The sequence below is a fragment of the Columba livia genome, chromosome 5 (genome assembly GCF_036013475.1).
Source record: "Columba livia isolate bColLiv1 breed racing homer chromosome 5, bColLiv1.pat.W.v2, whole genome shotgun sequence".
Lineage (NCBI taxonomy): Eukaryota > Metazoa > Chordata > Aves > Columbiformes > Columbidae > Columba > Columba livia.
This window is the reverse complement of record NC_088606.1, coordinates 9,993,670-10,065,758: the sequence shown is the minus strand read 5'-3', so window position 1 is coordinate 10,065,758 and position 72,089 is coordinate 9,993,670. Positions and strand designations below refer to the sequence as shown.

The following is a 72,089-nucleotide window of genomic DNA, read 5'->3' as shown; positions in this document are numbered from 1 at the left end:
TTTAGTTTTTTTAACATAAACAGTTCAACAGGCTTCCTCTGTGAGCACACTCTACTGATACCTGTTCATTATAAACTTCTACCCCCAGACAGACATCCTCTGTTTCATCTGATTAGACTATGAGAAAAAGGTTGTCTGTGAGTATGGGAACTCACACAGACAGGGACTCTGCAGTTGTCTGTGCACTGCCCAGAACAGTAATAGACTACTCTGACAGTCCCCCTATATACAAAACATTATAGCAATCATGTGGATATGGACCTTGTGTCAACCATTTTAAATTTCCTTGCATTTGATTTGGAAGATAACTCCTGAATGGTAAAAGGGAACAGATAACTTCAAATAGTTGTCCTGCACCTTCTGACTTTGGTGAGGTGTTCCCTGGAAAAATGGCCATGTCTTCATTCAGGTGGCTAAAAAGCCACCTGAAGGATCTGGCCACCAAGCAGTCAAGCATAGGAGAGTGCTTGACAGCTGGGCATGGTGAGATCCAGCCTGTGTCCTCCTGGAAGTTTATCCAAATTAAAGCATTGCTGATGATTAACAAATGAGTAAACAGCAGAAAACGTAGTTTATTCCAGATGTTTCTGGCAATGCATATACAGTACATCTCTGTGTTCCCAGTACCTCATGTCAGTATACTGGGAGGATAGGGAGAGTACTGGTATTACCTGATGGAGTTGCACAAAATCCTTGCTGAAATATTCACACAACCAGAGTAAGGTCCTTGGATTCAGTGTATTTCAGCCTGTGGCATCATTTTGACCTGAGTTTTGGAGTTTCTCTGGGTTTCACCTCTTTTTGTATCCTTACCTGTACACTTGTGCGGGAAAGCTAAGCACCTTTTTTCTCTCCTACATAACATGGCAACGCCACCCAACTGGCACATCTCTGCAAAAGGGATAGTTGCTGTAGGTGTAATACCTGCATGCAACTATTGTCCAGGAATAGTCTTTGTATATCTCTTTTTATGTGACCTTGATAAATGTGGCCTGCTTAATATGGCCAAGATGAATGAGCCAATAATTTCTGGACAAGACACCAGACAGGCAGACTATGTTGATTTACAAGGCTATGTTAATAAATACCAGTGGCATGTTTTGTTCTTCAGGTTGCTGCATATGTTTCTTGCTTCTGGGCTGTTGTCAGTGCAAGGCTGTGAATTCACCTACTGTTGCTGAGTTACAAGTGGGAAGATGCTGTAGAACTGGGTGGAAAACACAGTGAGAGAGCATTTACCTGATACATGGTGCAGCTGTTATTTTTGTCATACGATGCACGCACTGCATAACCCTGCAATTGGTAGTGTCAGAAAGTTACAGGGACTTCCATGTGTCTCCAGACTGGTTAACATTCAAATACCCAGCGTCTCAGCAGTGAAACATTTCTCAACTTCTGCATTGTTTTTTTGATTTGGTTTGGTTTTCTCTTTTCTAAGGGGGAGTTAATGTTGGTGTGGGAATTGCCAGATTTTGGATGGGTTGTGCCCATCAGAGGTCAAGTTCCCCATTAATTTCCCCCAGTCTCTGTGTGAATTATTCTAACTCCATTCTAACTCAATTTTCCTTTGAATGTTTCTTCCATGCAGTAATTAATAAGGCGAACATTGCCATTAAACTCATTGAACCTTGTTAAACCACTGTTAATATTTGTTAAATTCCCTTGAATTAGGTGAACTCTATCAATTTATTATTTCCCTTCAATAAAATATATTGCTGTTTTTCTCTTTTGAGTGGAGTGCATTCCACTTATTCATGACAGCCAGCCATAAACTTTCAACTTTGATCTCGTATCATAAAACTGCATTTTGGGTGTGTCAGGAGGGAATAACATGAGAAAACAGGCAGTGAGTGTGACTCTTCCCCCTATCTGTTTCCCCCATGCATGGAGTCAGCAAAATGCTGCTATGCAAGTACTAGTAAGAGTTTACAGAGGCAAAAATACAGGAAGTAAACTATACTGCTTGGAAACTAGAAGCACACCTCAGTTCCTGTGGCATCATTGCACTGGTTCATGATTCACAGAAAAATACAGTTTTATTTCTGTGCTCTCTGTAGTTGCACTTTACCCTTTTTTCAATCTATAGCCTTATTTCTTTTCAGTCCTCCAAAATTTCTTCATGGCCTCCATCCCTGTATCACTGATGTGCCATGGGTATCAGGGCCATTTATTGGCAACATCAACCTTTCACTTCTTCTTCAGCAAAACTAACTGGGAGCAGGAGACTGTGAATCTTCTTTTGGTCATAAAAAAGCAGAAGTTAAAGAGGGTGTTGAGCAATAAGACAGGCTTTGGCAGCCTGACATTTGCAGTTTTCTGCTCACCTTGCTTCTCTCCCATGGCTGGAAATAGAGGATATTGTTTACAGTGATGCCTTTGACATGTAAGTGAGGATTTATCTTGAAAAAAAAGTTAATAGTTCATCCATGAGTCTTTTCCAAGCAGGGAATTACACACCTCTACTATTCTGTTTATAAATGGCAGCTTGTCCCAGATATTTACGTTGCCTCTGGCTTTAGCTGCGGCTCAGAGGAAGAATATAATAACATTCCAATCACTGTGCTATTGGACCTGACATATGGAGCGTTTACAACTTCACATTTCTAAAGTAGCTGTGTTTTGGATTTATTATGAGAAGAATGTTGATAATACACTGCTGTTTTGGTTATTGCCGGGTAGTCAAGGACTTTTTCTGCTTCCCATGTGCTACCAGGTGTACAAGAATCTGGGAGGGAACAAAGGCAAGACAACTGACCCAAACTGGCCAAAGGGATATTCCTTACCTTATGATTCCATGCTCGGTTTATAAACTGGAGTTGGCCAAGGGGCAAAAAGTGTTATTCAGGAACGAGTGGGTTATCAACACTGTGGGTGGTGAGCAATTGCATTGTGCATCACTTGTTTCGTATATTCTGTTGTTGTTAATATTATCATTGTATCTTCCTGTGCTGTTCTATTAAACTGTTCTTATCTCAACTCATGAGTTTCTTTTCCTCCTTTCCAATTCTCTCTCCCATTCCACTTGAGCGGGTGGAATGAGTGAGTACCTGCACAGTCCTAGTTTCCAGCTAGGGTTAAACTACAAAAAAAAAAAAAAAAAAAAATAGGGTCATTCAGGTCAGACAGTAAGGAAATTCTCTCAGGAATTGTTACCCATTAATAGAAGCAACTGGAGCAAGTGCCAAGGCAACATACCTGTTACTTGAAGTGATAGGGGAGATGTCCCGGACAGAAGCATTTACTGACAGAGGCAGAGCTGTCCTCTTCCAACTCATTGCAGGCACAGGGACAGAGGAGATTCAGAACATATTTACTGTCATGCTTGGCTTCAATGATCCTGATACGGAGAAGGTAATGTTCTTGTTACAGTAGTCTTTAATTTATTCAACTTCACTGGAAAGTTCTCTAATTAATTTAATTTTGTTTGGAAGCAGAGTACTCAGAAGGCTCTTGCTAGAATTATCTCTAAATATTGAGACTTAGCTCTCCAACTTGCTAAACTTAGCTCCTAATACTGGCAGTGTAAGGAATTCAACACCTGTGGCTGGGTTTGAAGACTGCTTTTTTTCTTTTTCTTTCTTATTGATTATCTTCTTCTGCTCCCAGCCTGCACAGCAGGGATAGACCAAATTCTGGCAAAGGTACATGTTTCTAATGTAATAGAAGGACCTTAAGCTCCCACCAAATGCAGTTTAATTCCATTAAAGGTAATTAATCTGTTGGCTTTGGGAGCCAAAAGTGTTGTCAGCAGGTAAGGGATCGATGCTGGCATGTTTTCACCTTCGCAGACAGGAGTGACGGTAACTCAGTGACAGTGAAGGACAGTCAATGAGACCAAGATGGTGGAACAGCTAATGCCATGGCAGGAGCTGTCTGGCAAATGGGCCTGTTCACTTCAGTTTTCCAAGCACAATTTGTCAGGACAATTACTAGTCACTATCCCAAAACTGAGTAAAGCGGTCAAGATTGTGATACCCCTGTTTCTCCATGAAAACATGCCAGTGATCAAAAGTCTCTCTCCCTCCTTCTTTCTCCCTCTTCTCTCCTTCTCTGCCCTTTGCACTCTGCTTACTAAGGTATGTAATGAAGTTAGTGCATCCTAACAAGATCCTGTGCACCAGAAGATCCGCAGCAACGATCTGTATGCAAACCTCTAGTGACAGCCAAGTGCAAAGTAATTCAGTTTAGCTTAGCCCACACTGTAAGTCTCACCACCTGTATTTGTCCTGAGCTGACAGTGTGGGTTAGCTCATGCATCATAATTTCTCAAAGCAAGGAAAAATGTGAGCCTGAGCCCTCCTCAGTGTAAGGGGAGAGATGGAGAGAGGTGGAATGCTGCAGGTAGAGATCTCTGGGCCCATCCTAGGCAGGAGCTGGATCATCAAGGCTTGAAGTAGTTAGTCAGCATTTCCATGTACACGGCTGTACTGGTAAGGACTGCAGGTAGACTGGTCTCAAATCCCTCTATGGCCTCTGATGCCAGAATACAAGGGCAGAAAGTTTCTACAGCAGCTGCTGCTCAGGGCTGAGGCACTTCTTAGCAAGGAATTAGTTAAATAGACTATTCATCCATGAATTTATCCAGTCAGAGCTTGTAGCCCTGTAAACTTTCAGCATCCACAACATATTGTGAAGAGGAGTTTCTCAGCTTAAACACACATTGGTAATGAACTGTTTCTTTTGTTTCTCTTGAACCTCCCAACTGCACCACCCGCCCCAACAGCTCCTCAGCTGAAAGAAGCAGAGGGCTGTTGCTCATTGTTTGCCCTGTGCATGCCATTCCTCATTTTATAATCTCTAATTATACCCTACCTAGACCGAGTCTTTTCCAAATGGAAGAATCCCAGTCTGTGTAATCATTCCTGTGGGAGCCCACACATACCTGGGTATCTGTGCTGCCCTTTTCCAGCCCTTCTCTCTCCTTTTAGACATGAGCAGAGCCAAGCTGCACACAGGACTCAGCATGTGGCTGCATAATGTTTTGTTCTGTTTTCTTCCTAGTAGTTTGTAACTGATAATTTGCTTATTTGACTGATGATTTGACCCTAGTAGTTGCAGAGAACTCAGCTGTTAGGGGAAGGGGTACAGAGAAAGCACCTTGGCACCACTCTTACGTGTGGGAGCCCTGGCACTGATGGGGGCAGGCATGAAATTATACTAAAGGGAGCTAAACTGATTTTCAGTCAGAATGTAGTTAGCAAAGAAGTCATCAGTCAGGATAACAGACTGACCAGGGCTTGACTGGAATATGGCATCAAGCTGCAACAAGAAATTGGTAGGGAGTTGCAAACCCATCGGAAGAAAGGAAAGAATCCTTCAAAGCCAAGAACAAAGCAGTGTCTGTCAGGAGCACTGCAATGAGCTAATTGAAGCGTTTCTCTTCATTCTTCTCCTCTTAGGCTACCGGAGCACCTGCTATCACTTAAAGGCAGCTCTCACTGTCACTTTCTCCTTTGGTTCACGTGCACTTGTTCATCCTTTGAGCTTTAATCTTTTGCTATTGATTTCCACCCTGTTAGCTGAAATATTGTCCTGCTCTTTGAGAAAGGCAATTGCCCAGACCACACTATTGCAAATAATATGTACTTTGGAAAACAATGATTGAATTCCCACATTATCTGCTGAAGCAAAAAAACTCTATCCTGCCAAAGATAAAAATGCTCTGCAGAGATAAGATCATAGAAATTCATCAAACTGGATTCATGAGTTTTGTGTCTGTGTGTGTGTTGGTTTGGGTTTTTGTTGTTGGTGGTTTGGGTTTTTTTTCTTTGTTTGTTTTACTTTGATTTTTGTTTTGTTATTGTTTTGTGGGTTTTTTTGGTTTTTTGTTTTGGTTTTGTTTTGAACTTGCACCACTCCAGAAAGATGCTGAGATTAAAATGTATTATCCTTAGACATGGGGGCTAACCAAACCAGAGACCCCTGTTACTCAGAATTCAAACTACAGTTCACACCCTGGAAATTGCAGAGCCACCCTGAGATAAATTTCAGCTAGAGTGCAAAAAAGCCAGCTACAGTTTGACATGCATATTTAGTTTGTATCCATGTATATACAAATCTCCCGATAAACTGCCATAAATCTGCTACCATATGTTTCAAAGATTCAAAGGAGAACTGTGTGAACATAAGGGGTTTTATTCCTCCCTCAAAATGTCACATGAAAAATAAAATGTATCCATGCCTTATCTGGATGATCTGTAGAACTTTTAAGGCCATAGATTCATTTTATTATTATTATTTCACTAAAACATGACACATTTGATAGCAGAAACTACTGTTAGATATAAATATCTCAGATAAGGTATCTAAATCCATAGCTATAGGTACTTCAGTAAACTTCAGTCCCGGCTTTTTGGAGAAGCACTCCCTTTTTTGATATGTCCGTACTGTTAGATTAGTGTTTTCCAGATTTTCACAATGGGACACATGAGGCTTCTCCACTCCAATGTGCAACAATTGGTTTGCCTGGTGAGGATACCCCAGTGTAACCTTGGATGTTTCTGTTAAAGATAATAGACAATCAACTTGAGTAAGCAGACCAAGCTCCAGTGAGGAATAAGAGCTATCCAAAGGACTTCCAACAGGAGCATATGCAATACGACATTAGTAGCAGTAAGTGAAATAAGTAAGTGAGCTCAGTCGCAGCCCCCCAACCCTCCTGTTCACCAAACAAGAGGTAGTTTTTGCATTAATATGTTGCAGTCTGAAGGCAACATCACCAAGAAATCAGAGTCTGGGTGGGCAGTTCATGATGGTCAAAGGGCAGGCAATCATCACTCCATCCTATCCTTATGAATTCCAGTTGAAGAATTTAGAAGAAAGGATGTTCAGCCCAGGCTCTGGAGGCATCTCTCTATCATGTTTCCTCTCTGAGGTATTTTTTTCTCAGTCACAGGTCACCAGGCTCTTTGGCTACTTGATCTTGCTCGTCTTTATCACAAACGGTTCCTGTTTTGATAGTGTTTCCCTCTTCCTCATGCCATTTCCTGGCTTTTCTTTGGTAATTATGTAGTAGTAATGGCTCTTAAAACTTCCTACAAGGGTATTGCATCCATTACAAGAGCAATTCCATTTTAGTAGCAATTCACATATAATGGAAAGAGATATTAAATTGGAGGTGATGTTACAATAAAAATCATACCATTATAAAAACAATGTAACATTAAAACCAGCAAATATTTTAATAAAAGCACTAAATAAACTCAACAAAAGAAAACCAGGGTTGAAGCAGGGACAATAAGATTTTTTTACTGCCACACAGATTTTGCTTTGTTTTAATGTATTGATGGAATATTTCATTGCAACAGCTCCATAATTTTATCATAAATGTATGCCATAAAGCATGTTTCTTGCAGGCAGGGCAATTATTTCATTTCCTTTCCAATGGCATGCGTGGTACATGGAAACAACAGAGTGAATTATGGACTGGATAGAAATCCTTTCCTGCTTCACGAAAGGCAGTTATTCCTGCATTTCCTCTGCCAGGGGAGCTGGAGCAGAATGGGGGGGAGCTGATCCATGAGGACCTGGACAGAAGAGAGTGTGAGGGAAAGTGATGGCAGCATTGACAGGAGTACTCACAGTGTGCAATCTATGGCATGTATTGCAAAAAAAAAAAAAAAAAAATTAAAAAAAGTCCAGGTAAAGAGATCCCTTCAGGACAGGAGCGAATGATTAGTAAAATGTCTGATCACCTCTGTCGATGCTTTGCACCCTCCACAAAGACATAGCAATAAAATGTGGTGTTGCATTAAACAGGTGCATCTTCAGCTTTTCATCTGGGAGTGGAGGTCCTCTCCCCATGGCATGGAAAAATGTGGGGAAAAATCTTTGATCTGAGATTAACATACATAGTTTCTACCCAGAATGAAGACGTGCTCAGTGTGAGAGATGGTGGCTGGAGGGGGGAAAGAAGAGTTTTTTAATTGTTTTCAAAGTTGTCCTGATATTTTATTTTGAAATTTTGTAAATGCAGTTGATCCAGAGAACTTAACTGCCGGGATTTCTACCTCAGGTTTGGGTCCCTGTGCCTGGGAATCCCAGTTAAGGTGGGACCCTGGGAATCTGAGCTTGTAGGAAGTTTTTCTGGCTCCCCGATTGCCTCTACAGTGCTGGGAGCCCAAACTCCCACATCTCCAATTGGACTCTTCTTTGCCTTATAAACTGCTTTACCCTTTTTCACACAACCTCCAGGGACATCATTACCTCACTGATAAATTGGGGTGAATGAAGACTTCAGGACATGTAAAATCATTCAAGCCATCTGTTCATGTATAGTGTTTTTCAGCTCTTAGAAATGACTTTTTATTTACTTATTTAATAAACAGTGAAAATATAAGCAATCACCAATGAATTTAACTGTGGGAATGGCAGGCCTTGTGATAAGCTTTATTTTTAATGAACTTCATTCCACCTCAGCCCTTAAATTCTTTTATTCAGAATATTTTACAGGAAATACTAGTCCTTTAAAATCCTGAAAAGCTTAAGAAGCCACTGAAATCTGTAATTGAAATGCAAATGGAAAGCCCCTGGCACATCAAATCAATTTTGCTCTTAATAAGATACGGAAATGGAATGTGACATGGAAAAGTCCTGATGCCCTACATAAAGGTAAAGCTTTTCAAGTGGTCTAGTGCAAAACAGAAATTCCTGTTTGCTGTATTCACACTTTTAAATCGCTCCATTACCAAGTGATAATGTGATACAATTAACAGGCTGCTGTTTGGTTACAGAAGCCATTTTCTTCAAGGTACAGATCTCCCTGAAGACTATAAAAAAGGCATTTCCAAGCTCATGTCTGCAGTGTCTGGCTTCCCTGTATTTACAACTACTCCAAACACATTCACTGTGGGGTAAGTGTCAGTTCTGTGTCTCATTGCCCTGGTTTTACCCTGGTATTAGGATACCTGGGCCAGAGATAACCTCACTATACCTGGATTCATTATCGATGCCTAACTCTTGTGATCGTGTTTCAGTGTTTGAACCAAAGATCATGGAAGTTAATGGAAAGATTCACCTTGACTTCTGTCCATAATTAGAGTGGAGGAGAGCAGGGAGGATTGACTTTTTAGGAAATGAATGATTCATGTAATCAATAAATAGATAGAGTCAGCATAGTCAAACAAGGTATTCTTCTGAAAAGTTTTAGAGGGAACTTAAATTTCTGTCCAAATCTTCCCTGGTAATAAAGTTTTGAACCAAACATATTTTTTTATATGTTTTGTTTTTCAAGAACATTATAACAAACTTGACTTAAACTGATCTACTATAATTTTATCCAGAGCACAATCGCAAAGCTAGACAGTGATATAAATTTTTCTGATGCTTCCAATCACAGCACAGATTATTCACTTCCTAAAAAATAAGAAAACGATCATTTAACAAACAATTTTTTTTTTTTTTTTAATTGCAAAAGTGCCTCCTGCTAGACTTTTGTAATAACCAGGAGGTTGTGAGGGTGAGAGTCCTGGCAGAAAAGGACCAGATGTGGTCAGAGCAGGGTCGATGCAGCACATTGTGGCATCTGAAAGCTGTCATTAGGTCAGCCCAGTAAAGCACTCTCAGTTTCTATCCCCTGCCCTTAATTCTGCTCAGGTCAGATGCGATGCTTTTCCCCCATGTGCCCTGATGGTCCCTTTACCTGGGGTGCAGAGTATCTTCTCTTGGTACTGGAGCTGAACACACATTGAGTGGCAGGAGAGAGGCTGTGCTGTGATGCTCTTCACGTATGTTTATGTCTGGAAAATAATAAAATCTCTGTACAGTGCTATTTAAGATGTTGAGAGCTGGCTGGCATGTGTGACCTTGATGCAAAAAAAATACCATATTCACTTTTCCATTTTCCTCCCTTAGGAGAGAATAATTACATTAGTGGGAGATTTCAATCCAAGGGCAACCTGCTCCACTGACATCAACAAAAATATTCTGTTAATTTCAGTGGCTTTTGAGAGTCCTAATTCTGTATGATGCTGAGTGCCTTACCACTGTGGTTAACTCAGGTTACACTTCCCATGAGGAGGTTGGGAAGCTCCACAGCTTCTAGGACATTGGCCTTGGAAAGGGCTGCAAGATGTTGCAGAGGAAGGTGTGACCGCAGTACTGGTAGCCACATGCCTGACTGGCCCATGAAAACACACTGGTACAGATTCTCAGACTTCTGTACATACTGCAGGTGTCTATTTACTTGATCAGCATAAGCTGAAATCCTCACTGCTATCCTGAATCCAGAGAAATGAGGCAAAGCTAACACCTCTGCTTTTATCCATGTGTGATTGTGCCTTTCCTCACTGCACAGATATGTTTTAATTCTGTCATCTGCTTCATTCCCCAAACATCACAGAAAAAAAAATATTTATTGGTCCTGCCTCATACTGATTTATGGATTATCATGTTTAGCTGGTGTATCAAGTTTATTTGTATAAATTGCATGAAAGAGTTATGTAGCAGAAAAGGAGAAAGAAGAGACTGAAAATGCCATTGTTTCAATCCTGCTATATTTCCAGTATGATCAGTATTTTACCTGGTAAATAGCTGCCTATTATGAACTGTGATGTGTACGTTTGTCTCTGCTTAGTACCCATTGAACAAACTAAATATCTTGCTGTGGGTTAAATGCAATGTCAGATCATGCTGCCTCTCAAGAGAAATTGATAAATAGGTGGTTATTTCACTGGAAAAAAAAGATGTACGTTCCCAGGCCATTAGGGAAATAACAGAAGAAGTTATACCGTATAAAAAATATAGGAGCGGGGTTTGTAAGCCAGTGTTCAATCACTGTAGCCTTGAACAGCAGGTTAAAGTCAGAGAGGGCAGTAAATTCAGCTGTGACTCTTTAACCAGTACAGCCAGAAGCATGGATCTTGTGCCAAGAAATAATTTAAAGGTGAGGAAATTCATTTCCAAAGCTTATTCAAAGATAAATAGGAAAAAAATACTACATGTAGAGGTTCCAGCCCTCATATGTTGACAGCTATAGATGTGGCTCTGGGATCTGTGAGTGGGAGAGGACCCATGCACTGTGCTGAGCATGCTGGCCATCAGTCAGCACAGCATCCCAGCATGGCTCTGACTGCACGCATCTTCACTCTGTAGACATTCCATAGGAGAGAGATTTTTTGGAAAGGGTAAATCTCTCCCATTCCCCCCCAAAAAAACCTCTCAGCTGGAGTTACGTGGGAATAAGTAACCTCTATGAATAAAACCTCTAAAATAAATAAAAGAAGATCACAGGGCAAAGATGAGTAAAGCAAAATTTATCCCATCAGAATAGCTGATTCACATGTATTCCTGAGTATACTGTCCTTTTCTGGAGATAAAGCTTTAAGTCAGCTCTTCCTCTATGTTTTTGGAGGAGTACTTGCAACTTCCTGTCCTAGACAGCACAACACTGCTGAGTTTTGTCAAAAAATAACGTTAATCCTGGCTGATCTTAATTTTCAGAACAAAAGTTCACCCTTGATCCCACTCACATCTCACTCCTACAAGCTTGAGGTGAAGGTGATGCATATCTTGGGGACCAATACAGGAGGGGAATAAAATTGTATTTGTCCATAAAGAGCAAATTTAAAAACAAATAAAGAAGAAAAGGACCTGGAGACCTGTTCTGCTATCACTGACTTATTCATTTACCTCACAGAACCACAGAATGGCTCAGGGTGGCAGAGACCTCTGAAGACCACCCTGTCCATCCCCCCTGCTCAGTCAGTAAGAGCAGGTTTATCAGGGTCATCCACAGTCAGGTTTTAAATATCTCCGAGGACAGAGATTCTATAACCTCTCTGTTCCAATGTTTGACCACCCTCTTAGGAAGACAGACCTGAAAATTACCTCCTGAATCATCACATCTGGTTCCCACATCATATAAAATTCTTCATGGACTGCTACAAACCCCATTTGGCTTTGTACAGATCTATTTTTATTGCCAAACTGTTCCACTTCTTCTGATGGCATGAAACCTCCTTGTTATTTCCAATTTGAGTGTATTCTTAGCTCATTTGCTCTTGTGCCAGCACTGCTGCTACTAAAATTTAGGTAGCTCATCTTGCTCTCTGGTGCTTAACTCCATTATGCTGCCGAGATCTGCCACGTCCCTCTTCCCTGCTCTCATGTCTGACATCCCTTGCTGCCTCCAGGTCCAGGAGACCATTGCCCTTGGAGCGGTTAGGGCGAGCTCTAGGTTTTCCTATACATCCTGATACACAGACTCATACCTGGGGGACCTTGGTCACAGCAACATAAAATTGCCTCATCAAGATCAACATGTATGGGTTTAGAATTTACTCTCTTCTCACACTCCTCCCCCTTCCCATGTGAAGATCATAAATCATGCAACTCTCGACTGCAAAGGCTAAGGCCTTTGTATGTAATTAAATCAACAGATTTGCAAGCCTACTTTGGTTCAAGTGTTTGTTTTAAATTTTCTTTCTTTTAATGAAATGTTTCCCTTTTACTCGGAGCAACTATGGCTACATTTGAACCACTTTGCAGGAAGTCTGAAAACTGGTGCTAAGTATGAATCAAACCCTTTTAGAAAAAAAAAAAAAGTAAAAATTTAATTAGCTAAATCTCATTACAAGAAGCAAGCTCAGTTCTAGCTCAATAAGCATGCACACAGAAAATTTATTTATTTATCTGGCAATACCTGGAAAATCCTGCAAACCTGCAACTGGTATACAGTACAAAGTCTGACCACAGAAACAAAGATGGGACTGCAATAACCACTGAACACCAGCAAGGGGAGATGAGGCTACTCCAAAGCATTTTCATACTGCTTTCCAACCACTGGCAAGGTCAGGTTTTGTTTGCTTGCTTTCCTCTATGAAAACAAAATGTATGGCTTGCACAAAGACTTCCTCTTGCACAGGCATTTGACAGCAGCTTAAGTATAGCTAATCAGCAATCAGAGTAAGTTTTGTATCCCGCATTGCTAGGATCCTGCTTCTTTCTCTGAGTGGAAAAAGAGCTTGCTAGGTCTCACGTTTGGAGAGTGAGAATCGGAATATGTCCCCCCATACATCAGCCTAATCACTGCTCTGTGTCATCCAACTCTGATAACATAAAACAAGCATTAACAAACCCACTATAGGTAGAACAGTGACCTCTCCATAGAGTTTATTCTGCAATAGTTGACTAAGGCCTTCAGTATATTTGCCCTCACTGATCACTTAAAAGATCTTCCAGGCACAGAGAGGCCTGGATGACTTGATGACAGCCATGCAGGAGGCTGGAAACGACATGAGGTCATGAACACAGAGCTGAGGCCTTTATGTGCTTATCAAAGGATCCAATTCTGGATCAATCCTTCATATCAGAATTGCACTGCAAAAATATCTAATTCAATGGCAGCTTCCTCTATCTTTGTTATTTGATCAGCACTGATTGTGTACATTATTGCAAGACAAAAAAAGCAATCAGTCAAGGCTATGTCTTTGTTGTCTTGCTCATGCTGGTATCACTTTATCTTTCAGTGCTTTCACGGATCTCATAACAACAGTGTGTGAGCATCTCATAATCTTTAATGTACATGTCTTACAACAGTCCAGTGAGGTGTGAAAATATTATTATTCCCATTAGATCACTAAGCACCAAGCAACGAAATTTCATATTCACAGAACTGTTTAAAACCTTCCCCTCGATAGCTAATTCCCAAGGATAACAAATAAAACACCATCAGCAAAGTTACATCAGTGGGACTTAGTTTCTCAGGTAGAAGTTAGGTGTCTGAATACACTTGTGGTTGTAGATGGACATAACTTGTCCAGGCCCTCTTCTGGGCCATTTGGTTTCAACTGTGAAGCAATTATCCAGACAAAACATCAGAGAAGGGGGACACAGGGGACAGGGAGCGGGTTCAGCAAGTCAGACCTGAAACAGGAGATCAGCTTCTCATTCTTATAAATGAAAAGCAGCAGGGTACCCATCTAATGGGACACCAGAGCTACCTTAACCCCCAGCTAAGCACTGTTGTCACGGTTTGCATAAAGTGGTATGGCAGAGTAGACTGGTGTCTGTCTCAATTATTTGTATGGCACCCATGGTAATAGTAACTGAGAAGCCTCATGATCTTTCATGTATTTGTCCATAAATCAGCCAGGTAAAGAGGTTTCATTATGTCCCCTTTTACAGGGAGGAATACTGAGGATAAAGGAGATAGAGAGTATGTCCCCAGAAATTGATTCAACACACAGATGAGTTTATATTTTCTAAACCAGATACTCATAACTATAATTTCAGGGGTGTGGGTTTTACTTACTGAAAACCTACCCAGTGCTCCAGGTGGAAAATACATTAAGATTTATGCTTGGATGTAATGCTAGTAATGCGAGAAGCGTGGAAATAGCTTGGTTGGATACATGCTGGAAGAGTCTCCTTTCCAGCAGGCATGCTATTAGTAGAGTCCATACCGCTGCAGCCACCCAAAACAGATGAAAGTTATTTACACAACCTCTATCTCTGGCTGAATGGAGACAGTAGCTTACCCAGGACAGAAGTAAAATTTGCAATAAATTGGAGAATTGTTCCCAAAACTTCCAAAATACCCAAATATCTATTGCATCTCAGCAGAGCCAGACAAACTCCCACCCATTTGCAGTTGCAGATAAAAAGTCCAAAAGCTTTGCATCAGGTATTTTGAATTCTCTTTGTTGAATGAAGACAGATTCTTAGTTATTAAATATTTACTAGATATCTAGTCCAGATCACACATCTGGCCTGAACATTTCCCTTGAAGCTAACCTTGAATATTGTAAAAATACTTAGGTCTCCTTGATTGAGCTATATTGTTTAATATGATAAAATGTGTGTAAAAGATATAATTAATGGGTTGGTTTGTTACATGAATATTCCTCCCCAAAGTATTACAGTGACATTTCTTCTCTTAATGCCTGAATGATTTTGTTCAAGCAGTTGACTATTGTCTTCTGCATTAATTTGAGGCTTGAGGTGGGGAAAGAAATGTTAAAAATGAAATCTGTTTCTCATTTGGACTCCAAAAGCTTTTTGCAGCAACCTTACCCACTCTCTGAGGACTCTGAAACACTCTGAGAAAAAAACATTCTGTGGGAGTCTCTGTTTTAAATAGAGGCAGCACCCCACTGAGTTTTTAAGAGATCTTATGAGGAACAAAACAGATTATAGATACGGACAGTAAGTTCTGGATAAGTATTCCAGGACTATAACTAATCAATTCTGCACACATAAGATATATGCAGCTCACCAAACTGGTGCATGCATTGAATCCAACCCTAATTAACTGTGTGTGCGAATTTTGGATTACTGAAAAACCACGTCATTAATTTAATAAATCTTCATTAATGTTGCAGATAGCAGCGACCACCACAAGAACCATTACAAATTGACCCTTTTCAAATCCTCATAATCCTGCATTGGAGAGATATACCTAATTGGGCTCATTAAAAGTAAACATTGATTGGCAGGACCACTGGGATCCTTAAAAGGGCTGTGTGGTCAAAAAGAATCGCTGCATTCCTGATCTCCAGAGCAGCAGCTGGTTGTTTGTTGTTTCTGCTGTGGTCCACAAAACCAGTAGGAAAACAGCTGAAAGCAAGCAGTGCATAAGGCAGCAAGAGAGGATGTGGGGTTACATTTGCAGGTAAAAGGCCTTAAATGTGGAACAATTTCCATGTGGCTGGTGGGGAATGTAAACCACACACAAATATGGAGATAAGGGAAGTCAGGATCTTTGAACTGTGATTTATTCTTGGTTAAACTTTGGGGATGTTTCTCCAATGTTTTAAATTTTGTAAGTCCTTAGCACCTGTGCAAAATGAGTGTAGGAAAACACAGGCAAATCAATAGTGTATTACATAGGCATCAGTAATTACGTAGCAGTGGGGAATGGGGCCTTGGGACTTTTCAATTATTTTCTGTTGCAAATGATGTTCAGACACCATTTGGGAAATCATGTTTCAGTCAAACACTGTGAATTTTGCTCAGTGTGGATCAGTGTTATGGAGGTAATCAAATAATATGTATCTTTCTAGGCTTAAAAAAAATCTATCAATCTCTAAATCTCCATTTCTGAGTCCAAACTAAAAAAAAAAAATTATTGGCTTATTACTTAGCTTGAACGTCATCTGTCTGGAACACCTCTATCACTGTGAATGCTCAGACATTGTCCTGGACATCTAATTAAATGCACGTTTCAATGTGTCGTTTGCTTGCTTTTTAAGTCAGTCTTCAACATTTTGTTCCATAGAATATGTAAGCTTATTTAATCTTTCTGTATTGCAGAACTACCTAGACACGTGAGCACTTTAATGATGTCTGAACAACCTACTGCATATCAGGGGAGTTCTAGTAACAGTTTGCATACGAGTTCTTAATCTGGACAATAATGTGACCTAGTGTACACCTCTCAGAGCAGCATCAGATAAGCTGAGTTGTCTCCCAGTTGCCACGATCAGTGTGAACACATGGGCAGTTACTCTGGACCTGCCGATGTGTGATCACTTGCTCACCTGTCAGAGTTGCATGGCTTGTCTGAGCCCTTTGCTTCATCTATTGCCTTTAGTTCTGTACAATGTCTCTGACGACTAGGAGCCACAGGATGTTGTCCCAGTTTGTCCCCCATTGCTTGCTCTGGTTTCTCATAGATGCATGAAGCCCAGATGCAGAGACACTCCCACACAGGGATGCAGCAGCTCTGCCTCCTCCAGGGCAGAGGACAAACGTTTCTGAACAGGCTGCAGTGGAAGCCTGGGAGGCACTTCATGTTTCATTGCAGCTTGAATGTGGTAAAGAAGTGCAAGTGTCAAATAGGATTAGTGTGTCAGTGGTTAAAATGATTGTGACATGAAGGGACTGAGGGCTGCCAAAACCAAAATAACAAGAAAGTGTCTCTGAAGGCAAACCTGACGCATTATTTTGACAGATGTGCAGCTCCTCGTTAACTGTAAGTAACAAGGCAGAGCAGGCTCCTCTGCAACAACCTTCCTGGCCTGGGACTAAGAGTAGATTTGGGATGGATTGAGCAGAAATTTTATTCAAAAACAGGTGTCTTGGACAGATCAGAGATGTTTCTGGCAGTCCAAGGTTGCAGCATTGCAAGCAAAAGGGATGGGGCTGAACACGTAAATAGCACATTTTTTTTCAGCTTTAGACCTTTACAGGACCCAAGCTGGGTGGATAACAGTGCGTCCATGGCCTTCAGCATGAGAATACAGACTATCACACTGTCAGAGGGTCTTCACCCTCACTGGAAAATGTCTGGGCACTCCCAGATTGCAAGTTCAGACACTCCTGCCAGGAGCTCACAGAGACCCACCACAGGCAACTGCTAGAGGCCAATATTCCTTGGCTTCCTTTGCTGACAATGGAGGAGAGATTTATTCAGAAGACAGTTCAGTTTACCATCTGAATTCAACCCTTTCCTCCCACAATTGCATGGGGAGCACCAGGAGAAGAAATTTCCACCTTGAGCATTCAGAAATGTTCCTCCATTCCTGCTTTCTCCAGGTCATCACCCTACCAAGGATACTGCTCCCAGCCAGCATCCTCTTTGACACAGACTTATTTCTTTTTATTACTTCATTGAAGAGCTGTGGGATGGTGAGCCATGTTTGACAGGGCCACCTCTATATTTCTGATGCACATCTTTGTCCTTCTTTCCTTATCTTCGCCTGCCTGACAGGTGGGCTCTTAGCCATTCACCAAGAATGAAATAGCCTTGAATGCCAGCTGGGGTAATGTACACTGCTCAGACAAGCACTTTGTGGGAATCTGAAAAGGAAATAGTGCAAAAAAATTAAACACAAAAAGGTAAATGCAGTTTGTTGTTATTGTCACTTGTGTTACTGTCTGGTTTCTTTGTAGTTGGTTTTCTGAAAAAAAATAGAGTGAAACCACTATGTTAGATGTGCAGTACAGCCTGTGCAGTGTTCAGACTGCCTGCTGCTTCATATTTATTAATTGGGAAATTGAGCCACAACACCGTTCATAAATTCAGCAGGTTTTGGTACTCCAGCAGCATGCAAAGAAGCTGAACGAGACTGATTACACTGTGTAGCTATACGTGCAGAAGGTTGATTATATGGTTTGCTTCCTAATTAAAGATCTAAACATCCATTTACTGAGGAAAGTAAAACTGAGGAATCATCATTTACAGCAGCCTCGTGTGGAATGAGAGAGAAAATGTGAAAATTCCTGGATCGCAAACACATTGTATTGGCCAAGCCTTCTCCAAAATGCTGGTTGGAGCTCACATGCAGCATAACAAACGTATCCTAAACTTTGTAACTCTTTCATGACAAAGGTGAAATGAAATCAGATATAGAAGAATCCGTAAAATCAGCTTCTGTCTCAGCTTCTTGTATGGACTGGGCTGGAGCTGTAATCACGAGCAGGAGATGCCACAGCATCGTGTCTGCCAGCGTTATCACAGGCACTGCTCAGAAAGCAGCAGGGGGACATTCTGAAATAACGCCTCAGTGGAATGAGTATCTGAAGGACTGAGCACAAGAAGCTCACCACTTAGAAGTGGAGAGGCAAGAGTGAGAATTTCTTTTGTAATGTCTTTTTTATTGTTTCCTCACTGCCTTGTCTCTCCCTGATGCTGAATCAGACATTTACAAGCATACCCAAACATAGAAATTACCATATGAGCTCAGCAGGATATCTGGGAATGATTTTCCCCATCACAGCTACACATTAAGCCTCATCTCATTTTTTAGCATTTAACAGCATTATTTCTGATGCAAATAATTAAAAATCAAAGTAAAATGGCATTGCAGTTTCTTCTGTGGAGGAGCTGTGGAAGCTGCAGAAGGCTGCCATGAGAATAAATGACTATAAACTACCCATCAGTAACTTTAAACATGATGATTAGAAGAAGAGAAAGTCTGGAAAAGGTTTCTGATGGATGCTGAAGGCTGAGAGTTACTACGCTGTTGTGTGTGTGAAAGCTGCTGCATTTAGAAATGAAATTGTATTATGTGATTGCCTGTAACAGGGTACTGGATTTAATGCCTAGCACATCCTTTTGCTTCTCAGTGACCTTTCAGCAGATGTCCAAATTAATTTCTTTGTCATTGATTTTAAGGACTGTGATTTCGAAACAACACAATCTCCATCAGGCTGTTAATACCCTGTCCAGTCAAAAGGTGCCAGCAGAAAAAAATTGCTAAAAAGTTTGAAAACAAGAGCCAAACCAACCTTTTATTTTATTTTCATTTCCCTTGGGTAGACTCCTGCCTTATTGTAGTGGTTGTTGCTATTATAGCTCAGATAAGTCACTTACATAACCATGATACAGTTGATGGATTTAGGGAGAGTGAAGTGTTAATGGAGAGAAGGCTGAGCAAGGACAACATCACTGACGGTGATCCCAGGAGTGAGGGCAGACATATTATAGAAGTAGTCTGGGGTTCAAGGGAGGAATGGATGAAGGAGACAAATCTTGAAGGTGAAGATGACAGATACAGTTAAGGTAAAATACTGCTTTCCTGTACCTTCCATCCCATTGGTTGCTGAATGTATCAGAAAACCTCACTTAAAAGATATATTTTAAAACAAAACAAACAAACAAACAAAACCCCACAGGATCACATCCTACAAAAACTCAAGCTATTTGATAACTTTCTTCTTGACTAACAGCTGGTTTGTTTGTATCTCATGCCCATGCTGAACAGAGAAAGGCGCCTTGGCTGGCTGCTCCCGCAGACTGTCATCCTCCCCAGTGGCCATCAGAGGTCAGCTGCTCATATTATTCAAGTCCACATTTTAGCTGTATATTTAAAAGCCCGTTTTCCTCCTTGTCTTTCCAATATTGTATTTATTCCAGTGTGGACTAGAAACAGAAATAATGCATAAGCTACTTTAAGAATAGGTTAATAGTATCCTCTAACAGACAATGCCTTCTTCAATAACAAATAAGTTCAGTTGTGTGATTATTCTGCTTTATGATAATACTCAAGTTCATGTTTGGACAGATTGGTCTGAATTATCACCTTTCATTGCATTTGACAAAGCTAATTCCATTTGTAGCTGAGGTCAGGTGAGGATCTACTGAATTGCTTCTCAGAAGTCAACCTCTTACTTCAAACATATGATCTAAGCTCCATTTTCCTTCTAGTTGTTTGTTAGAAAAAAAGCCACCATATAAACACAGGTCATCATTACAGTGTCTGTGGCACAACAGATGGTATTCTCAAAATTAAGAGGATGATATAAGTACCAAATGCTTAGGACAAGGAACAATAAATTCACGAGAAATGCATACAGTTTAGTTCCAAATTTAGTTGAGAGAAGATTCTGCTACACATCAGGTATAAAAAGAATTGACAAAAATAATGAGACAAATAGCATAGCACTGGAGTGTTAAATATTATTACCTTATCAGGAGCTCAAAATAAGTAATATTAAGAGTTGACTGTATGTGGCTTTCTGTAAATAAAAAGCATATGGTTTAAAGGAAACCGTAGTCACCTAAATTTATCAAGTTTATGTAAATAAAGTAAACAGTTACAAAGGAGTCTTAAGAGAAAGTTTCTCTAAGAATAAACCAGGTCACAAATGGTTCAGTAATTCCCAAGGAGCTAGCTGGGGATGATTGTGCTATTTAAGTGATGCAGCTCATAGGTTACTAATGTGAACAACAGTCTGCCTACTGCATTTTATATTACCAACCATTGCCAGACCATTGTTTTATGTGATTCCCCCTTTGAATAGATATATTTATTGATAAATAGCTAGCTGTTCAGTGTGTCTTCCTCTGCTTTGTAGGACTCATTAAATAGTATATTCCTTCAGTCAACTCACATCAGACATGCCCCATACAAGCTTTTGTCAGCTTCATTCAGATGTACTGACAGTGGATCACTATTGACCTATGAAGCCTGAAAGAGGGTCAAAAATCTGTCACTAAACATTGTACCTGGGACCAAACCTGTTAGGAGCAGAAGGGATACAGGGATATTTGAAGAAGCACCAGAGATAACTCTCCAGCCTGAGACAGGCTCCTCTCCAGGCTAAGGACTCTCATTAAAAACTGCCCTTGAGGACATGCTTCGTTTGCTAGTGTCACAACGATGGCACAATAGTCCAAAACTGACTGCGTGCAGTAAAATGCTGTTCTCTCAGGTAATTTCCTACACCACAGGTCTCACTGACTTCATAAAAAAAAGGAGACATTCGTCAAATGAACACACCCACCAAAGGAACTGATGCACTGCAGAGGTGACCTGGTGGTTCTCCACAAAAGCCACCAGATCTGAGCATATTTAATCCAGCAGCAAGTGACCTGCACAGTGTTAGTCTTGTAGGTAGCAGTGGTGTCAACGAAGCAGAGACATTGTGGTGGGGGATCTGACCACGGCCTCTGGCAGCTGCACACCCCCTGATAAGATCCCAGAGATTTCAATAGGGCAGCTGATGGCTCTTTAGCACCTTTTGTGCTCCACTGTTCCTGTCCTCACCTATGCACCTAGGCTGGTGCCAACATCACATCCCCAAACTCCAGGGCACAGTGACTCCTCAGGTTCCCACCCTCCCCCCCCCCCCCGACTTGGAGGAGCGGAAAAGGTGGGACCCTCAGTCAATAGACAGGGTTCTCAACAAAAGAGATGCTCAGAGTAGCTTCTGGACCATGCTCATAATGACCACAGCCAGAACTGACCAGGCTATAAAATAAGGTCCCTGCCGAAGACCCCCTTAGAATGGTCTTCTGGGAGCAGCGAGTCTGTGAACAGAGCCCTTCCCTGAGACTGGGATGTCATCTAAGGAGACTTCCTGGGATTGAGTGCCCTTGCCTTCTCTTTGGCAAGTGATTTTCCTTCTGGACAAATCCTTGAGCAAGCCCTTGCCCCTCTTGGGCAAGAAATTGTTTTCTTCTGGGTACCCTTGAGTGAAAGAGGTCTCTGGTTCTTGCGAGTGAATGCATGCATGCTGTGGATCATCATTATTCTTATGTGGTTGTACAATAATAATATTTTCAACTGGTGTCAGAACCTGTGTTTTACAATGTTGTCATGGTGTTAAATAATTTGGATAAACCCCATTTCTAGTTGGTTTCTTTGTTGAAGAGTTCCAGCTAAAAAAAAAGTCTTTTTGGAGCTTGTTGCCTGCCTAAATTGACTTTTGGGGTGCCTCCGTAACAGCCTTCCCCTGTGCAATGGCAATTAACACCATGCTGAGCCCATGGACCAGGTGCCTGAGAGCAAGAGGCCACCTCTCCATCACATAACTCACCAGACAAGGGGATAAAGGTAGGAAAGAGGATCCATCCCTCTTTTAATAATAAGCATTCTAGTTATTCTGAGGGCTGGAAGGTGATGAATCAATCACAGTAGTGACAGGATGCTGCCAGTTGATGATTGTGATGCTGTGACATCACATCCACAACTGAAAACTTCATTGTGAAACAACACCCTCAGCCATGGGATCATACCAGGAGAAAAAATTCAAATAAAGAACTTTACAACCTCCACTGAAAAAACAGGGATATCGCAGAGCTGGTAAGACTAAGGATTAATGCCTTTTTTTTCCCTTTTTCACTTGTGTCCTGCATTTGAACAAGAGTTCAAGGCTTTTTAAGATGAAGATCTCAGCACACAGTGAATTTCCGAGCAGAGTTATTACCTCTGATGCCTAGAGCAAAAGTGCCCTTTGGGATGTTTGACAGCATATAATGTCTGACTTAATGATGGAAACAAAAGAAGTCCTCTCTATGGCAGATTTAGTCTCTTGAATTTACTGATAATGCACTCTCCTCTAATAAATCAAAATTCCACTTCACCTGCTCAGTTGTCTGTTCTGTACACTTCTGATATACACAGAAATCCAAACCTCCCATAAAAGTAAAAGAAAATGTAAATTGTGTTCTGATAAACAAATAGACTTCAGAAGCTGGGAAAGAGCCTTGGTTTACATTTAAAATGAACTCTCTGAAACACAGTTACAGCAAATAAGAAGGATGTAAAGAGGTGACAATGCACAGTTGTGCCAGGACTTCGACACTGACATTAGTTTGCACTCTGGTAACTCCTCTTCATCTTTCCCCTTGCAGCCAAACAAACTCAGAGTAGAGAACTCACATTCAGTGCAAGGTCACCCTGAAGAGATCTCCCCCTCCCATACCTCTCAGCAATACATATTAAATGGTATTCTGGCCTTCAGAAAAAGCAAATTTCTCTGTTGGATCATAGGGTAGGTGTGATCCAGCAGGCTGGGTGGAGGCCCTTGCATCAGAATTAGTCCTTCAAGCTAAGGGGAGAGAAAGAGGCACTGACAGGACAGGACTCATCTGCTACTGGTGTAGGCATTTAAATTAGGGCATATGAATTGTCCTGAAAAGCACGTGTTTGTCTCCCTTGACTACAGCGGGAGGCTGGGGTGGGTGTCTGCAGGGCAGTGAACGTCAGAGCAGCTGAATCTCCACTTTGCAGTTAGTGAGAGAAACTCTGCTCTTGGGGGAAAAATCCTGCATAGGCTGAAAGCACTCGTGTTTTTACTCCATCCAGATGAGTGCTGGTTTGTTGCTGACTTCTGCCAGTTGGCTGAAATGAAGAGGGGTTGAAATGAAGCTGGAACTTTTACAGCTTTTCCAGTTCAGGCTGGTGAGCATGAGAAGGAGCAGAAGAGGGAGGGAAGGAAGGGATGCTGCATTTACAGCACGCTAGCCCATAATTGATAAGGATGACAGGGAATAAAACAGAAGTCCTGGTACATGTCCAGTTCCCTGTGTAGCAGAACAATTGAACCCTGGTAGCCTGTGGTTCCCAAGGCAGTCAGATCCCATGTGCACCCAGCAATGAAACCACAGACACTGGCTCCTTCTGCTAGCTCAGTCTCACTCAGAGGGGAACCCAGTCCATGTGCCCTCCCAGCTACATAAAACTCAGGTATCTGATCTAAGGTAGCCACCGTGGCTCCATGGAGAAAGCCTGTCAGGGGGCTATTAGCTCAACTGGTTTAGAGCTGTTAGGATGGGATAATTGTTATCTGAGACTGCCTACACATCTTCTGGCTGCACATTCATGCCATTGACTGAGGATAAATTCCTCTAAATGAAACTCAACAAAATACTGAGAGCAGTTCAAATCCCCTAACTGTTCAAAGCAGGTCTAGGGCAAATTTAGCCCATCAACGCAAATTACGGCAATCCTTCCTTGGCAGGGAAACCCTCTGTTCCTTTCCCTCATCTCAGCCCTTTCAGGGAGCCCAGGAGGTGACAGGGGCTCCCCAGTACTCAGTGAGGGGTTTCTGGAGCTGGAAGTCCAGATAAACAGCACAGATTAAAAGAACCCAGGCTGCGTTAATTTATCCTGGGATCTCAGCCCTCCCTAAATCAGCAGCCTGTACAGTCAGCCACAGACTTCCTGCATGTTCATATAAATCAAACCTGAATGAAATGTTGACAGAAGAGCCTCCTTTCACGCACTAATTCAAGAAGCAACCTGGCTGAAGGGATGTCAAATTAAAGTGCCTTCTTCCTTCAGCTCCCCATTTCACCCAGCTCCCCTATTCTGGCAGCAAACTGGAGCACAGCCAGCCTCCCATCACACAGAGCAGGGTATGCAGGAGCTGGGGTGGTATGTGGAGTCAGGCTGCTGGCCAGGCATGCACAGACAAAATGCAAAACCCCATCCTCTCCATGTGCTCACTTTGTGTGGGTGAGGAGCTGTTGTGCGTGACAGATGAGAGCCGCAAAGCAGAGAGGTCAGAACTGTGGTGAGGGTCACTGCTATTTCGGTGGCTGGAAGATGCTCTAATTATAGAGTTGGGAAGGCTGGAAGCTGCCAGATTTGATAAGGGAATAATGTGGCACGGGAGCTGTGGAGTAAAGATACTTGTTTTGTTCTTGGTTGCTTTAACTTAGGGACAAGGCCTTTGAGGAAGGAAAAGCAACGTTAAGGTTATAATTGAGCCCCAGGAATTCTGAATATATATATAATTAGACACAGAAAAAAATCAAGGCATCCTCATTATTTGTTTCACTGGCTCTGTCTGCCGTGCTTTTGGCACTGCGGCTTTTCAGCTGAGCTTCAGCTGGTTGACTGGGCTGTTAGAAATCCTTCACCAGGATAAACAGCTGAGGAAGCCCTGAGGCTCACTCAAGCACAGTCAGTGCCTTGGTGGGTGTTCTCTTCAAGAGGGTTCAGGCAAGTATATGGTTTTATATATACTACAATATTCCTCTCTGTTTCCTGCTTCATGCTCTGCCTAACTGCAAAACCTTTGCAGAGTTGCTCTTCAGTTTTATAGGATTTATGGCAGCATTTCCCACAGTTTTTTATGCTGTGATTATTCTTGGCATGCTCTCCCTGGATAGTTGTGAGCTTCACAATGTGCAGAAGCCTTTAGTTGAAGCGTCTCACAGCAGTCACCCGCCCCTAGTAGTGGGGGATTTTGTAAGTGGTGGGATGAGCAATCAGTTGACCCCAGCACTCAGCTCTGCTACTGGTTTCTGAGTGGCCTTGGGTGACTCACTTTGGAACTTGGTGCCTCAGTTTCCCCTTCTAACAGATGGTAGAGGCAGCGCAGAGCCAGTTGGGTGAAATACTCTTGGAGGCTTTGATGAATACAGCAATCAGAAATGGAAAATTAATTCCTTGTTATCACTATTAATCCATCTCCTGGGACTGCCCCCATTCCTCGCCCCCACCAGCTTTCCCCATGCCTTACTGCTCCAGGGGCTCCCTAACTGCTGTAGAGATTCCCATGCCCCACGACGTGCTTTCGCCTGTGCTGTATTTCAGCAATATTTTCTCCAACTATCTTTTTTCAGAAGCTTGGTGGAGCATATTACCTTTATTTTCTTTCTTTTTTACCCCTGGAGATTCCCCCTTTCAATACCAGCTGCATTGCTTTGTTTTGTTTTGTTTTGTTTTGTTTTGTTTTGTTTTGTTTTCCAATTTGGGAAGCCTGGCTTGCTCTCTCCTGCCCTCACGGTTGCCCACCACAGCAGTCAGGGCACTGCCAGCTCCTGCTGCACAGCTCTAAACCCAGCGATACCAAAGTGTTGGTGGGACCAACAGCCCACCAAGTGTCAGTTTATTCAGTGATTTTCCCAGCTGTTCCTGCCTGTAAGAGAAAGTGTTTATTCCTCTTTTCTTTTCTGTAGTTATGCAAACATTCACACCAGGCACTGTCATGATTCCTTTTTTTTTAAATCTGAGCTACAGGAAAGAGTTGGGAAAACAGTATCTGAATTAATGCCAGAGCGATGGAGAAGCATGAAGGACACATTTAGATATTTGCTCTAATAATATTCATCAATTATAGATCAATCACCTAAAATCAGAGACACTGTAAAAAATATACTGTAAATACAGCTCAAAACAAACACACTGATGTATTTTAATTTTATCCAAGACTGGGTTTAGTCAAATCCAGGCCAAATGTAGCCCAAATATAACTCCAGTAACAGCTGGAAACATTGCTCCAGAGAAGAACTCAGTCAATTTTCTCTTCCTTACTGACAAAGGATTTATGGAAACTGCAAAACTGCCGATGCAAGCACAAGAGAGGGTGCAAATGTACCGCAGTCCCCTCTCAGTGGTCACCATGGCTATTGTGCTTCGTTCCACTCTATTTACAAATTATTAAACATATTGACCACAGCTTCATGTTTTGCAATCAAGAAGATGAAGAATCCATTTTTATTACTTTATTAACCTTTTTTATTTAACCTGGTGATAAAACTACTCAACTGTGTGGTAAAAACTCGATTAAAATTTGCCTTAGCTCCAAGAGCTACACAGGTAAATGCTCCAGTAGTTATCTAAGTTGGTTTCCCAATAAAAGCTTTGCTCTGCTATCAGATTCTGTTAAGTAGTACATAGATCCCTGCTTTACAGCCAGCATCATTTCAGGAGGTAGTTTGAAAGCTTTCAGGCTCTCCCAATGATTGCTTCGCTTTTCTTTCACAGCAATTACAGTCCCTTCATTTAATTTCAGTGGAAACTTTAGTGTTTTAGACCTTGCGCATGTAGCTGAATGCTCATCTCTGGATCTTATTTCCAGTCCTCAGGAGGACTGGTTTTGATGACCTAGTCTGATTACAGCATCTTTGACAGCTTTAAAGGAATTTGCTCGGGGGAAGGAGACAGCTGCTGCTCTGATGAAGGATTTTTCTGAGCAGGCCTCCCAAGCTAGATATGTCAGTATGAGATGCTGCCCACGTTTTTCATCGTGACCAACAGGTATGTCTAAAAAAGGTTTTGTGTTCTTGCCTGTATAGGCCAGTGTGGAGGGAGCCTCTATCATAAAACTGCCTAACCTGCTCCTGTCAAAATGTTGTGGCTTCTTGGCTTCTTTTCCCTTCTGTTGTATATTCAGCCTCTCTGGAAAAAAAATCTTTAGACAAAATCTTTAGACGGGTGTTAACTGGCATTGCTCCTTCAGTTTATACACACTTCAGGGCAGGAATGTTCTGTTTACCAGTATCTGTAGCTCTTATACAGCCCTGGCCTTAAACAAGACCTATGAAAAAGAACATATTCTTTATTATCAATAATAACCGTTATTAGGAGCTGCAATAGAATCGGTTAGCAGACTTTTTAGAGTTGGATTAATATAAAAGCAAAGTCACCACCTGTTCCTCTAGAGCCTGTTTTGTCACTAATTTTGAAAACAAAGTAGACTACACTTCAGGTTCCAAACAACCCATTTTTCCTCCAGAAAGGAAGTCTGACCTGCTTAGGCTGTGTGTATCAGGAAAGGTGTATGTTCCCTTCCTAGCATCCTTGCCAAACCTCCACTTTGTTCATCTGAAGCACCTGGAGTGAATTGGTCATTGTTCAGAGAGGAATGTTTTGCAATAAAAGGTTTTGACAAGTATCTGAATTTACGAAGTTTTATGTATGCATCCTGGAGCAGCTGCTTTACTTTTGGGGATGAAAATGAAACAAAAATTTCAGATAGGAGGGGTTTGGTTGCACATGCTTATGGACAAAGCTACTAGTGGGGGCAGAGCCAAGATTTTGGGGGAAATAAACCCCAAGGCATATGTAGCCTCGGTTTTCTACAAAGATGCTCCTGTGTAAGCAGATGACTTGAAGTGGAGAGGTCTGCCAGCTGTTTCCTCTTCTATGCATTGCCCCCAAATCCAAACGCTGGACTGACAAGTAAAGGTGACAACCACCTGTGCCACCTGCTCCAAATTCTCCAAATTCCCTTTCTTTTTCCTCCTCTATTATTTACGTTGCACTTCCCCAGGAAAAAAAAAAAAAAAGAAAAAAAAAAAAGTGATGCCACTTTGCTGCCTTGCAAGTGTTTGATTTCTATTTAGTAAACAAAAAGGAGTCAAAGGTGTCCTTTCTGAAACAGCAGTGGGGAGCACAGGATAGAGAGTGTATCGCGGACATGCAAACCCACCAACCTTGATTAGCCTGGTACGCACTTATTCTCCTTCTCCAATACAGATCTGGTTCACACCAGATCCTTCTGAGAGACAAGACAGAGTGGTGGCTCCAGAAGCCACCCTTCTATGCATTAGTTTGAAGAAATCCTCTCCTCTTCTAGTCTCAGGCGTGCTTTTTGTAGGTGCTTTGGCTGAGGCAGATGTTGTAGACACAAGGGAAATTTGCAGGCTTCACGTGTCTTTCTTGATACACTTACCTATTTGAAGCAGGAGTGGCACCCAGCACCTGGATCACCCATTACTCTGGTAGTGTGCAGCCAGGTCTGCAGCGTTTGCTGCCACCATGACCAGAACCAGGTAAAGCCACCCAGCACAGCCCAAAGGAACCCAGGTTGGAGGAGCAGGTGAGGAGTCAGCTGGTCACCAGGGTTAGAAATGGGAACCAGGTGTCTGTGCGGGTATAGGGGGATGTGAGGAAATTCCATTTAAAGAGAAAGAAGTGTGAAGCAGACAGATATAATACTCCCTTCACTCCTGTACTGCAAGCAGAGTATATTATTCAGAAGATCACACTGTGTGTCAGTGCACTGGGAGTGCCAAAATGCTGAAAATTCACCAGTTGTAATAAGCCAGTGACAGTGACAAGGCAGTGGGAATGTGACAGATAAAACTACTTGGCCTTTTCGCAGAGGCCAATGGACACAGAGCTCAAGAGAGCAGAGTGCCAACCTTACAATCAGATTGTGCCCCTCACAGTAAAGCAACTTCAGCCAGAGGAAAATAGAAGTTATTGCTGAAATTTTGGGGTTGACAGTACTTTGCCCCGGGCCTTGTATTTCATATTACTTCACTTAACCAAAGAACAAATGCCATTACACATGCATTAACAAATTTACATTCACTGCAATGTTTTCACAGGAGTGCAAGTAGAAAGGCAGTTTGACCCAAAGTGCCCTTGCTTATTTAATGGAGATCTATCAGTCCCATAAATGTGAGCAGCAGAGGAGAAATCTTACCTGGGCTTCACATGCCAAATTCTTCACTGAGTCAGAGACATCCCTGATTGTGGAGTAAGGAACAACCAGGTGTCCTTTTATTTTCTTTTAGAAATGTTCCACAAAAATTAGTTGTACAGAAAATATGTCAGTCAGTCAGACAGAAGGCAACTTTTCTCTAAAGAAGTCTTATAGCATACCTTACTGATACCTTTTGATTTGGACTGTCAAATATGTCCATCAAAAAAAAAGTTGACACTCTTTCCCAGCTCTGGCACTATCTATGCAGCAAGTTACAAAGCTTGCCAAAATCAGGAGGATCGGGATAAGGTGTTTCAGTTTTACAGCCTCAGAGGAGGCACAGAAGCAGAAGAGCTCTTCTGGGAAGGAAGAGTAGTGGCATCACATTTCCATCATTTTCACTTTGAAGCTGGAAAGAGCCTTTTGGTCCATTGTAGCCCAAAAGGGATCTAATATTTTGCAACTGTCCAATACATAGGCAGAAACGCCAACACGAGGTAGAGAGCAAAAGAGTACTCTAGTCTCAATACTTCTCCCAGAAATGCTCGCTAGACCAGGTATAATGGATAAAAGACAGAATGCAAGACACTGAACCGGCTCTCTGTACCCAGAGGTTTTGCCTCTGTCAGGGAACAGCCACAAAGCCAGAATCCTGTGATAGACCAAGAGCTCAGTTTCAATTCTCCTCCCTTCAGATGCTATTAATTCACCATCTTCATAGCTGTCCTGTGAATCTTATTCCTTGCCTTTGTATTTGTCTAGCTTTAAAAGAAAAGGCAATGTAATTTCCATTGTTTCATTGAGGAGACTGATTGAAAGGCTCATATGTTTGAGATGATGAAAAATATGCTGATGAAAACGCTCCACATCAGAAAAAGCACATTTGTTGAAGCAGAGATGATTCTGACCAACATATTAATTTAAGCTGAGAGGTTTCCTGGTCCCAGACCAAATTTATGATAAGAATGAAGGAGAGAGAAGGGGGAGAAAGAGAGGGCTGTAACTGTTACAAGGCAGCTAGAAACAAGCTGCCTCCCAGGGGCATCACATTTTAAGGATCTGATCCAAACTTGTCAGGGATCAGAGCTGGACCCCAGTTCCACACATTCCAGTAAAAGCCCATCCTGCTCTCAGATGCCCCCTTGTAAGGCACAAATCATCTTGGTACAAGCAGGTCCCTCTGACACTCCTGCAGGCATGCCAAAGGATTCTCTGCTTTGAAACAAAACCACAACTTAAATATTCAGCTTGCCTCTGCAAAATATAACTGGCTTTCAACCTGACTTATCTGTATAACCTGATATCCACTAGCTTTCTTTGATGTGCTGCCTGAATTCTCCATTGCTTCGTTTCCTTGCCTCAGCTTAAATTGGGATGCAATTGAATATAGACTCCAGAAGCACTTGGGCAGTTTTAGAAATTGTACCGATTACTCTTTGTTAAACCTATTTGTTTTACTCTGAAAACACCAGCCTCCAGGGCCTGGAGAGGTGGACAAGAGAGACTTACATACTAATTAGAAGAAATTAAATCCAGAACAAATATCGGCGTTAATAGACTTAACATTAATGTAAAGTGTCTGCCAACAACAGCAGGATTTGCTGCTTACTTTTTATATTCTTCATCATCAGTACCACCATCCAAACTCCAATTCACACACATTTTACTCATTTGGGTTTTTCTCACACTTCAATCGGCTCCTTTCTCCATTTTCTATTCTTCTTTCATGTCATTAATCTAACCTAATCCCCTGCCAAGGTGACACTGCAAATGGAGCTCAAGAGCATTTACATCAGTGCTTTCAAATCATCTTATGCAGGGATGTCTGCATCTAGGTACTTTATGATTCCCATGGCTTCTTCCTTTCCCAATGCCATCAGTCCCACTTGCTGCCCTTCTCAGGACCAGTTTGGCATTAACGGCTACCAAGTTTCTAAAATCCATTAAGGACAGACAGTGGCTCACAGAAAGTCAACAGGAGGCTTTTGATATCTGGGATTTAGACAAGAGTGCTAATCCTCTTTTTAGGCTGTACCTCACAGTCATCCTAGTCTGAATTCTCCTCAGGCCAAAACTCACCTGGGGAAATGAGGAATCCTTACAGAAAGCCCCAATCAACACAACAGAGAGCACAAAGCGATTACTGCTAAAATGTAATTCATGAAGATAATTCTGTTTTGGCTCTTTCTGAGGGTTTTTCTTTTCATGCCTTTTTTTGGCTCCTTTTCTGTTTCATGCCAGCTCAAGTCATCCTCTTGTTGGCAGTGGGTTCATCCTTCTCATTGACCTCATGGCTGGTGGCAATCCTGTCACAAACAGCAGCCCGAATGCTCTAAGCAGAGGTTCCAGTTTCACTCCTTTTTATTTCTAAAATATGATGAGCATGAGATAAAAGCTGACTCAGAATGACCTCACTCACTCCTGCACTGTCCATCTCCTACACCCCACACCAACAGAGCTGGCTGATGTGTAATCAGTGAGCCAACAGCAGATATTAGCATTTGGTTACTTGGTAACTCTTATTCAATCAATACATGCTCTACATTTTAGACCCCAGCGGCAGGATGAACAGAACGAATTAGAAAACCTCAGGTGGAATAAACCTAATGGCTTATGGGACATTTCCAAAATAAAAATGCATGTTGAATGCCAAATAATAGCTTGGCTGTAATCTCAGGAGTCTAATTATGAAATGGATGTGGAATCATTCTGTAATTATTTAGAAAGTTCATTTCAGCAGGCCAGAAATTCTCTCTATGTTTACTATATATCATCACAAGTACTCCGTGGTTATTTATAACATCTACTCAGAAAGACACAAGAATAAGAGAGGCAATTTTAAGAAATTGAGACAAATCCATGCCTTTTATAAGTCAGTGGCTTCATGCCAGGGATGAATTGAGACCAGGTTCCTCAATGGAGTTAAATCATTTCTAGCCAGTCCCAATAGAGCAGAGATCACTGTGTCTCGCAGTGGGGATGTTCTCTCCACAGTGCAAAACCCTGCTACACATTTTGTTCAGTGCTTGTATCTTTGCCTTAGAGAAGAACTCTGTTCAAAACCAGTACAAACCCCTGCAAGCTGTGGATTTGCAACTGGTGGCATGGCTTCAGGGAGATGATCGCCACTCAGATTGACTAAATAAATCAACAAATAAAGATAGGGCTCAAATCCACCTGGGTACACAGATCTCTGGGTACCACAAATCTCTGGGCATCACAGGAATTAACGAATATGTGGAAAACTGATTGCTTCCAACCTAGCTGGCTACACATGCCACATATTATCAGACCACCTGCCCCTTCATTGATCTGTCTCCACTGCACTTTGTTGTTGATCTTCTTTATTTCCAAGTCCACAAAAAAGACCCATTTTGGAGTGACCATCAGACGAGATTAATGGTGACTCCTCTAGTCATATGGAAACTCACAATCCAGAGGGCTGATTTTTGTCTTGAGGTTGGGATTTATACAATGCTTTCTTTCCTGGAAGGTCTGAGGAGCAGAAAGAGTGCCTCATGGGTGTCCCACAGCTTCCAGCCATAAATCTGTTTCTCCAGAGGCAGAAAAAGGAAGAAGGCACACAGCTAATTATACTGTGTGGGGCCATTCATTTTTCTATTTCCTGATGTATTCCCTGGCTGGTGGAAAATCACTCTTGGCAAACACAAAACTTACCTTGCTGCCAAAAGGTACAACCCTAAATTATTAATCAAGAGCACACAGAACCATGAAAGGTGGAATATTGAACAAGGTCTCAATTGACACTTTGGAAGTTGAAGAAGATACGGAAGACACCCTTTTAATTTATTTATTCCTTTTCTGTTCTGTTATCCTGATATGCTGCTTCCAGTTACCACTGCACCCTACACTGTATGGTATTACGTGATTTTGTTTTCAGATTGTTGGAGATAAAGTTACTTCATTATTAATATATATGCACTGTGCACATCCATCAATATTAAATACATACATGTGTGTAAACCTACTGAAAGTGTTAATAGTTAAGATAAACTAAATCCATTATTGCAATGAGTGACTATTTCTATGACCCCATTCGCAATAAAACCAGATTCAATGATATGAGAAAATTGCTAGGTTTGAAAATAATTGAACCAGGCCAGATGAATCCCCACGAAGGCATCATTTACAAAGTACTTTGCTTGTCTAAAATATTTATTTCAGCAGAAGGAAATGGAAAAAGAGTTCATGTGGTTACACAGCTATCCTCTAAGCGTAAAATTGTTTTATCATGTTATGTTTATTTCCTAGACATCTTCCACTGGGGTATTTCAGGAAAATACTGGCTGTGCAGTTAGTTCTTTTGTGTGGACTGTTCATATTTATTCACTGGGAAGTCAATCATGTTTTGTTCAGGCTTGTTTTGTTTTTCTGCTGAGCAAACACTTAAGTAAGCCTTTTCTTGTAAAAACTTATTTGCATATACAATGTGAGCCATTCAAAGTCGGTGCTACACAGATAGTTGAGATATCTTTGCTTTCCTTCCTATGTACCATGGGAAGCAGAGGAGTTCTTCCTGAAAATGCTGGCGTTGCTCATTAAGACTGCAGTATATTGTTCGTGCTTAAGGACTCTGTCAGTAGTTACAGATATTTTTAGTTTATCTTGTATTGAAAGCCTGGATAGATTTTTACTATTAAATGTTCACAGCAAAATGCTTCCAAGCAACCTACAGACAAAGAATTACTCCCAGCAATTATCCACTGAATAAATCTGAATAATGAATATGTTCACAGAAGTCACTATCTATTTGTGAACAATTAGCTGAAAGAAATAGAGGTGACACTCATCAGCTAAATAATTAATTTATGATTTCTTCGTCCAGCTTTGCTTCTGACATATGTTGCATGAAAAGAAGCTTAGATGAAAAATTACTTTAAAAAGAAGGGCAATATTAAAGGAAATTCTTACAGCTTCCAAAGCAGAAATTATCCCACTATTGTAACTGTTATTTATTACTAGTCATTACAGAGGTTAGTGAAGTTACTTTCCTGGAATCCTTCACTTCATGCATTAAACTGTGTTTTATTCCTAATGTATATCCAATTTTAGGTTGTTAAACTGCAATCAAAAGTACTCAGTAATAATGGCTCTCTCCCTGTTATGAGATTTGAACTCCTGACATCTTCATCCACTGGAACTTGAGTGCCCAGGTAACTACTAATTATTCAAGCATTTTCAAACATTACTATCAATATAATTAACACATTGTGGAATAGAAGTGAGAATGTCACTATGAAATTATCATTCCTAGCATTTGGATAGCAATTTTTCATCAAAACATTTATAAGCTGCCTAATTATTTTTCAGTGAAATGAATAGAAAAATTGTTCACATTTAAGGGGAATCTAGAAGCGAAAATAAGTGCTTTCTGGCATCAAAAATTATAAATGTTGTCTCCATTAGTCCATTTCTTGAACACAAAAGTTGTGGGTTTGTTTTTTTTTCTTCATGGCTTTTAAAGAAAATACAAAAAAGTTTCTGATCAGTTGTTTAGAAAAATGTGAAACCTTTCTCTGAATAAAACCAGATTCAGTGAAATAGAGAGGAACAAGGTTTTTCATTCAGGTCTAAATGCTCATGAGCTCACTGCTGCTCTCTGCAGGAATACAAGGCTGCAAAAGACCTTATGTGCCTTGCTGGATGACACTAGTGAAAATAAAGTATGCAATTCACACAGAGAAAGTGAAAGATAGATAAACAGGAGGTTGACTTCCCGCTTCCTACCTCCAGCAGATTTGCTGCCCAAAGGAGGCAGTTAAATTCCTTCTTATATTAATTTGTAGCAAGTGAAGATCACAATAAGAGGCAGGAGGAACCAGTGGAGAACAGGGACTGTGGTTTGGAAGGCTTTGTCACCTTTCTGTCTAGGATCTGCTATGAGCAAAGTTTTAAAAAATGGCTTTTCCCTGCCAAGAACTCAGCTTAGCTACCCCAAAATAACCACTGTGAAACACTTGCAGGACACACCAGAGAGGGGATCTGGGGAGCGTTTCACAAGCCCTGCAGCTGTGAGCTGGTTACAGCATGAGGAAAAACCCTACGTCACCCCAATGCACAGGAAAGAGAAGGTAAGGTGACTCTCCCCAGGTGGCTTCTAGATATGGTTCATTCAACACAGAGCCCAGGCCACCAAAACGTGTCACAGAACCGTAGAATCATAGAATAGTTTGGACTGGGAGGGACCTTCAAAGCTCATCCAGTCCAACCCCCTGCCATGAGCAGGGACATCTTCACCCAGATCAGGTTGCTCAGAGCCCTGTTCAGCCTGGTCTTGAGTGTCTCCAGGAACGGGGCATCTAGCACTTCTCTGGGCAACCTGGGCCAGTGTTTCACCACCCTCATTGTAAAAAATTTCTTCCTCATGTCCAGCCTGAATCTCCCCTCCTTTAGTTTAAAACCATTACCCCTTGTCTTATTGTCTTATCATATGCCCTGCTAAAAAGTCTGTCCCTGTCTTTCTTAGAGGTCCCTTTTAAGTACTGAAAAGTTGAAATAAGGTGTCCACAGAGCCTTCTCTTCCCCAGGCTGACACTGTTTTCACCCCTGAAAGGGAAGGAATTGAAGACAGCAGCCCCTGCAAGCACTGCAGAGCTGTGCAGAGCCTGAGACGCTGGAGGACAGCAAGGCTCAAAAGGAATTTCGGGCCCCACACCAGCTGTGGATGCCTCCCCTTCTGTGCTGGACCAGTTTTCTCTAGGGGAGGATCCCACCCCTTCCCATCTACTCACCCACTTCCCAAATCCTTGAAAGGAAGATTAAAATAGTGAAGCCCACAGAGCTGCTGTGCCCTCGGGTTCCTGGTGCCAGTGTAAGCATCAAGTAACCCTCTCTCCACTGGGTAGGTGCAAAATGAGGATGAGTCAGAGCATACCATGGGAGAATCCATCCAGCCACCTGGAAAACAGCATAAAACTGGAGTACTTTAGATATGTCACAGCAAATGAATAGCTTGAGGAAGAGAACAACAAAAAAAGCTTAAGCTTTTGCTTGTAAAGACAGTAAACCACCATATTTCAGCAGTTATGGCAGGTGTTTCTGACTGGAAATTGTATATTTGATGATGACCAGCCTTCAGCATTTGACAAGGGGCTGTTAAAGCCTCTTGAACAGTAAATCATCTCTCTTCCTATCAATAATCTTATTATAATATCTGTAGAAATGTCTAATGTTAAAATCCCACTTTATTACTATAATAATGGATCTAATTTGTAAAACATAGAAAGTGAGGCCATAACTGTACTGGAGGGAGATATATGTGATCCCACTAAATCTATATCATTTCTCGATGGCTCTACCCACACATTTTGAATAGGAGAAAGATTAAAAGCAATCCTACTTGCAAGATTTGTGAGATGGGAATGGCTTCTAGGAAGGAGATCAACATGATCAGGGAAATGCAGCAATCATTATAAAAAGAACAGCCTCAACTTCATGTTTACACATATAAACATGTAGGTGTTTGGCTGTGATTTGCTCCATTCAGCCCCTTTCCAGTTGCCAAGAAAGCCCTGAAAAGCCACACAATCACTATTATCACTGTGTGCTATTTTTGTCTACTGAGTACATTTCAAGTAACGTCATCCTTCCCAAGCCAACACTGGTATGAAGGGCGGAAACTCTTCTTTCCACTCCTCTGTCATTTGCTGCAGCTCCCATCTGCTCGAGGGCACAGCCTGCTCAGTCCTCACTGCAGAGGGAACTCCAGACACTTTCCCCTGGTCCTCTCTGTTTTCTTGAGCAAGTGGCTTTCTAAACAAAGTTTCGTGTGGGAGGCTTCATGTTGGCATCCAGAGTACATGTCCCAAATATGTCCAGCCCCACCTTCTGACCCTAGTGCAGAGGAGCTGCCGGTAAGTAATCTCTTAATGGGCGATGGAGTCCTTGTGTCCAGTGCCTGGAGCTTTTCACAAATGGGTTGTTTCTAAGGGTGTATAATTTCCCAACTAACACTTTGGTAGGTTTCCAGCTCTTGTCACAGTATGTTAACACTGGGTTTCTGTGTGAGGGGAAAATGCATCATTTTTTTCTGACACTGTGTGGCTTAAATTTCCATAACCTGTTAAAGACTAGTAAATATTGTAAATACTACTTCATTTTTAAGGTCTTCCTTGTCTCAGTTCTACCCAAACAGCTGGTTTTTTAATGCTTTTTCTCTTCTGATGTAACTGTTAGCTGTCTGGAAAAGCTTGTATGGACAAGGGTTGCACTTGGAGTTTTGAATCTTTTCAAATACAAGGTTTAGTTTCCTTGGCTGTGCCTCAGGAGAAGCCCTCCTACCTAAAGTTATAACCACTGCTAGTCTGAGTTTGGTATTTGCTGCTGTGTCTCCCTAAGCCTGTTTCGTTTTACACAGAGTAATTAAATATTCATTATGTCACGAAGTGTGTATGAGAGGTCGCATGGCTATAGCAGAGTGATTGGTACTCACCTGGTAGATGAGAGACCCTGTTCCCTGTGACTGCTCCAATGAATATTTAAGTATTTCATATTAAGTATTCATTGGAGCAAGGATAGGACCAGGCTTCTCCCACCTCAAGGGAGCACCCAAACACCATGCTGTAAAGTCATTCTTTCGTTCTTTCTTTAGCTCAATGAATATTTAATTATTCGAGGCCAAACAAGACAGCTTCAGTGGCAGAGACTGAGATTCCCTGCTCCCACGTGTGCACCAGAGCTCTGATGATGAGGGCATGCATATAAGAAATGTGGGTTCATATTGCTTTGGACTTGGAATGAAATTGAATCCAGGTTTCCCATGCCCTGGATGGGCATTCCAGCTTCTGAGCTGCTGAATAAATAACAGATCTCCAACACACACTGTCCCTAGTCATGAGACAGAGGTCGTACGGATGTCTGTATGACTCCAAGCTCAGAGAAAGTATCCTTCACAGTGATAAACTAAGCCAAAATCTGGTTTATATATTCCTCAAGAGAAGGTAACAAAGCTGAAGACATTCCTCACTCCATGGCAGTTCCTGCTGGCTACAATCTGTGCCTTTCTGAGATTATCCAGAGTAGGATGTGTAGAAAAGCCTATTTATCCTCTGCACTCTGGGGTCTGACATCCCCAGACTGTAGTTAATGGGACTTAATCTGCTTCTGCATCACAAGGAGAGGGTGAGTGAAATGGTAAGTGCAGGGAAAGCATTCAAAAAGTAAAGGTGAAGAGGGAGGGTATTTGAGTCTAAAAATGGGCAAAAGTAGCAGGCATTGAGGAGTAGGAAGATTAAAGCAGGAAGAAAAACATGGAGGAAGGAGCTTGCAATCACGGAGTAGGGAAATGACATGAGGGGAAAAAAAGGAGCTGGCACAGTGACCAGAAGGAGCAAACAAACCATCTAAGAAAGAAAGTCCTTTGCCTAGCAGAGGAATGGAAGGAAGGGGGAGAAAGGGATAGAGAAGATGACTTTGATCTTAAAGTAAAAATAAAAATGTGGATAATTTCTGCTACCCACTCAGGTCTTTGAAAAGTAGAAAAATTGCCATTTGCTCTCCACTTCCATAGGACAGTGCGTGTTTCTGAACTGGGGTGCTTTGGGTTCACTTTGCGGAGTTGACTGTGGGAGCATTTCTCAACAGAAGAGGGACTGATTACAGTTATTGAAGTTCTGTTTCTTGTCATTTGGCAGAATCCACAGCAATCTGATTCCATTATCAGAGACTGAGTGTGGCTTCCAAGAAAAAACAACAACAACAACAAAATAAAACAAACAAACAAAAAAAAAACAACAACAAACAAAAACACACACAAAACCCCAAACAAAACAAAACAAAACAAAAACAGAACAACAACATAATTGTGATATCAAAGTGTAAACAAACCACCTTCTCGTACCCATCAGGATACCATCCAAATCCAAGACTGCTACATAGTCTCAGTTGTTGAAACGGCAATACTGCATCCAAAGTAGAGCTGCTTAGCTCAGAAGAACATTTCAAAGGTGCTCCCAATAATATGGTTCATATATTTCTTATCACGTTTATGTCCATCTACCCCAGGGCATTCTGTGATTCTGTGGCTGTTGAGCAGCCAACTTCAGTAACTGTTCGCTCCAAACTAGAGAATTTTTTCCTGAACACTTTGCTGTCCATTACTTTAACCAACCTCTTTCCTGAGAAGACAGCTTTAGAGTACTGAAGATCTGTGACAATGGAGGAATAACTATATTGTCTTGCTATAAATATTACAGTGATCTGACTACAAATGTCAAAACAGATGTGTTTCATATCATGTCCCTCAAGGGACATGGTAGCATGGCCACAAAAGCTCAAAGCTTCACCCAGATGCATTATTCTAGATTGAACAGACATATGTTTTGTGTTTTGATCAACTCTTTAGACAGATGACAGTAGCTATCCTCCTTCAATACTGAGGAAAAGGCCACCTGTGGACCAAGCTGTGGGGGAAAAGCGGAAAGCAGAGAGAAGGGTTCGATTTCGTGAGCCAGAAGTCGTCATTGAATATGGTATGCTCAAGCTATTAAGCCTGTTGGTATGACCTTTCTAGCTTTTTAACATTCACCCTGTCTGTCCAAATGAGCTACCCCCTCTGATGTTATTTGTGATTGTGAGCTCAGCACTCCTGCACCACATTGGAGCAGCATCAGGGCTGTTCTCGTGGTGAACTCCTGAGTCAGTCCCCACAGGGGTCATTGTAGACCATGGGTTTGGCTGAGCCCCAGGTCTACCCCAGAACAATGCTTCCACTCAGAAAATGATCTCAGACAGACCAAATTTAAACACACTTGAGTCATTCTGGGTAACAAGGATGCAATGGCAGGGAGGGAGCCAGCCCTTTTATGCTTCTGAGCAGCATTTACAACAGTAAAGGTCTGAGCCCAGCTGGCTTGCAGGGATTAAAAGCAGCCAGGATGTAACCATTTCTGCCAACAAGGGCATCTGAGGAATGATGCAGCTAACATAACCTCTGGTCTTCCATTCATGAACCAAAATAACAGTTTGCAGGTTGGTCAGCTGGGAGTGACCTTAAACAGAGGTCTAGCAGAAAGATCTAGTTTACATTTCTGCATGTGTTATATTCAATTCACAACCAAGTAAGAACTGCTGTTTTGTTCTGATTTTCACAAAATTACCCAACTAAGAAAAAACATATTTATTGACAGGGAATTAAAATTGTATGGTTTTGATATATCGGTCAATGAAAACGCAGGGGACAGAATGGTAAAATTTCTGTCAGCCACCTGTTTGGACTCCTACTCAGCTTCTGTAAACAAGGCTTGGCATCTGCTGGTGTGTCTGTAAACAGACCACAGATCAGTTTTGTAATATGTTGTTTCTGGTGTCTCCTAATGCAGGAGTGAAAAGCTGTTTCTTGATAAGCTTGTTGACAGGTCCTGGGCTTCCCCATCAAAACTGAACTGTTGGAAAGACTCAGTGAGTCAGCCCTAAATTCTTCAAAGCTCATCTGACTGCTCAAGAGCAGGTTTTTGATGAGATGTCACACATCCTTCCTCTCCCTACCAGACTCCATGCCCCCAGATCAGTGCCGATTATCCTGCAGTCAGTCCAGTCTGGGGGAACCAGGTTCACCTCCCATTGGCTCTGAATTCAGCCCAGCCCCAGGCAGCTACAAGGGTGGAGAAGACCCTGACTCTTTTCCATGAAAACATAAGAAATGTCCCAATCCATAATTAAAATTCTGTGTTGCAGACAGGCTGTGATTCAGACTATTTGGGTTTTGCCCACACAATGTTATTAACACAGAGGCCAGTAGGATGAAGGCTGCTGGCATCACTGAAATTTTTCCATTTTCTGGACTTTTCATCCTGGATTGCATCTGGGCCACGGCTGCTAAGCAGAGGCAGTTCCAGCATATTATTGGATGAAAGTTGCATCCAACAGAGGGCTTTGTTTTCATAACTTCCATTCTTCTCTCAGACTGCTGGTCTGCCTAATTTCCCTTCTAGAAATGATGCAGAATAGGGAGGTCTTTTTCGCAAGACCTGATTCCTGACCTCTCAGCAACAGCAGCAATCTCTGTCTCTGAACACTCCCATACAATATTTTTTCTCACTTTCCTGTAGTGCACCTATAGCTGCATGTTTGCATGGAATAGGTAGATCCTCATTTGGCATAAATCTGTACAGACAGAAGTGGTATAAGAAGTGGCCTGGCATCTATAAGGCAACAGGCACTTTCAGAGACGCTGCTTGCTTTCTTATTCATCTGCTGCAAAGAGGCCTTTCCAGGCATGTAAGAACATTTTCGTTCTGTTTTCTAGCCATTTCCTGCTGTGACTACGTAGTTGGTAAGTCAAAATTTCACATTGTAACTATGAGCCATCAACAGCACTAACCTGCATTTGTTTTGCGGCTGCTGAGATGCACTGTGCAAATATATTCTCTGTATACAAAGCACTTTGTAATGTCAGTGGCTGTTGCTTTTTCTTCTCAGCATATGAAGCACAAGGTGTTGATGCGGTCTGGTGCAGTATTTTAAACAAGACATCTAGTAAGATAAATGGTGGAAACAAAAATGAAATCCCTGAAGCTATTTTTAATTTAAATATAATTAATAGATTTTATGGCAATAGAATAGGTACAGGCTTTTCACTAAGATATACAGGGAAAGCACCCCAAGCAAAACAGTAGGTCTCCCTGCTGGCTTTCATACGTGGGGAGGAGACAATTCATTTATATGCTAGCAGCAGGGTAGAAATAATAAAAATAATCTGTTTTTTCTTTTTTGTTGGCAAGGATGTTCAAGGCAAATGTGTGTATCTGGATGTTGTTATGATGGTGATCATTCCCAGAGGCCCCAGCCAACATCCAGCCCCTGCTGTGTGCAATGTAGTGAGGGGAGAAGGGTACACGTATATGTATACACACAAGCACAGAGCCATAGTGTTGGAATGCCAGAATGAAGCATATGTCCCCACAACCCCTAGCTGTTGCTGCTGCCCAGGAAGGGCAGTTGTATGCTCATGTCATTGGCAGCATCCACCAAGGCAGTTTTCAGGTTAGGAACAAGGTTCTATGGGCAGGAAAGATACATGTGGAAAAAGAAAGACTAAATATCCCTCAGATAACAGTAGAAATGAGTGTCCAAGGCAGGAACTAAACCAAAATCTCCTATATCCTGGTCCAGTGCTTTTCCCAGATTATCTGTCTTTTTCTTTAGACTTGGCACATGGCTAGGGCTGACTGTACTGTTCCAAAAAAACAATTTAACTAACAAATTTAAGCATTAATTTTCTATTTGTAATCTAGAAAAGCATAAACCTACATTTAGGCACATACTTGCAGTGATGTGCTGAAGCTGTTGTGAGCATATCTCATTTCTATTTTGTGGATGGCATTATTCTTCCACATTGTTTTTTTTTTTTTTCTGTTACTGTGCTGAACATACTCCTGTACTGAATGGATATAAGGAAAATCCAAGTTTGCATTTGAGATCTCCCAGAAATTTCTCATGGAAAGCAGCTTTCACGAGACTGAAAATGCTCATAAGCACTTCATAGAAAAGGGCAGATGTGAAAAGCTGCTTAGCTTTCACAGAAAAGTTTCACTGATAGTAGGTATGCTCATCAGCCAGGGCCCATGCTTTGAAAGGCAGGTGGTCACCTAGGCAAGAGCTGTATCTTGTGGTGTGGGAGATCACACAAGGGAAATACCAACTTCCAAATCACCAATTTCTGCAAAAACAGAAAGTGGTGTGTAATTCCCTGGCTAAACACCTTCATATAAACCTTTCATAGAACAATGCAAAATAAACACATTTATAAAAACTGAGGTCTGCTCGTGGATAATTTGCAAACAGAAGAAGGGCTACATTCGAATGAGTATATTATTTGCTGCAAATAATCTACTTGGATCTATTATGGGACATTGATTTGGTTTCTGGTTAGCTATAAAGTAACTGCCTATTAATGTTTTGCCTTTTCCCCATACACTTTTTGATACATTATTATGTGTTTCTTGCTTGGTTTTATGACTTTTACCTTCCTTTCTGTACATCTATATGACAGTTTAATTGACTGCTGTGTATTCCAGGGCGCCTAGTAGAAGCTAATTTAAATATGTTACAGCTAATATTGGCCCTTTACCCATAATAACACACATCACATTTTTATTTCGTTATTGATTATGTGCATATGGCAGAAAAATAGCTGCACACTGCAGGTTTTTATTCAGGCATGAATTTGGATTTATATTGCATGTTTAATACTCAAAGTACTTTTTAAAATAATACCAATTGTGCAATGGCCAGGCAGACAAACAGAGCAGCCAGATCTAAATCAAACTGAATGCCCGAGGTCCATGGATGGATACACATGTGCAAGGGCTGGGCCACAGATGTCGGCGAGCTAAAAGTAGCTCACTGATTTCCACACAGGTACTGTGCCTGACCTGTGGCACTTTAAAAGTACTTGAACTATATTTTAAAGGCAGGAAAAGTGTTTACAGTGTCCTGCTGCTTAAGAGCAAGCATAGAGGATAGTCCAACATAATTAACACATCTAGCACTTACAGAGAAATTAAACTTGCCATAGCTTTCTAAATATGCCTCTCGGTTAGTGGAGCCACATTTTGATTCTTGCAGTAATTAGGAAGAGGCCCAAACAAGCTGAGTTACCAGGGAAAAGAACAGAAATCTAGATCTTTTTTCTTTTATAGAACATTTGTGAGCATTTAATAATTAGATGAGGTAACTTAATATTCACCTAATATTTAGCTTAACAACTGGCATAAAGGTATAAAAAATAATTGCTGGAGAAAAAGTTGAGATCACGCATTAGCTATGGTAATCCTGTTCTTATTGTGTATAATTAAACTCTTTAAATGCTCCTTTAGATGAGACTTTTGTATTCACCACTCTCCGTCAGGAGGTGTGACTTTCCATCGGTTAACTGATGCCTACAGAAGTACTCACAACCAGAGCCCTGTGTACCCTGCTGTTCCCAGAGAAGTGGGACAAAGGCATCAGCAGGGTGTCAAATTTGGGAAGTGTTTAAGATGACACTAAAATAATGCTTCTTTCTTTTTTCTCCTCATCACTGTTCAGTAGATGACAGGTCATCATCTGGCTTGCCTGTGTTCCTGTGGCTCTCATTTTCTGCAGTGCTGATCCTTGCTGTGAGTCTCTACTACACCAGCATGAAGCAAGATGTCAAAGTCCTGGAGGAATTTCAATCCCGACTTGTTATCTTCTTTCTTCAGATAAGACACGTCGCTCAGAAATGCTGGACTTGGTTTACGAGGCAGTAGCAATGTCCTCCAGCCTGACAGACATCTCAGAGCACTGCTAACAAGCACACAGCAGCTCCCCATCTACTCCAGCCACATGCAGGGAACACATGAGCATCCACAGAGCAAGAAAACCACCCCTGTTGTGCACTGCCCAGCAGCCATTTGTTCTCCTTTCTATTTTCTTTTTCTTTTTTTTTTTTTATTTCACATTACTCAGCAGTCATAGTAACACTTAAAGGTCCCACCAAATGCATGCTCCATCATCCTGAACAGCAAACAAGTATCTGAATTTTGCCCCCCCAAGAGCTTACAAACTGCTGATATGAGGAACAGAAATAGAGAAAGAAATAATATGTTGATCTGTGTAGGCAGCAGCAAGCTCTGAATAAAAGTCTCCTGAGTCTCCGATCAAGGCTTTAAATACCAAACCATCTTTCTCCTCAAGTCTCCTAAGAGCTATTCTGCAAAAGTTGAAATAAAGCTGAGCTATTGCACATGCACTGCTTGGTGGCCAAAGGCTTTGCAATCTGCTATATTTATGTACCTGAAATGACTATTAGTAAAATCCTGGCAAATGGTTTTCTTGTTTGCCTTCATGAATTTTTTTTTCTCCGTGGTCAAAAGCTGTTTCTTAATGTTTCACTTGACTCCCAGGTGTGAAAAAGAACATGAAAGCTCATTTAAACAGTAAATAGTTTATTTGCCTAACATAATAAATAGCATCATTGAATCCCAGGCTAATTATCAAATCAGTAGTTTAATCCTCTGGGTTTGATTCCGTCCATGAACCTCATAAGCTGATCTTAAATGATTTATGCTAGTGCTTGTATTCAGTCGGAGCTTATGCATTTATGCCTGGGTCTTCAAGGCCTTATGTAATGGTTATATTGACTGTTTATGAAGATGTGGGAGGCAAAGCCCCTCTGTCCCTCCATTGTCCCACCACAGTATGCATGTCTCTGAAGAGAATCCTTTTAATGGTGATCATATAATAAATGTGGAATGGTGCTTTGCATGTCTGAGAGGAGAATGAGTGCAAGCTTATGAGCTTCAGCTATGTTTTCTTCCTAGACAAAACAAGCACAATCAGGTTTTTAGGCCTTAGATTCTTGTCATGTAGCACCTGATGTACGCTTGGGTTTATTTGGTGCAATAAGATTGACATCAGAACCTTTAAGAGCTGAAGATAAAAAAAGAAAAAATGGCAGAGAAGGCAGAAGACATGTCTGCAAGACCTTGGCTTGAATTCCCCCACCACTGCAACTCATCAAAAAGAAAAAATGGTGCTTGATTTTTGGTTGTTTTGTTGTTTTTTTTTAAAGAGCGCTGTATCTCCCTGCCTGAACAATCTTCTTCCAAGCAGCCCAAGAACTGTAACCAGGCAGCGGATAAACAGAAACACTTTATGTAGCCTTCTATCAAGAGCATCAGCAGTGTGACTGAGAACGAGTCAAAAAGATTGCAGAGACAGAAAGAAGTGACTTCTGTGGCCATTCTCATGCTCTCCTAACATCTCAAAGGCCACAGCAATTGCATTTGGTTCACTGCCAGTCTGAGAAGCAGAGGCTGCTGCAGGAGGAGCATTTAGCTCAGTGGGTGTTTGTGCAAATTGCTCGGGTACCCCAGCTCAGGGGGTAAGTTTCACCACTGCTTCCCTTCCCTCACCCCTGTCTCAGCCCTGCTGTTTAAGTAATAAAGAGGAAAGCTTTTAAACTTGTGTGCTGGTGAATCTCTGATGAAAAGGTTTGGATTGGTGCATGCATGGAACAAAGAGGTCATTGCAACTTCCGTTTTCAATGTTTAACGTTTATGACCTTTTTAATTTTCATTTTGAAAGCCTTTGGCAAATTGGTGGTGTTCTTTTTTTTTGGCTCTGGACTGACATGCCCTCCCAGCATGTAGCAACTAGACCTTTCAAAACAGGAGCCTTTTTTGAAGGGACGGTTCCTTCACTGCAAGTCATGGCATATTGCAACAGGAAAGCAAAGCCTGAGCTGACAAGAACTGAGCAATCTCAAGAGGAAGAATAGTAGAGTGAACCCTTCTAGTGTGTTAGCAGCCTAGTTTTGGTAACTTTAAAACATGCCAGAGGGTTAAGGTAAAACAGGAACTCATCTCATGATTGTGAGGGGAGATGCTGAGGCAGTGTGAAGTCCATATGCATGGTCACTTCCCTGCATGTGTCCTCAGAAGACAGGCTTGGGACCACCTTTCTCTGGGCCTGCTTTAAATGAAAAAAGGCCACATTCTCCTTGCTGGGGCCCAACATTATCAGTGCAAGTGAGAATGTCTATCACATCTAGGCTGTCAGGGAAATTAAGCAGAGGAACAGCTATTCTTGGCTTCTGCCTAGGTTCTGGTTGGGACATCTTTGGACATGGGCAAAAGCAACACTTGATTTATCAATTGAGGACTTGCCATAGCCCTGTGAGGCCTCCCAGGTCATGATTGTTTACTGCAGGTCAGTCAGACATGTGGCAGGCTACAGAAAGCCAAAACAAATCCACTACAAAGCCAGAATGTTTGGAATAAATAAAAGCTAAGGCCTATCCTAGGGAGAGTGGTGGCATTCCGCAGGTGAATAAACTGAAGCTGAGAAAGCTAGTGCATTTGTGCAAGGGAATAAAGCAGGTCAAAAATAAGGCTGGGAATATGAGAAAAAATCCCAGCTCCTGGGCTTGAATTTAATTACTTCTGCACAGCTTCACTGTGGACTTACCTGTTTTACTTCCTTCTCAAGCTTTTTTCCCATTCATCCATCCTGCTTACAAACATACACACACCCATAAACACATACATTCTTTTCCCACTCTGCTCCTTCCTTCTGTTCATTATCCATCACAGATCTATTCTCATTACTGTGAGATGGATGAGATTTCTCTTTATTCTTGTTTGGTGTGGTTTTCTAGGTGAGGCATCTTTATGAATCCATGAGTTTGAAACAGCCAATAAGAACTATAAAGGTACCCAAAATCAGACATCTTGGGTAACATTTCTCTGTAGTGAAACTCCAGAGGATTGCCCACAAAAAGGTAAAAAATGAAAAAGACTACAGAATTTATTACAATCAATCAATCAAGATGCTCACCTGAATTCAGGCTGGTGCCAGTGTGGTGAATTGCATTAGAAGTAAAGAGTCCTGAAGCCACCAGCTGGGAGCAATTATTTAATCCAGCTTAGAAATGGATGGCTTTAAAAGGCTGAAGGAGGAGTGATACAGGACAGGACAGGGCTTGCAGCAATTTTTGAAGCAGATAGTGAGTAGATTACCATGAGCAGTGTCTGGGGTGCTCAAAGAGCCAGGAGAAGGTACAAGGAGGTGTATGCATGAAAACAGGCTAGTGACAGGGCCTAAAGGTAGAAGTGCTGCCTATTATCACTTATGCGATGAGTGTGAAACTAAAGCACAACAGAAATCAGCAGACCACAACAGTATGGGATAAGCAGTTTGACAGTGCTCAGTGCATTCCTGCAGCAGGAACAGAAGGCAGCTGCTAACACCCTCTTCACAGACTCACCACATCAAGAGCACCTGATTGCTCTAGCAGGTGTATCTGTACCCATACAGAGGAGATAGAAAAGGACAAGGTGACACGACACTAGGTTTTTTTTTTTTTGCATTAACCTTTTAATGCACTCAGCCTCAGTGTAGCTAAAAGGCAGTTCCAAAGACTCTTTCTAATCCCAGTCCCTCCTTTCATCTTCCTAACCCTGCTAGTCTGGAAACAAGTTAATGGAGCAGGAGAAACCCATAGCATCAATTTTAATTGCAATTTCTGTCTTTTGCCACTTTGAAGCAAGAAGAAGGGCTGAAAGCATGTGACTAGAAAAAGGATATTACCAGCTGCCCTCAAGAAATAATTCAGGAACCTCTAAGATAGTGGCGTGGACTTGTTTTTTACTAATTCCTCACTCCAGGATTGCTGTTGGGAACCTTTAGGCCCACCCTGGAAGAGAAAGGTTGATGTTACAAAAAGAAAATTAGCCTGTTGGCATTTAGAAAATTAATCTGCCTGTGCTGCCTGTGATGCCCCTTATCATTTGGTAACAAGCTGCCTTTCTGCTGCATGCTGACATGGGAGCATCTTCTCCTTGTCTGCCATGGCATCAGCATTCACTGCTGGAAGATGGTACCATAAGGGTTCACGCAGTTTAAGATGGTTGGCCATATTGTTGACCGTACAAGCTGCGGCATGGAGATGCTGAGGAATGACTATGTGAACTAGGATGCTAACAGACTTTGTGAACTATTTTAAAATTTAAACTTAAATTCACTTTCAAAAAACAGGCACAGAAATATGGACTTTTCAAATAATTTATTTGTATATATCACCAAATCATAAAAAGCCAATGCACTGTCCAGCAAAAAGCATCAATATATAAAACACATTAACTCATTATCAGTAACACTAGAATGTATCACTTATACTGAACCCAGTCCAGCTCCTACTTAAGCCAAAGGAAACTTTGTCAGTGACTCCATTAGCAGAAGGACTGGACTCAGAAGTTTTATTTGCTAGATGTTTACAAAGGGCTATATTAAAATGCTAGTAAAAAGCTTCCCTTTTGAGACTGTATCAAAACAATAATAAACCTCACTCCAATTCTGTTTCTGTCAAATTCATGCAATTAAAGCTCCAAATCAGCAGTCATTACACTGCAGAAGAGCATACAAATCAAGAGAGATAATATTCAAAACAGACCAGGCTCTGACCTCAGCTTGTGTGGACTTGTATGGCTCCAGCATGACTCACAAAGCTTAAGCTATATACACCAGCAAAGGATCTGTCCCTCTACTGCTTTGAACAGTTAGACAAGTTATGAAAAAGTGTTCAGTTTTGTCCCCTAATACCCATAATGCAGGGACCTTTTTAGCAGCATAACACAATGGTTAGTCTAGATTCGTATAAAGCTTTTTCCACATGGCTGTAAGAAGAAACAGTATCTCACAAATGCATGAGTCACAGGGCATACGTTTCAGAGAGGCTTAAATGCTTTCAGGCATTCATAAGCAAGAAAGATCAGTTTCAGATCTTTGCAGGTTGTACCACACACACACACAAATGAAACCTTTTAAAACTATGGGTGTTAATGAGCTCTTTTCATAAAGTGGCAAGTCTACAGAGATTTGGGAATGGTCTTTCCTTCCCCACACAAGCCACGAGCTGCACAGGGCAAGGGGCCAGCTGTAGAGTATCTGGATCTGCCAAGGTGGAAGGAAGAGGTTTCCAAAGCAGCCCCTCCAAACCCACTGGCAATGCCAGCACCTTTACACCAGATATCTGTACAGCTGACACAGGTTGCTCTCTACAGAAGCTGAATTTCAGCAAACACATACTTCAGGGTGGTGTTCTTCAGTTCGTGAAGCCACCTGAGCAGGCTGGGGCTGAGCGTGCCAAGCAAAGGCTGAAATTGGTGTCAGTGATGCTGCTGCAGACAGTGCCATGCTGGATCCCTCCCATTGCAGCCTGGAAGCCGAAATCCCTCATAGGAAATGCAATAACACTTCTCCTCACTACTTATTCCTGTTCTGATTTGTGGAACTCTCCTGTCCCCCTCAGCAGTCCCTGTGCCCCACAGGAAGAGATGTGACAAGTAACACCTGATCAGCCTGATGGAGATTAAACCATCTGTGAAATTTGCAGGAATGTTTTTGGAGATGAAAGTATCCAGGGGACGGAGATTTCAGTGAAACAGTTGGGTTTTGTTGCTTTGGTTTGGGTTTTTTTGTTTATAAACCTTCCCAAACCTCCTAGCAGTTTACAAAATATATTGATTTATCACTTGTGCAGCTTGGGCTGAAAAATATCAATAGTTTTATTGAGAGAGTATTTGACCAGATTTACTCTGATGCCACCAGTCTGCACTGGCTGTGGACCACAACACAATGGTCCTCCCCCTGGAAGGATGCTCTTCTGTACAGAACTTCTTGGCATCATTTAGCAAAAGGACTACTTGCAACTCTGGAAGACTGTGCTTTGATATGGAGACTGTTAGCGCCTTTTGAAGTCAAATGTTGAACCCTGTTTTGACAATGCTGGTTAGAACTATTGCAGCAGCCTAGAAAGTGGAAAGGGTGAACTGATGAAAACAAGATCCAGTGTGTAGCAGAAGATGTGCTATATTTCAGACACAAAATATTAGACTTTGCAGTGTTAACAGGGAAAATTAATTTCATCTGCTGCAGGAGTGAGCAGGTCAAGAGTTATGGACTGTGTTATGTAGGTTACCATGACAGACGATTTTCAAACATTCCCCTGCCTTAAAATCTCTGGTTTAACATAGCACTCATCTAACTCCACCAGGTTCCTCAATGGGTTGCTGGCACCAGTCTTGAGAACCTCCTAGAGCAACATGTCACCTGAATCAGGCCTGGCTTATGTAAAGGGAAGGGTTTGACGTCATACCCCACAGAGCCCCAAGTGAGAATAGGGAAAATCACCAACACTAACGCTTGTACTTATTTTTTGACAAAAACTAAAGTTTGCCACAGGAGCTGCAACTTTTCTCACATTCATAAATACTCTTCAGAACCTGCATACAACCAGGAGTTAAACTTGCCAAAATCTTGGGGAGAAATGAGGGGGAAATAAGGAGCAGATAATGAGTAGTTTTGTCACAGGACTGTTTACTCACTTGTGTGAGAAATCACCCAAGACATCAACAGTAATAATGAATCTTCATTCCCACCCCCTAACAGGTTGTCTCAACCCTCTCTTTACAACATAATCAAGAGGAAAGGGAGAACAAAAACTCCTCAAATTTGGTTTCCACCAGATACAAATAATTCAAGCTATTTCAGTGAGCAGCTCTTGCTGCCAAGTACTTGATCTCCGTGATAAACACCAGAACCACCAGGCCAAAAGTTGTTATCTAGGAATTTCAAGCCAAGTAGCAGAGCTCAAACAGGAGTATTTGAGTGTGATCCAAGATAACACCATGGTGGAAGCATTTGCTCTGGAGATGGAGGCTTGCGCCTCCCAAGAAAAAGGAGGAGATGAAACCTATGCCTCACAGTTACCTGCCAGTGGGGAGGACTGGGGAAGGATCATAACAGGCATTTTGACAAGTAGCTCATTTCTTTCTCCCACACCTGTGAAATGTAAATTTTCAGTCAACATATAAGTTTCCACATCTAAGAAATCACCGCTACTGGCTTTTTGTTTTGGTGAGGAAAAAAAAAAAAAAGAAACAAAACAAAACAAAATAAAATCATTATTCACCAATCAAAAGGACTATTCACACAGTCTTTCTTGGGTGCCTATGCCCATTTTTTTAGGAATAAGGATCTGACAGGAAGCTAATAACCCTTAAATCCTTAATCTTTTGGCCATCTATGACAATGGGATTTAGAGTCTCACATGGATTCAGTTCTTTTGACTGTTGTGTGCAATAACAGTTCAAGCAGTTACAGCAGCTATAAGAGGTAGAAAAGTCTAAGAACTAAGGTGAATACATTCATGTTAAACTGTGTTTGCAATATCAGTTCAACTACACTCTTTGGCATTAACAAAAGAAACTGAAGAGAAAGCATTGCTATGTAAATACTCTTCCAAACAGAATGGAAAGATACTATAAATTACATGCCTTCACTAAAACAAGCAGTACTTGCTATATTTTAATTAAATTGCTGTCTAACATCTCAGAAAAAAATGTCTTCTGAAAGAGTGCAGTTTTGTTTTTCCCTTCTATGTCAGGAGTACGTCAAAGTGCTGTCTCCTATGCAGTTGTTAGATTCATAAATTATGGAGCGGAAATTTGTCACTTCAAAAAAATTTAAAAATATCTTATGTGTGTATTTGTGCATAATAAAATACAGCTCAGGTTAAGTTTCCTCTTTCTTATGAAGGACAAAAATAGAAACATGCACTTCAAGACATTAGGACCATGAACAGAAATAATTCTAAAACAATTTCAGTGCTCATGAGCCTATCTGAGCATTTTCTCACTGCATGCTGGTGTGGAAACTAGCTGGGCAAAACCTGTCTCTCTTCCCAGGTCACCTAAGCATAAGGAAAGGGTGTTTGTAGACTCCAAAGCCTGCATACTAGTGAGCTAAAAATGCCTTTTTCCAACAGCAAAGGAAATGGTTTGAGACACAAATTTAGAATCTGGATATGGACAGGTTTCCCATTAGCTCAAGGATGTTCACACCCATGCCTCTGACTTAGAAGACAAGACAAAAGTTTTGTCAAAAGCCAGATTGGTTTGTCACAAAGTACTGTAAGTCTTGTCAGTATGAATGCCTGGGTTTTCGTCAAATTTATCATTTGAATAGTAAAAGTGATTTTAAATGCAATAGGTTTGAGGTGTTGGGCTTTGGAGAAGTGAGACAATAAAAGCTACATTCACACAAACACCATGTTTGTATGTACTTTCCAGCGCTGAACACTGTGCAGCTGGCACCATTCTGAATTTGCACATTCGATATTGCATTTTCTGAGACCCATCACCCAGATCACTGTGTGATTTGAGGTTGTGTAGAAACCCTGTTTCCACATAAAGCCAATACCATGGCCTGTGGCACACATTTCCCTAGCAAGGGGACCCCACATTCTGCACCCAGATCAGCCTGAAGAGACTCCTATGCACATCCCTCATTTCTCAGGAGATGGTCTCCAACCACCAACCTAAGGGCTAAGCTGCATGAGATGCAAACAACTGAGCTTAGACCAATATGCAACAAAAACTAAAAGATTCTGGAGAACAAATGAAGGTGAAGCATCGTTTCATATCTCACTGATGAGACCCTTCAGGTCTCCAGGAGAATAGTGAGTGTCATCTCTCAACCAGTCTTGTATTTCACATGCAACAACCGTTGCACCAAGAAACCCCAAAGGCCTCAAACCAGAAATCAGTTCGTCCAGTCTAGCCCTCCATTTCAGAAAATAACACAACCTAGGGCATTCTAACCTCCTATTTACAGTGGGGATTTAGAAGAAACTGGGCAAGTGCACGTGTTTTCTTAAGGTGAGTTTTCAGGTTACTTTAAATACAGAGGGTTAGATTGTTTGCCATACTCAGGCACTATGAATCAGCTTAGCCCTTTTGTCCCTTAAGAACTGCACACTAACTTGCCACACTAAAGATCTGCCTGAGTTTCTTCAACCATTAAGACCAATAAGTTTTCAAATTAATTCTTCCATCTAAACTCCTGCTACTAAATAACTGTGTTATAAATACATGGGTTTTTTCCCCTTTGACACCTTATCTTTTCTAACAGCAAAAAAATTACTATTTACAAAAAGACATGCTGGCTGTTTTGAGACAGAATATTTTGCTGTGTTGCAGAAGAGTACGGTTTGGCAAACAAAGGATTGACAGTCCTATCAAAACATGTTCTGTTTGTCACCTGCAAGTCTGTATTTTAAATGAATTAATAACAGCACCATGGTCACTGATCATTTAGGAGTCCATGATGCAGAATTCCTCCATCAGGGCAAAAGTACCTCTTGCTCATGCAATATAACTGTAAGATACGCGCTTCTGTTCCTCACAGCTCTGTTTACATCCTGAGTAATCACAGTATGTTTGGGATTGGAAGGGACCTCAAAAGATCATCTAGTCCAATACCCCTGCTGGAGCAGGAACGCCTAGGTGAGGTCGCACAGGAACATGTCCAGGCGGGTTTTTAATGTCTCCAGAGAAGGAGACTCCACAACCTCCCTGGGCAGCCTGTTCCAGTGTCTGTCACCCTCACTGAGAAGAAGTTTTTTCTCAAATTTAAGTGGAACCTCTTGTGTTCCAGCTTGATCCCATTACCCCTTGTCCTATCATTGTTGGCCACCGAGAAGAGCCTGGCTCCATCCTCATGGCACTCACCCTTTATATATTTATAAACATTAATGAGGTCCCCCCTTAGTCTCCTCTTCTCCAAACTAAAGAGCCCCAGCTCCCTCAGCCTTTCTTCATAAGGGAGGTGCTCCACTCCCTTAATCATCTTGGTTGCCCTACGCTGGACCCTCTCCAGCAGTTCCCTGTCCTTCTTGAACTGAGGGGCCCAGAACTGGACACAATATTCCAGATGTGGTCTCACCAGGGCGGAGTAGAGGGGAAGGAGAACCTCTCTCGATCTACTAGCCACTCCCCTTCTAATACACCCCAGGATGCCATTGGCCTTCCTGGCCACAAGGGCACAGTGCTGGCTCATGGTCATCCTGTTGTCCACCAGGACCCCCAGGTCCCTTTCCCCTACACTGCTCTCTAATATGTAATTTCCCAACCTATACTGGAACCTGGGGTTGTTCCTGCCCAGATGCAGGACTCTACACTTTCCCTTGTTAAATTTCATTAGGTTATTCCCCGCCCAACTCTCCAGCCTGTCCAGGTCCCGCTGGATGGCAGCACAGCCTTCTGGTGTGTCAGCCACACCTCCCAGCTTAGTTTAACATTTAACATAGTTTAAATCTACAGTGCTTTGAGGTGGCCAGGGAACACCTTGAAGGGAAATGTGACTCTCTGTTCCTAACAGAATTAAAGCAAGCTAACATCAGGACAGGATAGGGGAGAGGTTAAAACATCTGCAAAGTCCCATTAGAAACTCATCTCAGCCCTTCAGAAGTCGTGCACTGGCCAGTGCTTTCCTACTCCACTCACACCACATCCACCTCTGAGAAACATACATAACCTATGTATCATTGCACAGATCCCACTACTAAGTAAGAAAAAGGCAGTGTAGAAACCTAAGGCAACCTAACAACTTCTTCAACCTAAGCTGCCTGTTAAGAGAAGAGCTGATATCTGTATCACAAAAGAGCAGTGGAATTATTTCTGGCATGTATCTGTGTAAATTGTATATACACACATATACCACCTCCATGACACTGAATGCTTTCATGACAAGGTCTGTATACCCAAGCGTTCATCAATGGTTATTATAAAAAGCAGTTTTCTAAGAGACCGTAAAAATATTGCAATAGCACACATCCATCTTTCAGTTTTTAAAGCAAATCATCATGCGATTCCTACTGAAAGATCACAGCTGAAAGATGCCTCATGAATTAGTGGGATAAGACGTTATGGGCATTTGTGCCCCCATGAGAAAGTTCTATTCAAGAAAGTGGCTTCAATTGTTTCTCTGTTATAAAAATAATAACAAACAGCATTGATCTAAAAGCTCAAAGAACCCTTGTTAGCTCGGATTTTTCTAATCCTCTGTAGACTGCTGGCAGGGAATTGGCAGGGAAATTAACCACAGATGGTAGCCAGGACATGGGGAATATATTCAATAAAACAAAATAATTGTATGGCAACACCCTGGTGCCTCAGAAAGCAAGATCCAGTTGCATTCAACCAAGTAAGGCTCTCCCTGTTTTACCAGCAACTTTCACAGGCCAAAACAAGGACCTTTTGACAGTGGTTTTAGTATCACAGGGAACATGGTTACTAAACAACTGCATCCCACTTTCTCCACCAGAATGGCTCACAGCTTTGCAATGGGCAGCAGCAAAAGGGGCTGCATGGGCAAAGGCCACAGAGCTTTTTCCCTTTCCAGAATGTGACAATAAATAAGTACAAGTATAAATACCACACAGGGTTCCAGCTCCTTGAATATACCTCTTCCTAAAGTGTTCCCAGAGGCCTGCTTTTGAAGATGGCAGATTAAAAAGGCATTGAAATACCACAGGAGTGCAATATTTGACTCAGAGCAACTGCAACTTTTACTGAATCCACACTCTGCACTGGTTGGCAATGGATGACTAAAAGCAGTGGTCATAAATGTGCAAAAGATACACCTGTGAGAGTATAGATATGTAGGTATGTATGTGTGTATAAATAATACTGCTATTCTAACACATTTTCACCCTGGCATCACCAGGTTTTCCTGAGTGTCCAAGCCTTAGGAGAAGTGGTTGCAGAAGCTAAATGTAAACAAAAAAAAGCCTAAGCACATCCAATAACTGGACATTGCATGATACCCTTTCCACCTTTAAGTCAACTGGAGAGCTTGTCACTAAATGCTCTGCCTTCTCACCTGCCCAGGGGCTTCCTTCAAAATCAGCTTTGCTTTTAAGCATCGTTAACGCTTGCAAGCTGTGCACCAGCCTCATACCACCTGGACAAGTGAGGGGAGCTGGGGAAAAGAGACTGTGATGCACGTAGAACTGAGAGAAGAGCCTCAGTCTCTTTTCAGTTTACATGTCAACTCCAACAGCCAAGATGCTTCCAACTCATGGGCACTGAAATGCAGCTGTGGTTGGAAGGATTCACCCAGGTAAAGGAATTGGAGAGGCTAAGCTTTGAGACCAAAATTAATAGGTGAGGTTGTACATGTATTTGGGTTGGGCTGGACTTTCCAAAGGCTGAAGTGAGGTATTTCACTTCTATTGACTTTTACTTGGAGGTGGGATCCCAGCTGCCACAGGTGCTTTAAAGATCTCACTTTTTATCTACTGAGTTGCAGAACGATGAAGACAGTGTCAGGGTGACAAATGCTACTGAAAATGCTAACCACAAAAGTCAGTAAGAATAAAAACCCCAAGACCAGTCTTTGTTGCTTCTTATGGAAGTGGAAAGGAGAAAAAGACCCCGAGATAGAAGAAAAGAGAGGGAGAAGAGAGCATCAGCTCTCGACAAACTCACCAATGAGCAACATCTTCTTCCTCCTCACAACCAGAAACAAGGCTTGAGCCCTGATATCTCAGAACAAGTATGAGGAGGAGACACATGCCATCTTCTGCTTCCTGTTTCATCAAAATCCCAGGCAAGACTAGGATTGGTGGTCCCAACCCACATATTACTTCAGCCTAAGCCTGATTTGGCACATACATAAAATGTATTATAGAACACAGCAGCATAGTTCCATGTGAGGAGTAAGGCATGCACTGAATTTGTGGGAAGAGACATTACTGCTAAATCCTAAATTCAAAATGAGACTGGAAGGAGAAATGGTTTATTTTCCAGTTGGAGAAACAACTGGGGAAACAGGAAGCAGACCAACTCTCAGGATCCAAGTCCTTCTTCAAGGTATGAAGGGTAAGGTCATGCCCTGGCAAAGTAAGGTCTTACGTACCTGCAAGAGTGTATCTCTTCTTAGACCAAACGAACAAAAAAATGGCATTCTAACAGTCCTGATCTCTGAATTTTAAATAGGTGTTAATTAACTTGATCTCTGATTGCCTATTCAGGAACTCCTCCTCTGATGCCAATTCACAAAAAAGCTACCGCTTTCAAAGGGATTGCATTCCCTTGTGGGAGAAATCATGCTGAAAAAAACAATATCTCTTTACAGACAGCTGTGGCCATCTGGGGCTATAAGCGATGTTCACAGAACCGGCTCACTGCTAACAGTCCATGGAGGGTTTTTTTCCCTAAACCTATGAGAGCAATTTGGCTGTTAATTGTAGTGTTAGGTTTTATTCCCTAAATGCTTACAAACTCAGGGATTTGTTGTGACTTCAAATTCCATTTCAAGGAAGCATTTAAGCAGGTATTTAACTTCAAGTTCCAGACAGTCCCCAGAAGACAACAATAACACTACATGGTTGTGCTCGCCCCAGGCTTGAGCTCTGACAGGGCAGAAGCCTGCTGTCTTCTCTCCCCAACCTCCTTATTTACCAGGCAATATAGATACACATGGTTTGCACTCGTGTTGCAATAATTTGAGTCTCAACTCAAAAACAGCTGCCACTGGAAGTGTCTGTGTGCTCACAAACATTCTTCTTCACCCTAACCTTAACTGCTTGCTTAAGTTTTCTGCTGAATCGAGGTCTGTTGTGCAATTTGTGCCCAGGGACAGCTGCCTAACTGTGGTACAACTTTACTTCTCTGCCTTGCAAATATAACACTCATCACAGTGACTCTCACCAATTATCAGATCTATTTCTCTCAACCATCCACCTTATTTATTGAAACACTGGTCAAGCAAAACCAAACACAACAAAGTCACTAGTGAGCTTTGTGAAAATAAGAGTTCTTCTTCCTTTTCACAGCAAAATTCATCAGCCCTGGAACTCCTGCCAGTGAGTGGGGACAAAGGACCCATTCAACACTGAACTACCTATAAAATACCTCAGTTGTCTGAGCCCCTTGCTGTGTTTATAGATATATAGAGATATCTAAAATGCAAATGTTTGCAGTAATTTTGCATACCCTACATGAAATAAATATCACAAGTAAATTCTAATACTCAAAACTGAATAATATACAATGTTAGGGACCAAGTTACATTTATAAATGCACAAACATTAATACTATCTATTCAGCCTAATTTCTCAGTGTGCAAGCTTCAGCAATTGCTAGATACACTACACTTCAAGATTCATAATAAATGTTGGTCATGCCAAAGTCTAAGAAGAAACAAAACCACAAAAATTCTTCACCATCCTTCTAAATGATACACAGTTTTTGACATATACCATAATAATATAGTGGTTTCATGAAATTCATTAACACTGTCCAATATCAAATATCAAGTTTGGAACACAGGTCTCTAAGTTCTAAATGAACCCAAAATCAGGTCAGGAGCAACAGGTTTGTCAGCATTGCGTCCACACATTGCAAAAGCAGAGACAGCAAGAGCCTGTACCTGGACCAGAGCTGCAATTACCCAGAATAAAGAGAGAACAGAGGCAGCTTAATGGGCAGAATGGAGGAGAGGGAGAAAAGAAGGACTGGACACAGCTCCAGTTACAGCTGTGTTTGTAGAACAGTTTGAAGAAAAAGCCTAGACTCTGTAGCCTAGTCTTGCCAGCATGGTCCTCAAGATTGGTCCCTGTCCCAAAAGACAGTGATAGCATGTAGGAGTTCTGCAAGCAAGAGCAGGTTACAGGTTGTGCCTGCACAGGACAGAAAGTTTGTTGTGCCAGTGGCACTTGGGGCCATTCACTCTCTGTATCCTAATATAAGTATTTCTGCCAACAATTTCTCATGGAGGAAGGGGGTGATTCGCAAGTACATCTCTTTTCAGGAAATAAATATCTCACACACTCAATACCCTGACTCAACTTCAGCTCACACTATGGAATAATAAAATCTACATCCTGCCCTGGCATTTTGCTTACACTTTAGATCATGCCACTTTTTTCATCTTGCAAAGAGGTTCGTGAAGAGGATCTTCCTAGCAACAGCTCCTTCTCATGGATCAGGCTATCTAGCAGGTCCTCCTGTCTGTAGTTGTGATAAACCTTCAGGAAAGCCAGAATGGTAATTCCCAGCCAAGTCAGCCAGGCAGCCCAGAGACCAAACTAGAGAAGAAAAGAAATTACAAAAAAGTCAGCACAGTGTTGTAAAAACAAAGTCAACTGTCCAAGTGAATATTCAAATCTCAGCTTGACCAAAACTCCCAGAGTCATGGCAAATCACAGCCAATGAGGTCCTGGCCCCACTGCTCCTCAACTCTGTCAAGTTATTCTTATCTTAAAAGAAAAAAAATCTCTTTATGTACTAGAAAAACTGAAGCAAAAATATACTAAGTACAATAATGAAAACAAAAAAAATCTGTATAATGCATGTGCATCCATTGAACCTCCCATATCTGACATGCTGGCTGGCCAAAAATTCTTAGGATTATTCCACTTTTGTTACTGTAGAACTGCAATATGTTTTAAGACATTTTCCCAAACTTTCTTCCCAAGTTTTTTGGACCTACCACTACCCCTGGAGAAGTATACATTTTAAGGTATTTCTATTCAAAATATTGTTGAGGAAATGTTCCAAATCAAACTGTTACACTCTGAGGTAACTGGTTGACATTAGCATGAACTTGGACAGAAAGAGAAACTCACTTCAATCCACCCAGGTTCCTAGTAGCTCATTTATATCTGGGAGGAGGTACTTGGGCTTAAAAGCCTCAGATCTGCAATAGGTTCCATGACTAACATATCAGTCGCTCTTGCTTAACTTCATAGAAATAATTACATTTTCATTGGTACAGGTACATGAATGGTGGCTTTCCTGCCTCAGAGGAGGCTCATTTGTAGTAAGACCTTATCGCAGAAATTCCAGTTTAATTCTATGATGCCTTTAGCAAAGAAATATTAATTTAATCCCTGTATTTCAGTTTTGACATACCGCATTTTTAATTAGAAAAATACAACCATTTAAACACTTCCAGACAGTAATATAGCTGCTTACTCTAATAGCCAATTTAGATAAGCAAGGGCCAGCGTTTTTTAAAGGGAGTTTATCTTCCTGTATATCTTCTGTACCTGGAAATTCTGTTTAGTGTTTCTGCACATACTATAATTACCTCAGTTCACCAGTGAAGAATATTTTTGCATTATTCTACAAACCTTGGAAAGAAGAGAGATTAATTTGGCTTTATATGACCATATCTAAAGAATTGGAAGCTTTGCATTTATTTCTTAAACACCACTCCATTAATTAAATATTATAGCAAAGACACTCAGATATCTGCTACTGCTGTGGTCCTCTCAGTATATTTGATATGAAAGAATCTACATGGATTTAGCCAATTTCAGTGAAGCTTCCAAAGCTATTCTGATGCATTGGAAGCATCTGAATGGAAGAAAGCTGAGAGAGACTGTGTGTGTGTGTGTGTTTCTGTGTGTTTGTACACGCACATACACATGTACCAAATACCCAAAGCTGTTATTAAGCTGCATGTTCTTCCCTTCCAGATTTTATATGAAGCCCATATTTGTAATTCTGATATTGTTGGCAATCTTGCTATCTCCATTCAGACCACTGTTTCTCAGTACAGTCTACTGTAGGAAATTATTGCACTCACAAGGAAATGTTTGCTTTAGCTGTTAAGTTGTCTGTCCTTGACTTTTTCTTGCTACTCTTTCAAAGAAATTTGTTTGCCCTCCATAGATAGAGCCACTCTCATGCCTTCATCCAGCTCTGTAAACAACACCCTGGATATCAGAAAACAATGCTGCAGGACTTTGTTCCATGTTTGGCACTTTCTTCAAACAGTCGTAATCAGGATTCACTTTGACACCACTGGGCTCAACTTTTGAAGCCAGACTGTTTTCCTGAAGCTGTTTTGCTCCCAGGATCCCTGTACTTAGCTGTTTGCAGAGCTTGGAGGCTGCACCTTGCAGGTTAGCTCTACCCAGGAACACCTGGAGGGATGTGGATCCGTGTGGGGAGCTGCATCCAACAGCTTGGACTGGTCCTTCTACACTGTGATACGTTAACTGTCCTCCAACTGAAGTGCTATGTGCATGGACCTGAACTTTTTAGGCATGGCTCCCTGTTAGAGAAATATGTTCTCTTGCACATATGTTACAAATTGCCCATAACAAGGTGGACACAGACATCTAGTTCCCATGAACCCAAAGCTATAGACTGGTAACTGGTTTATTTCTGCTACCCTCCCAACAGCTGACAGATTAGGAGCCAATGGTAAAAGCCCCTGCAAAATGCAGCATGGCCTTGGGCTAGTGTCATATGAAGGGGTCACTTTTATGGCATATTTCTGTCCTACATGCAGATATATCCAAGCTCAGTGTTTAGGTGTCAGTGTTGGCAACGAAGACACAAAACATGTTTGTGTCCAAGAAACAAGGTTACCTTCAAGGACGGCCCCAGGCAAACAAAAGCCTCTTCCCATGTGGGACAACATCAGAAACATGTGTATGGGTACATCCTTGCATGGATGGGACCATCCTCCTTGAAGAACTAGTAGTATGTGCCCACATGCACAAGTGCTCAAGTCCCAGTGTTCACAGACTTTAGTTGTTGACTTAGAGCTAGCATATTCAATACAAAGTTCTGACAGCCTCAGAGGTCTAATTCTCAAAGATTCATCAGAAAACAGCTCTATCTAAGTAACAGTAACCTCTGATAATTTTCAGTGGTCTGATATTTACATGGGTTCAGGTAATCTCAGACAAACTAACGAAAGGCAAAGCTAACAGCCCCATGATCAAACATTATTCCCAACAACAGTGAAGAGCTCCAGCACATCAAAATGTTGCAACCTTTACAGAGCACATTCTTTGGAAAAACAACAAATTTTCCATCATGAGTAACAACATCAGTAGCAAAGTCAGGTTTTGACATGTTCACATTCAAAACTATGTTTTGAATTTAAAATGCAAATGTGCCCATTACTATCACCCCGATTCAGTACTTGCTGAAGTCAGTGGAAACATTCCCATTGATTTTAGAGGAATGGTAGTTCAGCTCCAGCAATCCCAGATCAGTGCACAAATGATAAAAGAACTGGAATAGAATCATGACCTGGTCTGACCTACCTGTGCAATAGCAAACTGGTCATAGAAAGCAGAGTTTTCTAAGTTCAGTTCAAGATCTATATCCTGTAATTCTTCACAGCTATCCAAAGGAGGCATTTGGAGGGAAGAAAAGAAAATTATTTCAGAGATTCTGAACAGGCAAACTAAACGTAAAATGAAGCAGCATCTTACATATGTTTCAAAGAGTCACAACAGCAAGTTCTATCAAAAGGTACGTAAGTTATTGAAGTAACCAGGTTGCTTATCAATCTTCTCTAAAACTAGACTAAAAGAGGCATGTAATTACTTTCTTTAAAAAATTGTATAATTATGTAAGTGATAACACTAGTCTTCTGTAACTGTAATTGTAATTGTAATTGTAACTGTAACTGTAACTGTAACTGTAGTCTTCTGAACTGTAATAGTTATTATGAAAACAATATACTTAAAGCCCTCTTCTCCCGCTACCCCCAAGCCTCCCACATACACCTATCTGGCATCACCCCAGCTTGCTGCCCTGAGTGAAAAAAAATGTATGAGCCTCTGTTACCTTTTGACTTCATCAGGAAAAGCCTCAGAAGAAGGGATTGTGTGGGCATTTTTGTTTCGGATGCTCCAGCAAGGAGACGATGCTCTGATGGTAAGATAGAGGCTGCCTACAGATTTTACAAATAACTTGGACTTTTACTGGTGTGAAAAAAATCCCAGGATTTTCAGGTTGTCATTTCTATCTCTCTGCAGCCTCTTCTCTCTCCTTTTCAGTGCTGTCAGTCATCTTGGGTTCTTATCCGAATATTCGATTAGGCATTTTTTGTAATAGAATTTTTAACCGAATATTCGAATAATTCGATTAACCGTTGCAGCCCTAAACAGAACATTTACTATGGCATTTTACAACATATGACAATGTGCAACATAAATGTATGCTTGAAGTAGTACATTTATTCAATATCATATGAAATAAAATGTCAACTTTTTCTGTCTCTTCATTTTTATTAGTTTGATAGGAAAAATCTACCTAAACTAATCATGTTTCTCCTAAGGAGCATGAGCATCATGGGATACAGCAGTCCGTTTTAAGAAGTCGTACATTCTGTGCACTGTAAGAAAATATCAACCATCTGTACTTTCCACTTACAAAGTACCTTCCATTCTTCAGCTCCAGGGCATCCACAGCACCACTATGAGGGCAGCACCTTTATACCAGTTTTTGGATGATGGGTTGATGACAGAGCCAGGACAGCAAGCCAGGAGCCCTGAGTTCCAGTTCCCTGCCCTACTCACAAGACCGCACTCCCCCATTCCGACAGCATTTCCAAATCTAGCTCCTCTTTTGCTTATGATTGTGACTCTTAAAGAGACCATGAAATGCTGTGGAAACTGTACTTTTTTTGTGGGGAACTAAATGCACAAAAAGTTTGATTTGTTGTTTTTATTGCAGATTAAAAAAATCTGGATTTCCACGTAACAAATGCCTTCTTCCCATTGCTCACCTTGCAGGTAATAACTGCAGTTTGTAGCACCACTGTTCATGTGTGCATACATGAGAAATAAAAAAAAAGGAAGAAAATGTATTCTTCAATACTAACCTATTTGGCATGCTTCCTTTTTCAGTAATTGCATCACACCACATGTTAAATCCTACACTCACTATAGTGCTAGCAATAAATGTGATAAACACCACAAAGGCGCTGATCAGCAGATTCAGGAAGGCATAAAAGAAAGAGCTGCAATAAAAGGAAGAAAAATGTAACTCATAAACAACTGAAACACAACATCAGCAGTCTCTCTAAGCAGCATACACTGGGCACAAAGATATCGCTTTCCATTTGAAATACATCTGCTTTAATTAAGAACACCTAATACAATGAAAAACTATGGATTATGATTTTGAGTCACGTTATCTTCATTTGTAGAGTGCCTTTGATTTTGATTTTTTTTTCCCCATAAGAGGATGGGTCTTAAATCACAAATACCAAGTGGCGATTGTTCACATACAGCATGGCTTTCATTAGCTGTAATGATGAAAATTACCATTGTTAAAATAAATGTCATTAGCTCAAATTATGTAGTAACTGGAGCTAAAATTGTTTCATCACTAAAGTGATAATTGGGACAAAAATTGCCTAGGAGAGGGAAACTAAAAATAAAACAATACAGTACTGATAGCTATAATCATTTTAAGCAATATAACACAAGGTACTGCCATCATAGGACACGAATTTCAGTTTTATGAGCAATTTGCAGAGCAGACCAGCTTCTCCAGAGTCTTCTCTGGATTTCTTGTCATTATGTTATTTCTGCAGTTGAATGTCATTTGCCTCAGCTCCATTAAGTCTGCACAACCATAGTCAGCCCCAGGCACCTACTATGTTTGGAATGGTATGGAGTGGGATACTTATAGTGGTCCCATAAGGCCAAGGAATTGTCCACTCATTTTCCAAACTCGCGGCTTAACTTCCCCTCTTAATTCTAGCTAGTGAACACTTTTTAATCTTTGTCTCATTCATCTGACCAAGCCCTTCTCTGCTTGCAATGGCTATTGGTGGCACTTGGAAAGCGTTACTATCTAAAACCTCAATCTCTGCTCTAGTTTGAAGAAACATTGTCAACCCCAGGAGGCAGATCATCTAATTCAGGTTAGATGGCAAGGATGAATGTGATGAACTTCCCATCAATACAACTTTCATTATGCCCATGATGGAAGGAGTCTACTCACCCCAAAGAACAAAAAACCAGTAATTTCTTTTCACTGGTGGCTTATTAAGTGAAAAGCTGATAGACTTTTTGAGTCAGTGTTTGAATCCTGGGAAGTTTTTGTGCTGGTCAGTCCTAATTTGTTCAGATTATGCATGCAGACACATATGTAACCTCAGAAGGACTTCTTTAAAATGAGATGAGGAAACAATTGCCAATGGGGCTAGAATGTTTGTTCCTGGATTGATGTGGTTTTAGAGAGATTATCTAGGTTCTCTCCAAAGTGACAGTCATCCCGCGTCAACACTGGCACACAAATGAAATAAACCACCTTCCAAAAGTGCCTTTACTGTAGTAGGAGCTGGATGCTAGGACACCTGACCTCTACATGATCATTGAGATGAATCCTACTTTTGTCCTTTGGTTTCACTGGACTTGGCAGACCAGATCAGCTCCTCTCTGCTGAGTGCTGGGGTCACCCATATAGCAGAGGGAGCCAGTATGAACACACTGTGGCTTTGCATGGCCACTGGCCCTAACCTGATTTCACACACCTTGCCTGGATTTCATCCCAGGTGTCACTAAAGCCGTATCTACTCTGTGCACCTCAGCGGGGTATGCTGGCCTCAGAGGCAGAAATGACTTGAGCTGTCCACTGAATAAAAACAGAGCTGACACTAGAATTAGTTAACAGCTCTAGAAAAGGAACAGTTTGCAGGAGTATTCAGTGGGTCATTAACAGCCCAGGACCTTGAGTCCTCTCTCTGCTTCCTACCCTGCAGCACAATTGGGGCCAACATCCAGAAATGGAGTTTGCACCAGCAGGGCAGGGCTCAGAATTGCACTTGATATGCACCAGGCAGTCAGTAACCATCGCTGTGTGCTGATGGTTCCTCAAACCAGGACATCCTGCTAGAGAACTGTGCTGATCTGGTTCTCTACCTCATCTATTTTTCTCCTTAGGCTACACATTCCAGATAAAGTAAATGCCCTGTAGCTGTAAATGCTTACACTTGGAAGTAATTTTGCAATCCTATTAGTGAAGTATCTGAGTTGTACCTCAACCTTTCAGCTGAGTTGACTAGTCCTAGGCCCAGAGTGTGGCTGGCAGCCAGCACTTGCTTTTCCTACTCCTGCGGTAACTCAAGCTCAGTCTGTCCCTCAGGCAAGGGGTGCTGAGACCCTGTTGAGAAGGACTTTTAGCAGTCCTGATTATCTGACAGCAATCATTCAAAGCCATTGCACATGAAGTCTGGCCATCTTCCTAGGATGCACAGGCTGCTAATCCTGACTGCCTCAGGTCAACTTATTCTAGAACTGGCCCAGCAGCAATGATCACGTTCAAATGGATCAGCATTGATGTTGTTCTGGTCCTTCCTCAATTACCTCTAACCAGAAATCACAATTATCTTTTATGGTGAGGAGCTCACACTCATCTCTCCATCCAAACAGGCCTGTTTTCACGCCTATTTGAAGCATTAACGAATGACTGTCTAAAATCAGAACAGGATGTGTCCTGACTGCTTTTCAGACAGACAGTGGCAGATCTGGCACAGGACAGACCTTCCTTCTTATTACAAAACTGCTGGTTTCAAGCATCTTCACTCTCATCCTGTTTAAACCCTCTGTGATTCTCAATGGCTACTCCATCATACCAGTTTGCTCCATCTTTGCTTCCCATCACCCCACAGCCTTGTGCCTCCTTTCTTTCATGGAACAATTGTGATCAACAATTGTGATCAACTGCTAACGCTCAGCCCAAAGAAGCCTAAAAGAAACTTCTAAAGGGACCATTTTTAGGTGCCTGCCCAAGAGTTTTGAACTAAATAGCCACATTTGGGAACAGGCCAAATATCTGATCCAAATTTTACTATTACAAGGTTTTTTCTAATGGTTTCTTCCAAAAGTTAACTAGTTCTGAACTGCAAAACTGAAAAAAGCATCTGAATTCAACTAACCCTCTATAGGTATCTGATCACCCAAGGAAGATGAATTCAAATGTATTAAGTCCATGACTATACTTAAATATTGTAAGGTACATTTTAATATGGAAATAAGTTTCTGGTCTATACTTACTATAGCATGCTGCAGCATTAGGCAGCCTGAGAGTGCTTGAAAGGTGTCAGAGAGACAACACTGCTAACTGGTCCCCAATATTACCAACATCAGTCTGTCTAAAAGCCCAGATGGGCATAACAGCCACTGACCCAAGAAACCTCCAATCCAAATAGACCTGGACACCAGTGATTTATCCTTGACATGGTCCCTAAACCATGGGAAAATGGCTTTCCTAGTCTAGACAGCCACCAGTGTGTGTTCCTGCATTCCCACCTCTGTGCAGATGGATGCTTGGAGGACTCTGGTCCTGTAGCACCCACAGACTGGGTTACCTGTGCCAGGTGCTCTAACCAGGGTGGCAGAACAAGACCCAAGAGAGACAAGCACAAAGCACAGTTCTCCAGAGCTGCTGCCTGGACCACCAAGCCTCTCGTTATACCTGCTGTGGTCTGATGGCCCTTGGTTTGTCTGAGCACAGTAACCAGCTGCCAGTGCAACCCTGAGGCTGCTGCAGGGAGCACTCAGCATTGCTCTCATGTCGTAACCAAGCAATAGTTGTTCTCTGCAATAGTTGCCATGTCCACCACAAAAGCAAGATAAAAATAGAGGGGGACGACCAATTGCTCCCTTCTGCCCCTGTCATGCACAAACACGTTGTTTCAAGATTTTTCATGCACTTGGTGTACATATGGGGAAGGCCTGCCTTTGCAGAGACATGTAGTGGAACGATGGTCAGGAGACACCTGTGAGCCCCAGCCTCAAGCATCATCCCACAGCTCCCAGCACCCTCCATGCCCACCACACCTGAGCTGGCCAGATGCTGCTCCCAGACAGGCAAAGGGCAGCAGGCACATAGCAGTGCATCTGGCCTCCCATCTCAAACCCCTGCAGGGGGGGTATGCACTGGAGAGGGCCCTGGACACAGGTGTACGTGGTGTGTGTGCATACAGACACAGGCAATACACAGCCTCACCCCAAACCCCTCTAGGGAGCAGGATGGTCTGGATTGTGCAAAACCCAGGCTGCTCCCACTTGCCCCAGACTGCAGGAGGGGTGGGCACCCCCTGACTTCCCCGGGTGGGTACTTACTCCTCGTGCCCTTTGCAGAGGAAGAAGAGGGTCCTCCAGGCCTGCACTGTGGCCAGCAGCAGGGAGAGGAGCCCGGTGAAGATGCTGAAGCGGCAGGCGGCCTCGGGCCCCCACTCCTGCACGGTGAAGCGCTGCCTCTCCACCGTCAGGTTGGCATTGAGCCACATGCCCTCGGTGAAGAGCAGGCACCGGCCGTGGAAGTCGTTGCCATTCTCAGAGAGAGGTACCACCACGATGAAGCTGAAGAGGAAGGCCAGGAAGTAGCAGATGCACTGAGCGAAGAGGAAATTGCTGAGCGCCATGTCCGCGGCTCTGCGCAGGCAGAGGGAGGGATGGAGGGAGGGAGGGATGGAGAAGGGAGGGATGCGGGAGGGAGGGATGCGGGGCGGGAGGAGGGGGCGGGTGGGGGGATGAAGGGAGGAAGCCCGCAGCAGCAGGGGGTGGGGAGGGAGGATGCGCAGTGCAATGCAGTGCAATGCAATGCAATGCAATGCCTCCTCCGGGTACCGCAGCTGCCTTTCCCGCCGCTGGACCTGCCCCACTGATGGCTTCAGGGCTTGCGGGGGAGGAGGGTGGGGAGTGGAGAGAAAGAGCTGTCACAAGGGATCCTTCTTCTTCGGGGAAAACTGGCCACTGATGCACCCTGGTGCCCAAGGGGTTAAATCAATCTTTGCCTGCCCAGCAGAGCTGGGTACCACCCTCAGGCGGGTAACCCCCCTAATGACCTAGGTCACTGATGTCACCCATGTTCGTGGTTGTGACATGCCCCCTGCCCCCCCCCCAAAAAAAAACCCAGTCTCATCCTGACTGCTGGATTCCATGAAGTTTTGGCCTCAGTTTCTAAAAATCTGGCCACTAACCTCGGATGGTAGCAATAAGGGGACATGGTACAAAGCCACTCCAGGATGTACAGGATGTGGTTTTGTTCCTAGTCCAGCTGGTCATGCCCCACAAGACACTGCAAGTAGTATCAAGGGCTCACCAGAAGTGCAATGGGATTTTTTGAGCCTTGGTGTCAGCTGCCCAGCCCTTGGCTGGCAGATGGAGTAGTGAAAGAAAACAGCCCTGACCTCAATCTGGACATTGACCCAAGAACAGACCAGCCCTAGCTCTGGGTACGGCAATGGTACATGAATCACAGGGATAGTCACAACTCACTCGGTTCCCAGAGGTGTGCATCCACCCTGCTCTGCACTGCCAGGGACCAGTCCTCTGCCCTTCACCACTCCTGGAAAAACATCACAGCATGCCCTCAGCTGTGGGGCCCAAAATTGCATAGCCAGGATGCAAGAAAGCAAAAGACACCACAGAGAGTGACTTGTGCTCAGTTCCCCCTCTGGCACAAAAATACAAATTAAACTGACCCAAATTAGAGTTTCCCCTCAATCCCAATTTCATTTTTCCATGTAAACATGAATCTTCTTTCCAGCACAAGACACCACAATTCATCTCCAGTTCCAGGTAATTTCCTAATCCAATTACCTAGTTTCCCAGTCTGAGACAAATTGTGTGTCTCAGATCACTTCTTAATCCTGGGGTTGTTTCCACTCCTTTTAAGTACCGTGCCGCTTCCCAGGTAGTGTTTAGAGGATCAGTTGGTGGACTTGGACCCCAAATATACTGCACATGGGATTTCAGGTTTGTGTTTCCATTAAGCAGCAAAACAACTATTTTTGTATGCTGTGAAGAGGTTACAGATACAGTCCTGAGGCAGGTGCTGGGGGGCTTTCTCAGAGAAGACATTAATTCAGCTTCACTGTAAATCATTTCCAATGCATATTATCTTAAAATCCTCCTCTACGCATACAGGGAAAATATATTTTTGTGTAGATCCTGCTTCTTGAATAAAAACTTTTTGTCAGTGTATATGAAATATGTCAAGCCATTTTTCTGATCCTCACCCAACTCTGATCATCAAAAATTGCATTTCAGTTTTGCAAGATGAATTATAGAGCACTGACCTGACCTTGTGGGGATAGACCTGCACTCCTAACAAAAAAGATTTCACTGATATTTCAGTCTGGTAGGACGGAGGAAAGTTTATTGCTCTTAACCTTGCTTCCAAGAAGTGTTGTGTTCCCAGAGGACTTTATCCTTTATCTGGAAGGAAATCAGACCTGGACTGAGCTGGAAAACTCTTTTCTTTGAAACCAAACACATCAGATTTGCCAGGTAATGTTTTCTGAAGTTAACTTGGGAGGTCAACATCAACATAAAAGCTCAGTTATTGCTTACACTGGAGCCCACAGAAGGGCCAGCAGATACCAAGGGCGCTTTGCCTGGGGCAAGCCCAATGCTCAGATCTTACCACCAGCAACCACAGGGCTCTGTTGCAGGAGGGTTATTGCAGAGGTGAAATGTGAGGGTCACATGTAGAGCATGTAAAATTGTCTTTGCTGATGTGCTCAAGTGAGCATTTATCAGAGAGTTTCAGAAAACACAGTTAGGCATTTGCAAACGTTAAGAGACATGTAAAACACAGCTGCACTTGGGAGGCTGAAAGATACTGAAGTGCAGTATTTAGTCAGATGGGGCGACCACACACTGGAGTGAGCAAAGAGGTAGAAATCAAACCTGTCCGCTGTCACTCATTTGGCAACTGTCTGGATTTCTCATACTCTTCTTTCATGTAAATCCTAAAAAAAAAAAAAATTTGCACTAGGCAGGAACTTGTTCTCTGACATATACGGCTGTTTTAGTGGAGTAAATTTGATAGTGTTTTACAAAGAAGACTTAAACAGGCTTAGTTTCCTTAAAATGGTGCAACTGGGGGAGAAAGGTACAAGGCAAGGTAAATGACTGTTCACTCTCATATCATAAGGAATAGAGGACATCAAATATACAAGTCAGGCAGAAATTTTAAAACAGACACAGCACACAATTAATCTGTGTCACTCATCACAAGAAACTGCAGAGGCCAAAAATAAATACCGGTTCAAAAAAGTTTAGAGGAACTAATGGCAAAAGACCCCAACCAGGGCTGCTAAACACAGAGCTGGGCAAGTAACCTTCAGCTCAGGAATTCGCTGATAAGGTTACTGGGTAGAGCCACAAAATGATCACTTTCCATTTGTCAGAATCCTCCATTCTTCCCTAAACCGAGCATCTGCTACTGGCTGTCATTGGAGACATGATCCCAGGGGAGATGGTTCTTCGGTCTGACACATCATGGCCATTTCAGGTTCTCATTGCAATAGCTGACGTTACTAGTTTGCTGTCTCAGCTTTGCCACGCCAGTAGGGACAGCTGTTTCTGCAGAGTATCCCCCTATGCCTTGGCTCCTGTAAATGTCTTTAGAGTGGGTTACCGCTGGAGCAGACATGTGGTCTACACGTTCCCCCAGCTCTGGCGGTGCCAACACAAGGAGTACAGTAGAGATATCTTCCTACTGCAGCCCTAGCATGACCAACGGCATCTTGAACACAACATCCCAGATCTCCTGCCTGCAGCTCAGAGGGGGGTTGCCTGTTCCAGGGCACCCTCTCAGGTGTTGTGCACAGGATTGGAACTCCCATCTCCTGCAAGGAAGAAC

The 72,089-nt window shown here is 42.0% G+C and overlaps 2 protein-coding genes and 1 long non-coding RNA gene across 3 annotated transcripts; 2 read left to right on the top strand and 1 right to left on the bottom strand.

Annotated features, from left to right (window-relative positions):
* The first annotated feature begins 26,902 nt into the window (after positions 1-26,902).
* On the top strand, positions 26,903-35,426 carry LOC135579691 (uncharacterized). Its single transcript, XR_010473291.1, has 3 exons — positions 26,903-27,158; positions 34,408-34,508; positions 35,319-35,426. It is a non-coding gene; the product is annotated as an uncharacterized LOC135579691 (long non-coding RNA).
* Positions 35,427-36,986: 1,560 nt separating this feature from the next.
* On the top strand, positions 36,987-46,280 carry C5H14orf180 (chromosome 5 C14orf180 homolog). The gene is made up of 4 exons (XM_005506053.3): positions 36,987-37,208; positions 39,698-39,824; positions 41,600-41,626; positions 44,383-46,280. Exons 1-4 carry the CDS (start codon positions 37,155-37,157, stop codon positions 44,583-44,585), a joined length of 411 nt encoding a protein of 136 aa, XP_005506110.1. The 5' UTR covers positions 36,987-37,154; the 3' UTR covers positions 44,586-46,280.
* Positions 46,281-48,866: 2,586 nt separating this feature from the next.
* Positions 48,867-69,026, bottom strand: TMEM179 (transmembrane protein 179). Its single transcript, XM_005506052.3, has 4 exons — positions 68,558-69,026; positions 64,303-64,440; positions 62,735-62,813; positions 48,867-59,752 (listed from the first exon to the last, which is right to left on the bottom strand). The coding sequence occupies exons 1-4, from the start codon at positions 68,857-68,859 to the stop codon at positions 59,573-59,575; spliced, it is 699 nt and encodes a 232-aa protein (XP_005506109.2). The 5' UTR covers positions 68,860-69,026; the 3' UTR covers positions 48,867-59,572.
* Positions 69,027-72,089: the final 3,063 nt, after the last annotated feature.

Bases quoted from the DNA above. Each gene is read 5' to 3' on its own strand.
- C5H14orf180 (XM_005506053.3), top strand. From the start codon at position 37,155: ATGTCCCAAATATGTCCAGCCCCACCTTCTGACCCTAGTGCAGAGGAG. The intron at 37,209-39,697 runs GTAAGTAATCTC...TCAACTCTTTAG, and splicing joins CTAGTGCAGAGGAGCTGCCG to ACAGATGACAGTAGCTATCC. The intron at 39,825-41,599 runs GTATGCTCAAGC...TCTGTTTTCTAG, and splicing joins AGAAGTCGTCATTGAATATG to CCATTTCCTGCTGTGACTAC.
- TMEM179 (XM_005506052.3), bottom strand. From the start codon at position 68,859: ATGGCGCTCAGCAATTTCCTCTTCGCTCAGTGCATCTGCTACTTCCTG. The intron at 64,441-68,557 runs GTAAGTACCCAC...CTTTTATTGCAG, and splicing joins CTCTGCAAAGGGCACGAGGA to CTCTTTCTTTTATGCCTTCC. The intron at 62,814-64,302 runs GTTAGTATTGAA...TCCTTTGGATAG, and splicing joins AAAGGAAGCATGCCAAATAG to CTGTGAAGAATTACAGGATA.